The 72,089-nt window shown below is 42.7% G+C and overlaps 1 long non-coding RNA gene across 1 annotated transcript; it reads left to right on the top strand.

Moving 5' to 3' along the window:
* The first annotated feature begins 5,558 nt into the window (after positions 1–5,558).
* Positions 5,559–31,707, top strand: LOC119708280. Its single transcript, XR_005259017.1, has 4 exons — positions 5,559–5,727; positions 27,086–27,195; positions 29,076–29,283; positions 30,829–31,707. It is a non-coding gene; the product is annotated as an uncharacterized LOC119708280 (long non-coding RNA).
* Positions 31,708–72,089: the final 40,382 nt, after the last annotated feature.

Genomic DNA, 72,089 nt, shown 5'->3' on the forward strand with positions numbered 1-72,089 from the left:
TACGTATGCAGATACCCCTACATGCACAGTACCAAAATACTTTTCTGATTTTCTTTCTATTTTTCTTTTTCTTTTTTTTTTTTTTTAAGTTTTTGATAGGCATGTTGTGGAAAATGTGTGTCTCTGTGGGTCTGGTGACAGGCAAATGTTTATGTGGGTGCTAAAAAAAAAAAATGGAGAAGGTGTGAGGCATATATTCAGAGAGCCTGAAAGCCACACACAGGCTTCTATTTATAGCAGCTTCGTGGTGAAGTGCAGAAAACGAACGGCAGCTCCTATCTGCTGCTCCTAACTGAAGTTTGACTGCAACTTTTGGGGTCTCTTTGTAGTTATAACTGACGACAAAAAGTGATGAGTTAGCTGTTTCCTTTGCGACCCTCTCGAGCAGGTGAAGGAGTCAACTGCTGCGCGAGCGGGGCGGAACGAGCTGGCACCGCCTCGGTGCCTGGAAACGCTCTGTGCACCTCACAGAGCCCAGGGCAGGAAGCAGAGATAGCCAATTTCTTCTGAGCACCATGGCTAGACTCTGTCTCCTAACCTGGCTTGCCAGACCAAGTGAAAAGTTCACGGTCCGAGTGCAGTGGGGTGTGTGGGCATTTTAATTTCTTTCTAGTTGCGCCTGTTGGAAAGGGGAAAGTACAGATACAGGGTTCTAGTAGCAGAGCTGAGGTCTGAGGTCATGGTTCAAACTCACCGATGATTTTTTGCACCAATAATAGAATGACAGCAGTTCTGCTCTTGATTTTTTGTTCAATGGATTCTTCTAAAATAGGATTAACCAGATATGTTCTTCTTGACATGATCCCCTTTCTGCATGGTATAAATGGGATGGCTTATGTGGAGAGTACAGTGGGCCAGGGAACTTGGTGATGAGGCATTAAAAATGAAGTTTTCACCTGCTCTGCATAAATTGGGAGAGTGGCTTTAAATTAAGACTTTAGTTTAGAGTTAACTTAAGAGTTAATTAGATTAAGAGGTTAGTTTAGATATCAGGAAGGAATTCTCTATTGTGAGAGGCTCTGGCATAGGTTGCCCAGAGAAGCTGTAGCTGCCCCATCCTTGGAAGTGTCCAAGGTTCAGGTTGGACAGGGCTTGGAGCGACCTGGGATAGTGGAAGGTGTCCCTGCCCATGGAAGGGTGTTGGAACTTGATGATCTTCAATGTTCCCCCCAACCCAGCCCATTTTGCAATTCTCTGATTTATTTTTTCTGCTTTCTTTCTTTTCTCATTTCTTTCCTGAGGGCAGCAGTTCAAATATTTTCCTGCTGGAAGCTGGAATATTCAGTAGGTGAGGAGACACCTCATCACCCATCTCTTTCCCTGTGAGGGCTGCTCTTTGCAGTCCCCAGTGCTGGCCACTGCTCTGACTCTTACCCTGGTGTAGGACCCTGTCTCTTCCTCAGCTGCCCATTTCATGATGCCTCCAAATCACACCACTTGTGTGCAAATCATGGATTGCTCCATTAGGAGGTGGGAACCATCAATTTTCTGTTTGTTGGGATGGCAGAAGTGGGTTTGGCACCTGGAAAATTACAGGGCTGGGAGCAGAATATCAAGTTCCTTCCTTAGGTCCAGACCAGTAATGGTAAAAAAGCTGTCTCAAAGCAAAACTCTTTTCCCCCAGCTTTTTTTCTTTAGTTTTATAAAATGCAAAGAAAGCAAGCAGACAGAAATATTTTGTGAGCTGGTATTTGTTGCAGCACACAACTCTCTCAGGAGAAAAAAATCTTGAATTATTAAAGAGCTGCAAAACTCCATTTTTATGTTTTAAAATGAGATATATTGACATTTTTCTTTAAGAGGAAGTATTGATTTGCAGTTGAAGTCAATATAGTTTAAAAAAGAGCCTCTAAAAGATTAATAAAAAATATACACATGGCTTCATTTTGAATGAAATCAATATTTTATGAATTAAGATTTGAATTTTTTGGCTCACCAAAAAATGTCACTATTTTCTTTCTGAGTTGATCTGAATTACTATCAAACTCTGTATTTTAAAAGAGGAAGTGCACTAATAAATTAAATATTTGCACATCCCCACAATGACATTAAGCAGTGAGTTTTGCCCACTCCTATCTCATCTAGAATCACTGGTGAAGAAATTAACTTTTTCATTCTAACATTTCTTTGTTTCATTCATTCAATATTAAAAGTGCTTTGGTTTAACAAACTGGTCACGTGGTGCACTGTCTGTTCCTTGACTGAAGCAGGGCATATCTCATTGAAGGCTTCAGATATCACTCTATTTTAAGAAACATGCATGTTATGTGAGTTCTCCAGAGTCTAATATCATTACTGAGTTTAGGCCAATGTGTTTAATTTTGGGGTAATATCTCAGTGACAGCACTGTCTTGACAAACTCTTTTCTCAGACTTGGATCTGGCCTCCCAGTGCAAATGTGGCTTTGAAGATATTCACTCCAAACAAATTCTTGCATTTTTGTTGATGAATCTTAGTATTCACTTGAATTTTCATAATTTTTTGCTCTCTCAATAAACTACTTTTCTAGGTGCTGGTGGAGAGAGATCCCAGGGAGAGACAAATGCTGATGAGATGGTTTTCTTCAAATCATAGGATCATTAAAGTTGGAAAAGATCTCCAAGAATATAGAGTCCAACCATTAACCCAGTACTGCCGAGTTCAGCGCTAAAACTTGTCCCTAAGCACCACATCTACATGTTTTCTGAATCTTTCCAAGGTTGGTGATTCCACCACTTCCTTGGGCAGCTTGTTCCAATGCTTGACCACCTTTCCAGTGAAGAATTTTTTTCTTAATATCCAATCTAAACCTCCCCAGCTTGAGGCCATTTAGTGTTGTCCTATTGCTCATCACCCAGAACACCCCACTAATCCCTGCCATTCAAGCAATAACTGAAAGGAATGATTTTGTGGCAAAATGTTAGTTTAATCTTGGTCCCTTTTCATTCTGCCTTCATTATGTTGCTTTTCTTGTAAAAAAAATTGAGAAAAACCCTCCAAACCTCAGAATTTTAAAAGTATAGGTCCTACACAAATCCCAGCAATCAAAATACACTGTGTTACAGAGGAAACCAGCAAGATCTTTGCAAAATAAAGGTGGCACATTTTGCTCAATCCCACTTTGCTTATGTTCCTAGACCAAAAGTCAGTGTTAAAAGCTTGACTTTGTAATCAGCTGCAGGTCAATGGGGACAAGCAAGGTAATCCCTAATCCTCATCAAACCACCACTCTGGGTGTGGTTGGGACACCCAAGGACATTGATTTGCACTGTACCTCAGTTGCTCAACCAACTTCTTGGGTAATTTTCCCCACTGCAATTCCAGGAGAAGCCTTGCTCAGCCTTGCTCAAGGTCCTGCCTGTGATGAGACATTGTCCTTGCCTCAGAGAGCTTCCAGCTGTAGGGACAAAGACAACAAATAGGGAAACAGTAGGAAAAATATAGCCCAGGGTCGTAAAACAGGCCAGTGCTGGAAAACCACATTTCTCTCTCTTACTGTGCCCATGCTGTTTTGGAAGTAGACATGGTGAAGATATGTTTAGTTCTGGGGTTTTTAGGTACATTTCTGTATTTGTTAGTTTAGCACAGTTATGAAGTTTTAGAGCAGGGACCATGTAGCTGTTGATTCTCAGCCTAAGGTAAAGCATATTGTGATGTCCTTGATTTTAAACTTGCTTTAGGGAGGTATGTTAAAGCACAGCTTCAGTTTGGTAATCAAAGCATCAATACAAGCAATATAAGTCCTTCAGTAATTGTTCCAAGGCAAACTCATGGTGTGGTGGGGTTCAGGGATGAAGGAGTGACCTCAGCAAATCCAACCCAATAAAAAAAAAATCCCATTATTTTCATTATAGTTTTATGTCAGGTTGGCTCAGGCAGATTTGAGTCAGGCAACTCAGCTATTCTGAGGTCAAGGAAAAAGCCCCCAACCCAGCTTTTTCAGAAGCCAAGCCCTAACCCTAGACTTAGTTCAAGGACTCTCCTTGGAACACTTGGTGGATCAGCACTGCCAATTAATTAAATGTATTACAAATATAATTGTGGGCATTCCTTCAGAGCCAACCCAGCTCTCTCTTTTTAAAATAACTTAATCTTTGGTGTAAATTAGAAGAATTTATCCAATGTATTGGGGGAGAGGGCAAAGCAGCAGCTCCTGAAACAAACTCAATAATGAGAAACACATTTTCTAGAGCTCCCCATGCACGGGGGTCTGGGAACTGTCTCAAAACAGGAGCAAGGATGTTCTATCGGAAACAGCAGCTCCTCTGTAATCTTCAGGTGCAACAGTTGGACTTTTTTTTTTTTTTTCCAATACAAAAAGCCACCCTTTACCAAACTCCCATCTTGTACTAGATTGAACCAAACCTGAGCAAGAGCTGGGGCTGGCAAAGCTCCAGCCGAGTGCAGCAGGTATGCTCAAAAGCAGGAAGCTGTGGCAAAGCTGAGTCGCTGAAAAGCTGCTGGAGCTAATATATTGTGGTCATGGGGATAGGCAGCAGCCTCCGAGTAGTGATGGGAAGACTCAAAAGCACCTTCAAAACAGGCTTGAGAAATACTGCTGATCTCTGCGCTTTGGCTGGGCTCTTGTGCTCAGGGTTACGCTTGAAGCTTTTAGAAGATCTCTCGTTGTTGGAGAGGCGCGGAGGTTTTATCCCTGAGCCCTGCACAAGCCTCGTTTTCTGCCTGTGCACTGAGATGCAGGGGTGAAAGGCTTTGAAGGTGAAAGGGATGCGTAGGATTGGGCTCATCTGGCAGCATTTGTGACGGCAGCTGAGGCCCAGCAGGTCGTAAACACTCGCTGGTGAAGAGCTGCCTTCCCCTCCTCTTCCCGCGGCAGCGCGAAAAGCCAGGCGTGCGCCCGTGGATTGACTAATTCTTTTATGGGGCAGAAAAAAAGGCACTGGCTGTGAAGCCAATAAAAAAACACCAGGTGGTCAAGACATTATGGAGGCCCATTGTTCTAGGAGATTGTTTCATTCATTATTATGAGCTGCGATGATGAGAACAGGATGCATAATATTGACATGTGGGGTAGGGAGCAAGGAGATGGAATGGGTGAGGTAAGGTCTCCCTTTCCTTCTCTGGCCACCCTTGGGAGAGGGAAGGAGCTGCTGTGTTTCAGAACTGAAAAACCAGTGCAAGAAGAGATAAAAAGAGGACTTCCCACTTTCTCAGGGCTGAGGTAGCTGCTTCCTTATAATGTCACAGTTCATTAGGGAGCTGCAGCCAGTACACATGGAGGGAGGGACATGCTCCTGTCTCTATAACTGGAGCTGGGCTCTCTGCTCTTCTAAATGCCTGTGGGTCCTGCCCTTGCAGCTGTTTTGATTTTGGCTGTGTCCTGAGAGACTGTTTCATGAGTTTCTCAATGCCTGGAGGGGCCAGGAAGAGCCACCTGTGTCTGAGGGAGACACATGTTTTCTGTGGTCCTGGAGGGTCAGAAAATACATGGACCTCCAAAGACACCACTTTTTCCAGTGGTCTGTTTTGTACTGACTTCTGGTCTCTGGACAAACAAACAGGAATTACTGGTAACCTGCATGTTGGTCTCATGTGTTTTACAGCTTTTCAGCACTGCCTTGCTCCCAGTTGGAGAAAAATGTGAACATGTGTCAAGCAGGTTGGGTGGAGCTGTCACAACTCACTCCCAGGTCATACTCAAGGCTTGTCCATCAACTGGACAATAAACCCTGTCCTGTCTTACAAAAAAATGCATAAAAGAAGGATGTGTTTGAAGGACAGAGAGAGGTAAGTGCTTAGACAAGTGATGAAATTTGAGCAGAATGGAACTGGACCAAACAAGCTACCTCAGATCTCTGTAAAAGGTGGTGCTCTGATTGTACTTTTTATCCTAGTGTGGGCCCAAGGCAGCCAGGATTAAGCAAGTGTAAGTAGAGATGGATGTCAGCATCAGCTTCAAGCTGGCCCCTTTCTGGGAAGCTGAGTTCTCTGTGCCAAATCTGCAGCCATCGAGGTGACCAAGGAGACTGCTGTGGTGCAGGTGGGCTCATCCAGCCAGCTCTCTCATCCCAACACAAAGTAGCCTTGCATCAGCTGCACAGAGTGCAAAACACACCATCTAAAATCCAAAATATCTTCCATGCTGTACAGGGTACCCACTCAGGGATCACATACTCAGCGCCACTCAGATGGTGAGAGGAGGAGGAAAATGAGGAGCAAAAATCTTTCTTTTTCCTAGAGAGTATGCTCTGTATCCTGCCCTAGAAATAGAATTTAAAAAAAAAAAAAAAAAACAAAAGGAAAGAAAAAAGAAAGAAAATAATTTATGTTTGACTGAGCTGTGGTTTGGAAAGAGAAAAGGAGAAAAGAAACAAAACAAAAACACTGGCCCATAAAGAAGAGAAAACAGGAAAGGAAAAGAACAAAACATCCTGTACACAGCAGCCAGTCAGTCGAGGAGGGAGGGTCTGTGTCATCTGCATTCCTCTGCTAAAGTGGGCATGGACAGCCTGGATCCAGCCTGCATTACTCAACCTTTCCTTACCTTTCTGCTCACCTGGTTTTGTGATTTCTCTTGTTTATTCCTGAGCTCAATCGGGAGAGTCAAAGGTGGTTTCACACCTTCCCTCCTCTCCAGATGCCGCTTCATGAGGGCAGTGTGGCATCTGCAGGCTGTGCTACCCCCAGGCCCTCTCCTGGGATGAATATTATGGATCACAGATCTCCACTGGTCACTGACAGATGTAAGCTCACCTTCCCCTGCTCCAGGGTGAGGGGTCAGCTCTGAGCCTGAGGCAGCCAACAGTACTGTGAATGAGCTGACAAGATATACAGCCTAACCTGGAGCTGGCTCTGAGCCTGGGCTGAAAAAATTGGGTGTTTCTGCACCTGCCTGTGTGAAAATGCCTCTTGCTCTTCACCTCTGCAGCTAACCTGAGAATGAAACCAGCGTGGAGATCTTGATGTCTCAGCTCAAGAACCAGCCAGTTTGCGGGTTAGGGTGGCTAAGGTGGTTTGAACAGGGAGGCTGAAACCTGTGCTGTTTGTGCTGTTTATTCTGAGGTGAGGAGGGACCAAGATGAATTTCATTTATTAATACAGCATCCTTTGGGAGGCTTGAAAGATGGATGTGAACAGCAGTTTAGAAGGGTGGGAACTTCTCCTTTAAGAGACCCTTTCCTAAGCCCACTTAAACACTAATCAGGTGCCCTTCTCCTGGTCATCATTTGTGTGGTTTTTCTGAAGTGGATGTGATTTCCTTCAAACCCCATAAATGTCTAAATGAGTTCCAGAGTTACTGCCTCCTTCTCCAAGCAGGTTTCATGCACAAATATATCACTGAGCTGCTGGAGCCAAGCACATCTCCTGTCTCTCCTTCTGGAGAGGGCAAAAGGAGCTTTTTAAATAGGGGCAGAACATTCCCAGTGAGTAGCTCGGAAGCTGGGCACAGTTCTGCCCCACCAGCAGAAAGGGAGGATGGGCTCCTCCTGTGTCAGCAAGAGGCAAAACCTGAATAAATTCCCCAAAACCCGATGATACCCAGAGCATAGTCCTTGAGGTTAAGCTGCGCTGACAGCTTCTCCTTAGATGACCCCACAATGGATGCAACCTATGATCACTGATGGCACATTCAGCTGCTCCCATGAATTTTGTCTCGGTTCTCCCTCTAAAAGTATTCCAAAGAGCTTTTCCCCCCTCTGCTTTTCTTGTTGAAATTCTCTCTAATGAAAACTTAAAAGAAACATGTTTGCTTGAGAACAGATGTAGCAGAACCAGCTTCCCTGTCTCCCCAAATCCCTGAAATTGGGGAAATAAATATTTAATAATGATGTAGGAGTTATTTAGGTGCTTTAAGAGGCACTGCCTTCATACAATATCACTTTCTAAAATTCCCTATTATCCCTTGTTCTCTCATTTCCACCTCCTGCCATCCCATACCTTTTCTTTTCCAGCCTGTTTATTTTAGAGTGCAAAGCTACTTAGAATTATTTATTTTTGGATCAGCTACTGATTCACTTAGTGACTAACTCATTTCATCACTCGATGCCTCACTTTACCTATACATTAAGAAGGATTAATAGTACCTGCTTTTCAGGGCTGTTAGCAGTCTAAATTAATTCATGCTTATAATGTTTATAAAGAGATTTGAGATCCTTGGTTACTGGAGGCTAGGGAGCTGCAAAGTATCTTATTTTTACTTAATAGTGAGGGGGTTTTGTGCAACTTTGCATTATAAAAGTACAAGAAACCTTGCAATTAGTTGGAGAGGCTTTTATTCCCAGGGCTTAGTTTATATTCCAGTTCAGATAGAAGCATTTTGTCTGCATTTTTCTTCCCCTGATGTTTTAATGAGAGTTAATATCCTTATCTCCCTTACTGAGAAATGTTGGACGGTGCAAAATGGGGCAATAAACATAACAGGGTGGGTAACAGGGCTGTGCAGTGCTGTTTGGAGCTCTTAAAAAAGCTAATGTGCTCTTCTTCAGACTGCATTTGCAGTTGTTACTGCAAAACATACAGCCAGAAAGGAAAAAATTAAACTTAATATTAGCAGTTATGACAATAATTTGCATTCACTGGAAATATTCTGTTGGCATTGTGGGAGGTTGGTGTGAGTCTATCAAGAAAGGGAAAGGACTCCTGCAGAGCAGGAGGAGGCATCAGGGGTGTGTCTCTGAATGAAGCCTGAAATTAGTCGGCAATTATTTCACATTTACTGAGTAATCCACCAAATGATAGTGCCAGTGATCACATCTGCTACTGATCCCACATTGCCATGCAAGTATTGCTTAAAGAAGTGGTATATTTGAACCTGAATATCAGTGTGCAGACAGATCATCAGTTTGGTTGTGATAAAAACAGCTCCACTGAAATTAATGGAGATTCCTTATTCTGTTGCCCCTTCTCCCATGAATGGAATTTACAGATCAGAGTGACAAACCAGTTGCTGACAGCAACTGGGCACCACTGATGCTGCCCTCAGACTGTCCTTGAGAATGGTGGGAATTGCTTCCACAGCACTATGACCACCTGAGGGTCTCTCCTGATGGGAGAATTAGTGAGATTTCTGATTTCCTCCAGCATCACAAAACTCAGATAGGCCAGAATACAGCCCAAAACAAGGCCTCTCTTTGACAAGATCTTTATTTTCAGGACTTAGTCTGCGAGCTGCTGCCCTTTCTTCCATCTTGGCAGACTGCAGTAATTACCCAGATGACATATATAGGGAGGCCACGAATTATTAACAATTAACTCAGCTCTGGAGTCACTGCCAAAGATTTGTTGGTTCTTAGAGGAAGTCAAAGTGAGTAAACCATGCTGAGTGACAATAGCTCTGCTTCCCAGCCAGACTGAACAGCTCGTAATGTAACCCAAACGTTTCCTCTTTCCAAGCTTGCTTATAAAAGAGCAGACAAGGAAAGGGCAGAAAGGACATTTAGAAGAACACAAGACTGGAAAAACAACCACTGATGTAATGTACTTTCTAAACTAAACATAAGGCATGCACTATTGCAGCCATTTGAATAACGATTAAAAGGAAAACCAAAACAAAGATAATTTGGTCTGCCTAGTCCTGAACACTGAAAGAAAAAGTGTGAGCAGTTCCATGGTGCGTGGCTGGGAAATATTAGCCCTAAGCTTCATGTGCTCTGAATCATCTCTGCTCCTGGTAGGGAGAAAATAGCATAAAAGAAGAGATTTTGAATGAGATGGAGGGGGTAGAGATGTGCATGGGAACTGGAGCATACCAGGCAGAGGAGTAATGTAAATATCATAGACCTCTGGTGATCATCTTGTATGGTCCTACAAGGCCCATCTGAGATATCTTTATAGTTCAAATGTCCAATGGGACAAGCTTTGTGAAGAGTGCAGAAGATGAATCAAGAGGATAATGAGCAGAGGATTTATTTACACTGCCAGTTCACAGAAGGGCAACTAAAGTATGAAAAGCTCAAAGCCTCTTTGCTGCCTCCTCTCCAGGTCTAATGTGTCCAGTTCACTGACACCACTTATGACAGCACATTTTAGCAGGTGCATTGGTGTTTTCAGGATCAGAACCTATGCTACTTGCCCATAATCTCAAAGGAAATGTGTTGGAATAATACTCAAATCTCTCAAGTCCCGCATCACTTTCTCAACCACAAAACCATCCTTCCTGTCTCTGCATAAATATAGAGCTGAGAGAAGTGATTTTATGTGCACATGCACATATCCAGAGTGCCTTATAAGGAGTACAGGCACACTAAGGTGAAAATTTCATTAGAAATAACACTAATTCATGAAGTAATTTTGTTTATATTTCTCTTGTTTCTCCTCCAAATTTCTCCCTTTTCAGACATCACAATGGCCCTTGCTTATCTGAGGTTTCTGATTGCTTTTTGTGGAATGAAAGAAAAATCACATGAATTTCAGCTGGAGCAAAGCCATAGGATTTGATTTCATAATGCAAATCATTGCAACTCTGGTGCATCTGGTATGAGTCACTGGTATATTTCACTGTATTTCTTTGTATCCGAAGTAAATCCTTTTTCCTGGGAGGCTCCAAAGTAGAAACAACGAGAAACTGGTTCTCCTTCTGCCCTGAGAACTCAGGTTCAGTATGAACAACAACAACTTTGATAAAGTTACCAAGCAGATTTTGTCTAGAGCACTTTGTATTAAACTGGCCCACAGCTGGTCTATGTTTTCAAAGGACCTTTAGTAGGGATCCTTATGGAATTAATAGATGACAAGTTCAAAGTGCACAGAAGGAAGAAGTTCCTCTTCTGCTGTGAAATGTCTAGATAATTATAAGTTCCCATGGATTAGATAAGAAATTGCACAAACCTGTGAAAGAAAAGATCATCTAGGGCTGTGCATTACAAAGAAACATTTCTGGCTCAAGAACATCCTGAGCCACAAGTTCTTGGGATGAGGGAAAGAAAACTACATAGTGAACTCCAAGATGTTAGAGGTGGGCTTCCTAGAAATGCTCGGACTTAGGCTGTCCTTCCACTCATATAATAAATGCTGATACCAGTGAAAATAAAGATGCCTGTGGACAGGGTGGGCTGTTCCATCCTCTAAAAGACAAGCAATGCATTTAATCTGGTTGGGTAGGCTCAATTTTTGTTCAGCAGGGAGATACAGGCACCTCTGGAGATTGATTCATCCCATCCTAAGGCAGGAGTCCAAGATAAGTGGGGTCAATCACCCACTGTCTCACTTCATGACTTTAATAGAAATCAGAGTAAATAATTTATTTGGGATGTCTGGGGCAGGGTTCAGTTAGAGACTGGAATTTTGGAAGTCTCCATGTGAGGTAGACGCTTTTTTGTCTCTTAGGAGGGAATGGAGATGTAGTAAAGACAGTCTGTGGAGCCTGTGTTTCATTTTACTCTGCAGACAGGTCAGCTGCATCCTCCAGACTGCAGATTAGTGGGTGCTTAGTGCTGTCTGAGATATCCTAGTGGATCTGTCCTCCCCACCAGCAGATATCCTGGTTGCAGGTACCATGTCACACTCTTTCAGTTCAGATGCCCTTAAATGGAGCCTTGTACTCTTTGAAATGCCCTGTGATGTTTTCCTAAAGGTTTTTGAGCACCTCTCCAGAGGGGCTTTGGCTTCCCATAGTTTGTGTTGTTTCTACTACAAATAGAAGTAGCTTGGGTAGCCCACAACCTATAAAATCATAGTTGACACCTATGTGTGAGCAACTGAACTAGACCATAATTCACAAATAAACATCTACACACAGACATGGAAATGTGTGTGTCAGTCTGGAGCTGAATCCCAATTTTATCTTGTAGATGAGCAAACCAAGATGCGTTCTATCAAAAAATAATTTTGAAAAATAATTAAGAACAGGGAACATTCAATAGCTTTTAGGACTACTCAGCATGCTCAATAAGGAGCTCTTCCTTTTTTGGCTCTTCTCCCCAGCATTTCTTCCTACAAAATCCTTGCTTGGAAGCAGGTGTAGAGCTCCAGCTACTGAATGAGAGCCACTTGTTCACAAAGGGCCCCTCAAGAATTAGTAGTAAATGTCTCACGCCTACAAGTAATAGTTTCTAGTTTTAGAAACACATAAACCACAGACGTCTTTCCTTTTCAGAATTTAGCATTTCATAATAGTGGAAAATAAAGTTTGTTAAATTTGTAACACAATAAAAAAAAAAAAAAAAAGCCATCTGCTACTTTATACTAGCTCTCAGTCCAGTAAACAGAAAGTGTCTTTTAATCACCAGCTGGCCATTAGTTTGACAAGGCCTCCTCATCACAAGCCACAAGTCATTCTTACATGTGCAAGCAATTTTGATTTTTCTCAGGGAGAAAAATTTGCCCTCTCTTTCTGAATATCTCTGACAGTTAGGATGGTTTAGCTCAAAGCTTCTCAGGGCACATTGACATAGATGGGCACAAATGGATGAAGCTCATTTTGCCTGCACTCTGAGCTGGCTGGATATAGGCCAGCTCTGAACTGGAAATCATGTTACGATGGAGCTTTGCCCAGGCTAATAAGATCTGTTGAAGGCAAATGCTGAGAAGCAAGACATATTGGATATTAGGAAGGAACTCTTTCCTGTAAGGGGGGTGAGGCACCAAAACAAGTTGTCCAGAGAAGCTGTGGATGTCTCATCCCTGGAAATGTTCAAGGCCAGGCTGGACAGAGCTCTGTGCAACCTGATCTAGTGGAAGGTGTCCCTGCCCGTGGCAGAGGGCCTGGAACTAGATGATTTTTATACGTTCCTTCCAACCTAAACACTGATACTGTGATTCTGTGTTTCTATGGGAATCATTTTTCACTGCAGGTCAATTTTCAATAATGGAAATAATTCAGGGACTGAAGGACAACATGAAAGATTGCACATATGGGGTATTTTTTCTCTCCAAATGTTGATCTAATCAAAACAAAGGCTTGAAATGAAGGGGTCCCTTTGATGGCTGTCATGGTCCTGAGGTCACAGTTAAGTAGCAGAACATCAACAGTTAATAGGGCAGAACCTGGCTCTTCCTAAACTGGTGTGAATTGATAGCAAAGCCTGGGATGTCAAACACATGGCACTGATGTGGAGTCAGCATGAGTGAGAGTGGAATCAAACCCCTTGGGAGTTATCATTGCTCCAAATTTCTCTGATTCCTGGCAGGTTTATGGCAAGGTCTTTACAATATTTTAACTTTGCGTTTTTGTGTGTGTGTGTTTAATGTCCTGTCTCTGTAAATGCTGCATAACCACACTGTGCTCCCCAGGGCATCCCTCCTACATACACACAAAGTTCTGCTTAATGTTTCACTTGGATTTATTTGAATCCTTTATTATTGCAGCACTGGATGAATACTTGCATTAAAACTACTTGCCCCAGTAATTTCACCAAAAGATTTTTTTTTTTAAATTTTCAAATTGCTTCATCACGTGGAGGTCACATTGATGCTGTACTTACAGTTCATTGCTGCAGAGGTTCTGAAAAATTAAAATTTTGTCTGGTCACGAGACTTTTAATAGTCTAATTGAACACAAGAAAACCAAACATTGTCAGGTCCTACATAACAGTCAAAAATTTAGACAGAGCTTGTGTTGATTAGATTTTTTTAGAAAAAAAAATTAAAATACCTCTCCTGATGGATCAGTTTTATACATGGAAACTGAGAGTTTTTCTGAATCAGAAGATTTGAAGCACCTCACAAGTAGTTCTCAGCAGCTCATGGAATAGTTCCCCCCAGCTTTCCACGGAAAATATACTTACAGCAATTCTCAGGCTGATTTAGGTTATCTTGTGAAGAACTATGTGGTTGCTCTGAAGTCCATACAGAATGAAAAATTCATGGAAATTGGGTTAGAGGTGACCTTAAAGCCCATCTTGTTCCAACCCTCTTCTATGGGCAGGGACACCTTCCACTATCCCAGGTCGCTCCAAGCCCTGTTCAGCCTGACCTTGGACACTTCCAGGGATGGGGCAGCCACAGCTTCTCTGGACACCCTGTGCCAGGGGCTCACCACCCTCACAGGGAAGTATTTCTTTCTAATATCTGATTTAAACATGCCCTCTCAGTTTAAACCCAGTGCCCTTGGTTTTCCTTATAAAAGTTCCTCTCTAGGGACTTTTAATTTTAATTATATATTATTATATATTTTTAATATATTTTAAATTAATATGCTTTAATATATTTTCATTAATAAAATTTAAATAATTTCAGCTATTCCATGTAGATAAGACCTATGTAGGGATGAGGCATGGAATTCTTCTGGATCTCTGAATGCTCCTGTATCCTGCTATGATACTGGCAGTTTCCATCAGTACTGACACAAATTTTGGCAAGCAAAACCATTCTTCTACATCTGAGAGAGATCAGTTTGGCTCGCTGCTCCTGCCATGGAACCTCTTTCCCCATCACAGGCAGCACAAGGCTGTGGTTTCTCCACTGTCATGAGACAGGAACAGACATGGGCGATGGAGCAGTTGTCCTACCACGTCTGGGGTTTTGGGTCGTGTGGAGGGAAAGTGAGAGGATGGAGAACTGCAAAGCAGCCTGGAGTTTGTAAATCAAATCACCAAGTGTGAAAGGTTTCTTTTAGCAAACTGGGTTTATCTTCTGTGGAATTTTGTCCCCGTTTTTGGCCTTTTTTTCAAATATTAATAAAAAAAGAAAAAAAAAAAAACCCAAATTATTTCATTTCACTGACAAGGAAGTATTAACCTGCTACATTAAAGTGAAGTGGGGGAAATAAGGAAAAAGCAATAGTAGCTCAAAGATATTACATTTCTACAAAACCTGTGAAAAGAGCTTGACAAATCAACTCTCTCACTGAGACATTAACCTGAAGAGAAAAGCATTGTTCTATACTCAGCAATGATATTAGACACTGGAGAACTCATCTATGTAGTAGAAAACTCATCTAAGTTGTAGAAAACCTGGCTAACATGCTGTTTAGCTTTCACTGGCCTAGGAATTGAGATGTTATCCCAAAAAGAATACGTGAAAAGCAGTGTCTTTTGAAGCACTTTTCAGAACTTCATTTCATTCACTTTTGTGGAGCAAAATAATAGTTGTGTTCCAATTGCTTGATGCTACCACAAGGACAAAAATATCAAGTCATAATTTAGGGAGAGCTCCTCTCCCCAAATTGAGGTTTAGGGCACACTTGATGTCCAGACCCTCTGTGATCAATGGGGAACAACAAGCACTTCCCCAGGATGATTGTCCCATCCTAAATAAAGTAGCTGGAAGAGTCAAGCTGATAAAATTTCAGGGTGCTGTGCTCTCTGCTGGGTGTAAGAATCATGTGTTTCTGGCTTATCCTAGAAAGAAGCAACTGAAAGGAAAAGGAACGACATGGTGGTTAATTCCAGACCAGTGAATATGGCAAATTCTTCCCATGGCATCGCAAGCACCTCTGGCACATGTGACCTGAACTGTCCCTTGTCCCCTGTGTCACCACAGTAGGTGGGACAGATAAATAAACCACCGATGTAAACTGGGTTTTTTGTTTGGAACTGGGCAGAGTCCCAGCAGCCTGGGGAGAAAAGGCCTGTTCTTGTCCAGCCTGGACAATGAAAAGTTCCCAGGGAGAGGTTTCACTTGTAGGCAGAGGGAGCCTGAAATGCCTTTGGAAAAAGAGCTTATCCACTCCAATCTCCAGGTCTCCACTCAGCCAGTCGCTGGATTTCCCAGCTGCTCTACTAAAAATAAATTGATGAAAATGAAAACTTTCTCTTGGCAGGGATTTTGACAAGTGTCTAATGTAGACCTGTGCTGATGCAGTCAATGAGTAATAAAATCAGCATAGCCAGCTATGGGAGAGGTTTATATTTTTCCTTTTTCTTTTTCCTTAGGAAGGGGGAGGGCCACGCTGCAAGACATTATTTACAGTACAACATGATTCAGTTGCCAGAGGGGGAAAAGAAGCCAGCCCATTGTTCAAGGACTATGCATGGATTGAACATTAAGAAGTAAATTTCCCTGCCTGAAAAATGTAACCCCCACTCTCTCCCTTTGGCACAGCCTCATCTGGGAGTTTTACACCTGAAACTTGGACTCCAAAGGAAGACCAGAATCCCTGCTCAGGTCAGACACAAATGAAGGCCACCTTTGTTGCACCCTAAAGAAGGAATTTTGCTGCCTTATGGAGTAGGATTTTTTGTTAATTTTTAAAGAGAGGATTTGTTAGTGTTGTAAAGAAGGCCGCAAAAGGTACAGCTGGGTTACACCAGCTCAGGATCTCACAGATTTTCCTCTGAAGTCCCTCTGACTGATTTTTCAAGGTGTCTGGTGTAAACCCAAAGAACACCAGCTGCAGCTCCAGTGGGGATGGGATGAGCTCAGCCTCATGAATTGTACCTTGAGCTACAACAAACTGCACTCTCTACCAACTATTGAGATGCACAGTTCAACACAATGGGCAGTCATCCATTATTAGGCAAACAGTTACAAACGTAAAACGATAAATACAAACCATAACCCTAAAAGCCTGGAAAATATTTATCAGGCTTTGTTGTTCTTCTCTTGTGAGAACAAGCATTAGCACATGCTGAGGGCTGACAAAGTGAGATCTCTTCTGTAATTCTGAAACCCTTCTGGAGGATGAGGAAAAGTGTTAGAAAACTTTTGCTACGCAGCTTTCAAACACAAATGCTGACTTATTTGTGGCATACTTTGTACAAACTCTTATAATAGCTGAGTAATGGAATTTTTTTTTCCCTTCATCAGCTTTGAGACGCTGTTAAACCTGCCAAAATGAATGAAGCATCCTATGGAAATCATAGAACAATAGAGTGGTGAGGGTTGGAAGGGACCTTAATCATCATTTAGTTCCAACATTTATGATTGACTTCATGGCTCTCCTCTGGACTCATTCCATATTCCCATGTCCTTCCTGTGGCAGGGGCCCCAGAGCAGGATGCAGTTCTCCTGGTGAGGTCTCACAAGAGTAGAGTGGTGGAGGACAGTGGAGAAGAGTTGCTGATGGATTGCTGAAGAACACCTTGCTGACTGTGGCTGCAAATTCCCAGAAAGTGCTGATAAAATTTCCATCTAGGAATATCCAGGCATTGCAGTAATAATCCACTAGGAACTGCATGTCCTACTTACTGAATATTTGCAAAAGAAAAAAAGCCTGTGAAGCCAGTACTCACTGTTTACACAGTCATTAATGAACATTCACAGATTTATTTTTCTCTGAGTTTCTTTTTCTAACTAAATTACAAGTGCAAAAACAAGATTGTGGTCATATCATGTTTAAACAGGCAAAGTTTCAAACATGAAGCCACATCTATTATTCAGCACAATCTTCTGAAAACATTAAAAGATGCCTTTTTGAACTTTGTGGTTATTTTTGTTAAAAGACAAAGCCTCTTCAGGTTAGATTTTACTCTGAGGCCAGGGTGTGAGTAGCAATTACAATGCCTTGTCTATGGTGCAGTGCTACTCCCTGCTAATCTAAAAGGATTCCTTCTCTCCTTCTCTTTTTTTTTTCTTTTTTTTTTTTTTTTCATTCCTCCCATCCCTGAGCACCATCAGATAATCATGGAATCATTTAGGTTGGAAAAGACCTCTAAGAACATCGAGTCCAACTGCTGATTTTATTAACCCAACTTCACATGCTGAAGCACACCGAAGTCTTTGCTGAGATACTGCTCTTTTGTAGCCTGGCAAAAACCTGGCAAAAACCAGATCAGTTCTGTCTCTGTGTTATTTTTTTTCTGCCAGTTCAGAGCTGATCTGGTTCAGAAAGGGACCTGAGGTGCCCTGGGAGCCGATGGGAGTGGTGGAAGGATGTAGGTAAGAAGTGGAGGAGGAGGAGGAAGGAAGGAAGGAGTGAGACCACCCCAGCTGCAGTACTTAAATGAATTCATCTGTGTTATCTACCTGCATCCTGTGTGCAGCCAGCCTTCTCTGCACTCATGGCAAAAATTAATAAAAGAAAAGATGCACTTAGAGTAAGGGTTGAGAGGTTACACTGTTTGCATCCTCAGGCATTTAAAAACTTTCGTAAATCTGGCTGGGTTCGATTAACTTTAATTTTAGACTCATGTTCAACCCTAAGCAGCAGTGTAGTCTCCCAGAGTCCAGTGAATCACTAATCTGCTTCCATTTTAATGCACACTTATGTTATTTGCACAGAATGGAGAGAGGAAAGGACCTGATAAAAAATTAATAAACACAGATTAGCTGTGTGCACCAATTCTTTTCTGTGCTGTATCAGCAACCTTGCCTCACTGTCTTCCTCTCCATTATCAAACAAGGTTTTCTCTTCACTAAGAGAGAGATGTGAATTCAGAGGTGGATCTTGAAGCTTGGTAAAAACCTGGGAAGTAGCTTTAGGGAATTCAAAGTAAATTAAAAGTACTATAAATAAATATTTTTTCTAGAAATATCCCAAATAGATGTAAAATTAAGAAAGTCACTTTCCTTATCTGTAAGGACAAGAGTTCAGCTGATGGCAATCTAAGCTGAAAATACTGCAAGAGTGAAGCACTTGGAATAGGAAGTCAGGGTTATTATACTACAGGGGATTCCAAATATTTTTTTTTCTGTTTTTCATTGGTAAGAAAAAGAAAAAACACCTGCATGGCCCAAATTCTGAAATGATGTGTAGGATAAGTGGAATTGACAATTTCATTTTTACTTCATTGATTTGACTTGCCTGTTTTGATTTATAATCCAATTCTGGACTAAAATAGAAATGTTTTGAATATGACAACAACACTGAAGACAAGATTTTTTTCTTGTAAATCATAAATATATTTAGATTTTATCACAATTAATTTTTGAAAAAATACTGATGAGATGAAATCACTGTTTTCTGAAAGAATGAAGTTAATAATCCCAATGGAAACATTTGGCTTGAATTATCTCTGACTTGCATTTATCTAATTTAGGAATGGTGCCACAAAGCCACCTGGGATAAAACCTTGAATCTGAGGAGGGGGGGTATGTATAGTGAAGGGATCTCTTAATTGTACCTGATGGTATTGATTGGTTTTCTAGTCTTCCAGGAGTGGAAGTAGAAATCTTGATCCAGCTGCTATTATTTCTTGCCTTAATTTCCAAATTTATGCCTTTTTCACAATCCCATACCTTTCTAAAGTCTTTCTCTTTCCTTCAATACTTCTCAGTGCTCCTCCACTCAGTGCTGTGAAAGAGAGAAGGCAGAGATAGCTGCAGATTCTAAGGATCTGCTCACCTCGTTTTCATGAACATATATATTTAATTTTCTGAATGCTTCCTGTGTTTTAGAAGGAATATCGAGTAGGTATTTTGGTTTTGGGGAAAGGCAGTGGCCAGAGGTCTGCCTGAACATAAATCTAAGTTGCGGAGGTGACCTTATCTAGTTGGGATGAAGAAGGACATGGACCTGAAGGAGCTGTTCATCCTGGGGAAGAGAAGGTTCCAGGGAGACTTCAGAGCACCTTCCAGCACCTAAAGGGGATCTACAAGAGATCTAGAGAAGAACTTTGGAGAAGGGCATGGAGTGATAGGACAAGGGGGAATGCCTTCAGACTGAAAGAGGGTGAGTTTAGATCACATATTAGGAATAAATGCTTTACTCTGTGTGGGGTGAGGCCCTGGAAAATGTTGCCCAGAGAAGCTGTGGCTGCCCCATCCCTGGAAGTGTCCAAGGCCAGGTTGGAAGGGGGTTGAGCACCCTGGGATAGTGGAAAATATCCCTGGCCATGGCAGAGGAGTTGAAATTGGATGATCTTCAAGTTCTCTTCCAACCCAAAACGTTTTGTGATTCTGTGATCCTATCACTGCTCATTTGTTTGACTGAGCCACACCTGGAATGCTGACACCAGGTTTATGATCTGACAAAGCTGTTGGGCTATTTTTCCATGGATTCAACCAAAAATTCATTGCAAAGCTCACAAAACAATAGGGATACATTTTTGGACATTTATTTCATTTGGGGAGAAAACCTCCTTGCAGTGTCTCATTCAGTGCTGAGTTTCCAGGCTCACCATGAGACAGTCATCAGGGCTGACTCCATGTGGGTTGGTGAGACCTTACTGCATGAGATTTGCCAGCTAAAAAACATCCTGTGGAAGGATATGCTGTTGGTATCTGTCTTACAATCTCTGTGGGATTCATTCTCTGTGGGTGCCTGTCTGTGTGCTTGCACAAAGCTCTGATTTTGGGTACAGGTTCACAGAGCCATGTGACACATGAAGCACCTGGGGCGGCCCTTTCTTCCTCTGGTGATGTCAAATAATTCAGTTTCCACTTCCTCTGGGTGTGCAAGACCCACAGTGACATTCCTTGCAAGCAGGGTCTGAAAGAACAGACATTTCCAGATATGTTAGCACAGCAGCTTCTTGTTGCTGCCAAGTTGTCACAAAATCATGAATTTTGGATGAAAATCTGCATCTGCCTAATGAGAGCTCAGAGAGAGACCTAAACTACAGTTTAGGAGGGAGGCTTTTGGGAATTACACTTGCAGACAATTAAGGGTCACATTGTTTAGCTAAGTCAAAACCCATCACTCTGAGCAAGGCATTGGTTACTGCCTTGACTATGTCAATTTTCAATTCCCCTAGTGATTTAAATGACAGTTTCTTTATTTGCCCCTTCTCTCAATACATAGCAATGAAAACAGCAAATCACCACCAAATTCAAAATAACGGAACAGATAAGCTTCTTTCCCTGCTCTTTGGCAAAAAAAAAAATCCTCTTTGTAGCCTTAGAGAGCCAGTAAACATCCTGACAATCTCCTGAAATGACACATAGACTGGTATTCTGAATATCTGATTATCTGAGAAAGGTTTAATCGGGTGTAAGGTGAAACTACACAAGCCCAATTAAAGATTCCGCATCAGTCCTTCCGTACCTGACTGGGTGGAAAAAGAATGGAGTGCCACATTTGGTTTCCTCTGACTTGTTCTCTAGGACTAGAAGCTATTCTTACATCCCTTGAAGTTGAGCATCATCTTAAGCTCCTTGACTGCAGACATGGGCAGTTTGCAAAAAGAAATGTGCATGTCAAAGCCAGCCTGTGTCCTCCAGTTCCAGCCTTCTGCCTGCCCCTGTGCAGCTTGCTTGTGCTAATACTGATGCATGGGGAGCCTGAAACAATGCAGGTTTAAACACATGGATGTAATTTGTTGTTTTTTAAATCTCACTCTTGTTCAATAAGTAGTACTCTTGTCCTTCTCCCCATCCCTGGAGTGAATTGAAAAGCTGGGACAAAAGTGGGAGTGAGTGACAAATGAAAGAATTTATTTAACTTTAACCCCTGATGCAGGAGTAGTAGTTTTAGCTGCCTGACCTATGTGAAATTAATTCCACAGTAAGCGAGGTAGATCTAATTGCACAGGGATTGACAGTAGAGAGCTTGACAAAGGCTCTGTGCAGGCACAGCACTCTGTGATGACCAAAACTTCCTCATTGGTCCTGCAAACTTCCCCATTTACTCCTGTTCCGCTTTCAGACTACAAGCTCCTGAGTTTTAGGACAGTGTTAAAGGATTACTGCCTTCAGCTGGGTGCTGAAATAAATCCAGTGGTGCTTAGGTGGCAGCTGCCTGGCACCTAAACCAAAGATCTGTATGTGGGTTCAAGTGCTCTCTTGACTCTCAGTGACAGTTAAATGCCCAAACCACTTTTTAAAAATCCATTAGTGCCTAGTGGCACATTTAATTGTCAGGTTACCTCAATAAATCTCTGTGTAAATTAGAGGAAAATGATAATCAAATTCCTTAATATTTGCAAACTGCTTTATGACCGATAGGTGTATCAACTATTATTAGCCCAAAGGCAGAACTGCTCTTATCGCTGCTGCCAATATCTAGGCTCGTTTTACTTGGCAGGATTTAAACCTAACGGTTCTTATCATAAAAAGAGAAAGAAAGTGTCATCAGAACTGATTGAACTACATATTGGCTACGTTGTGTTGTAATGGCTGTCAAAGATAAACACAGGGGTGTCTTATCTTGTTTCCTAATCGTCTTCAGGTGTAATGTTGTCATTCATTTTGTTAACTCTCCCTTTGTATTTAAACCCCAGGGAGACCACAAACTGAAAAATACGCATTCGGTCTATTTCTGCTTCCTATTGGTCTGTTTGTGGGAATAATCGTTTCAAACTCAGCGACCACAAATGAGTTAATGTTTATACAAAACTTCCTGAGAAAGCACAGGGGGGACCTGCCACCCTTCACTGATGAGTTGACAACATCTGCTGTTGCTCACCCTGTTTTAGGTGTGGTCTTGCAGAAGCCTGAGCTGCCCTTGCTTCTCCCAGGTCTCTGCAGGTTTATGGGAGCTTGTCCTGTAGATCTGCCTAATTTCAATCTCCCTTGGCACTGAAATAAGGTGTTCTCTGGATCTTCCTTGTGTAGATAAGGAGAGACTCTGCTTGTTACAGAGGCAAGGTGTCCTCTAATCCATCAGCAGGAAGTGAAGAAGGAGCTATTCCAGCTCTGCTGCATCTGTGATCATTAGCTCCAAGGAACAAGCTGGGCCCGAGCAGACAGCAGCAAAATGGATGTGTTAGACATAAAGCAAAGAATGAATTCCCCCTTCTCCTAGAGCAGATTAATTGATTTTTAAAATGTTTCTTCTCCCCTAGAGCACTGCTGCTTCTGGATAGTTTTTAACCTTGTCTGAACAGCACAAAAAACCTCACAGTTAGTTTTACCCTAATAATAACCCCATGAAGGAAAGAAGTAATCTTAGTTTTTTCATTTTAGAAATAGAGGACTGAGACTCAAAAAGGGGGATGTGTCTTATCTATTTATATGCATTTGGTCTAAACGAGTTGTCTGGGGTCCCTCTGTAGCTGATGGAGGAAGGTAGGCAATTCCAGATTCAAATATCCCATTTCTTCTTAGCCACATAATTTAGCAGTGGAAGAGTTGGCCTATGCCTAATCCCCATTGGGATCCTGAGCTAGGTGGAGAAGGACTTTGGTCTTCTGACTGTGTGGGTGTTCTCAGAGTTTGCCTAAAATATTCTAATAGGATCACAGCCCTCACAAAATGCTGTTTTAGCTGCTTTGCTTTGCAAACCCAGCCAGTGGTGTATGATCTCCTCTGCTTAATAGCCCACTGGTTTGAACAGTCATTTAGGAAGTGAAATCTCACAGTTCAGCCCTGAGAGAGCCTGGCTTTATCCCTCCTTGAAGCATGACCTAGATACCTTACTGCTCTGCTGGGGAAGAGATGTGCTACCACATCAATCACAAACAAATTTGAGAGAGGTGGCAGAGGCCTTGGGGTAAAAGGACCAAGATGGGACTCTCCTGAATTTGTATTGACAGAAGAAAGAAGCTGCATGTCTCCAAGATTGTGACTCCTTCCAGGAAGGGGAGACAGGTACCATGGGGAAAAAAGGTCACTGCAGGAATTTTTAACACCCAGGGTTTTCTCAGCCCTGTACAGCCTGAAGAACCAACGAGACTCCCAGAGCTTTCAGGATGATTAATACAGTAATGTTCTAACAACCTGATCTCTTGGGTTATTTTCTTTCCTCTTCCTCATTTAAATAAAAAAAAAACAAAACAAAAAAAACCACCAAAAAACCCCAAAACCCAAAAAACAAATAAAAACCACACCACCCCTCAGTTTATTTGCCAGTCATCTGTAGATGGTTAAAACAATTATTGGAATCTCATACAGTGCAGATAAAAGCTTTTAAGTCTTTCCTAAATGGTCATCAACTTGCTCTCAGTGAACTGGATAAGGCAATTTCTGTGACTTTGCAACAAGTGCCCCTTAGACAAGAGGTATGGAATCTTTCTTGGAAGTTCAATTTCAATCTCTGATCACACAGATTGAAGGGAAGACAAGAGAAAAAGGTAAGTAAAGAGGAGAAAGAGAGAAGGGAGAGGGGAAGAGGACAGGAGAAGAGAAGAGAAGAGAAGAGAAGAGAAGAGAAGAGAAGAGAAGAGAAGAGAAGAGAAGAGAAGAGAAGAGAAGAGAGAAAATACAAAAGAAATTAAAGAGAGGAAAAAACAATAAAGAGGAAAAGAAAAGAAATCTTAAGCAATTAAACAGAAGGTCATATAAAGAAAAGAACTGTAACTGGACTGATAACCCTGTCCCTTAAATTAATACTGAATAATTGGAAATGATAATTTGCAAGTGACATTTCCTGCATGGTTAACCATGGTATAGGCTTTATTGTCATATTGTTAGAAATGAATAAGTTGCTGCACAACTGCTAATAGCATTTGTAGCTATTGAAGATAAGGCAACAGTAAGGGGTAATCAAACCACATTCTACCAAGTATAAAATGACTATGTAAAATGACATCTGTAAATCAAAGCTTAATTAGCCTGATGTAATTGACAATAACTGGCCAGCCTGTTTCCCTCAGGTGAGCTGATGGCACAGTCAGATGGGATGTCCTGGATGTAGCCAGGGTACAAGGCTGCTGCTGTCCCCAAGGAAAGGCTTCTTGCACCTTCACACCAGCTGGGTCATTGCTCTCTTACCCTGGTTTCTGCTCATTAAAAAGCTTGTTTGGGAAAAAAATAAAAGTAAATTAGGCTAAGCCAGAATATTTTGGAAGAGTTCCTTGCTATAGATTAGGATCTCCCCCTGATCTGGAGGTCTGTGAGTGAAATGTGGGAATGCTCTTTTGGGTTGGGTGCAGTAGGTGTCAAGGGGACACAGAAGGAAAGCACTGGAAGGATTGGAGGTGTGGGGAAAATGCCTGATGGTGTAAGAAATGAAGAACTCTATTTACTTACCCTGCATGAAAGAGGACTGAGAAATGCTTTGATTACATTGCATAATAGAGAAAATGCCAGATGTGAAAGGGCAGTTTAATTTGTCAGAAAGCAGATAACAAGAATCATGGATATGAAAACTAGACGTGTTCATCTCAGAAAGAAGGCACATATCTTTTTAACAATGAGGCTGATTAAGAAACTACAGAAAGGAATGATGGAGTTTCCATTTCCTGATGCATGCTGTTTAATTTAAATTGAGCCACCTCCAGGTAGAATAGTGCTAGTCCAACACAAGTTACAGCCTAGATACAGGCCTAACAGGATGAGATGGAACAGGAAGTCAAATCAGATGGTTTACTTTTTAATAATGTCTTTAAAATATAAGAATTAGATAACACTGTCCTGTGGTACTACAAAAGCTGGTATAAACCCATTTCCTCTCATCTCATCTCATCTCATCCCATCTTATGTCATCTCATCTCATCTCATCATCTCATCTTTCATTGCACATTACACTTTTAATCTAGGATAAAAATATATGATTCCAGTAGGCAGTCCAGGTTTGTCTCTCCTATTTTACAGCTATACAACTGGGAGTGTTATTATTATCACCATTAAGGCTTAAGCATATGTTTAATGTGCACTTAAACACTTTTTTGAACTTGCAGCCTTAATCATTGCAGTGTAATAAGAAACAAATCATTACAGAGCAACAGATTAGTTCTCAGAGCTTCTGCACCTTAGGCAGTGATGCCATTAATTCATATAAATGAGGCAGCACTGGGCCTGGTAGGTATCTGGAAGGGAGACTTCCAGTGCAAATGTATTTTGCTTAAAATAACTTCTGTTGAGGTTACCCCTGTAGCTGCTAAACGAGTGCCTTGCACTGAGGAATGGGGACAGGCAGGAAGATAAAAAGAAGGTAGATGGACTGAAAAGTAATAGGTGCAATTGGAACTGACACAGGAAGGAGGTGGGAAGTGAATGAGGGCATGCAAGGAAGTCATGGAATCATAAAATGTTTTGGGTTGGAAGGGACCTTGAAAATGATCAAGATCCAACCACCATGGGCAAGGATGATGATGCCCACTAGATGAAGTTGTCCAGGATCCAGAAATACATGAGATATAATCAAAAATCAATCTGGATTATTTTTCACAGCTATTCAGAAAAGCCTCTAACCTTTGCCATCAGTCACAGACTAACTGGGTTGTGACATAAGGGGTACATCTAGGATCACATGGATATTAGGAAGAAATTCTTTATTGTAACAGTGGTGAGGCTCTGGCACAGGTTGCCCAGGCTGGTTGTGGATTTCCCAGCCCTGGAAGCATTCAAAGCCAGGCTGGATGGGGCTCTGGGAAACCTGGTCTGGTGAAAGGTGTCACTGCTCATGACAGGAACCTTGGGACTGGATGATCTCCAAGTTCCTTTCCAACTCAAACCATTCTGTGTTCATACTTCTACTATCAACCTAGGGAACAATTAGCCTCCAAATTGCTAAACGAAGATTTTAATAAGATTATTAAAAAAATACCTTGGCCTAAAGAAAGCAAAATAAAGATTTGGATTTAGTTTCCTAGTACATTATAAAATGCAAACAATGGTCAAATCTTTGTTAAATTTGGATTTCTATGAAGTTTCCATTCTGTGCAGCTTTCCTGGCATCACTCATTCATTCTGTTTTAATTTCAGGCTACTCTTACAATCAAACTTTTCAGGATTTGGTAACTTGGTATCTCTGCTTCTCTGTCAAATTTGATTGAAATTGGCCTAAATCCAGACGTTCTCACTGTAGAACAGGTAGCAAGATACAAAGCACAGATAATGTCATCTCCTGCACTTTGTCCCCTAAGGAGACCAAATTAGAAAATGATTGTCATTCATACAGATACCAGGGATAAAAATACAAACCATAATTAAAGACAGTAAAATTATTGGAAGGCACATTAAACCTTGTATTTCAAGGCTTAAGCTCAGCTCTAGCTGTTACAGAGGATTATAGCTCTATATTAGAGGAAGCAATTGATGTCTAGGTCACTTCACATTCATTACCAAAAATAATAAAAAAAGTTTTAAAAAAAATCAATTATTTTACTTCCTGTTATTTTTTTTTCTCTGAACTAGAATGATTTGACCAGAGTTTATAGTAACCAAAATTTCCCCAAATCCTCAGGAGAATCTAAACTTGTTCCTTTGTGTAGCAAAAAGATTTAATACAGAATAATTTCTTCTACCTTTCACCAAGAAGGGAAGCAAGATGGGAGCCACAAAATATTTAACTGATGTCTACTATGAAGCTTTTATTTCTTCTTTATGGTGTCCTCATCTTCTGATTCAGGATTTAGCTGGAGAGGGGCACTGGGATGGATGATTTGAAGCCTGGCCCAGGCAGGTTGTGTTTATGTGTAGTACACCATAGTCTGGAGACCTTTCTTTCTTGTTTTTCTTTTTTAGTAATCTACAATAACTGTGTTATTGTAACTGTGTTTCATAGAGCTCTGCCTGCTTTCCTCAACTGACTGTAAGAGGAGTGAGGACCTGACAGCTCAGAGGGGAGATGATCTGAATTTCTCATCAATCTCCTGACTTTACACTCCTTGAGAGGTGAGATACTGGGATGACTGCCCCACAAAGGACCAGTGCAAGTATGAGTTTATGTGCCTACAAACTGAGGTAAAGTCCTCCAAGGTTAGGGTTAGGCTGGAAGGAAAATTCTTGCTGCTGAGGCAACATCTCTTTGTCAGTCTGCCAAAGATTAAAGCTCCTGTGACAACTGTTTACTTACTTGCAAGTTGCATTTGATTTAATGATTTTAGTTGGAAATAACTGTTACTGCACCAAGATGCAGGGCACCTGTCAAAGCCCTCACTCTGGAAAACTCATATACGGTGTCTAGAGCCATAGGATGAACCATAAATACTGGAATAGACCCTTTTTCTTTGCCATCTATCTTTCCCAGGGTTCTGTACTGAGTTTATGGGATAAATTTGTATATGAAAAGTAAGGCTCACATGTGCCTAGCACAAGAAGAGTCATATTCCAAGCAACAATGATACATATATTTACACAGAAAACAGTCAAATTAACCTGAATTCAGGAACATTATGTGGACATTTCTTGATGGGCATTTAATCTCTCTTTCTCCATCCCTTAAAAAAAAGCAAATTGTAAACAGCAACAACAAAAATTTAGAGGACGAGCCAATGAATAACAACAAGGAAACAAACCAGGAGAGGTGTTCTGCAGTTTGCACTTTCTCCTCACCCATCCACACAGCACATTTGCCACTCCAAATGAGGATTTTGCAGCTCTAACCATGTGTGACAAAGACATCACCACCTCCACCCACCCCTTTCATAACAGGCCAAGTGTGAACTGACTATTTACTTTGCTCAGATGTTTCACTTCAGTGAAAAGGTGAAGTAAAAATTGTTGCAACAAGTTTGGATGCTGGTAGGTCAGTGGCTCATCTATACTGTGGTGGCAATATTCCCCCCCAGCTACCCTGTGCCCCTGCGCTGCTACAAACATGCATGGCAAAAATGCCACAGAATTGTTGCAAAAGAGGCAAGAAGGCCATTATATAAGAAAAACCATAAGCCAATTCTTCTGCAGAAAAATGGATATAACAGAATACTATAAGAGTCTGGGTTGGAAGGGACCTTAAAAGCCATCCAATTCCAACACTTCCCATTGGAAGGGACAACTTCCACTATCCCAGGTTGCTCCAAGCCTTGTCCAGCCTGACCTTGAGCACTTGCAGGGATGGAGCAGCCACAGCTTCTCTGGGCACCTGTGCCAGTGCTTCACCACACTGAGTAAAGCACTTCTTCCTAACATCTACTCTAAACCCACCATATGCAGGAATACACATTTCATTTCATCTGGTGCAGTTCTGCTCGTCGGAAGTACCTGCACTAAAATCAATGTTATTCTCAAAAAGGGAGGAAATAAGAAACAGTTTCTTTAGTAGAGGAAAGAAATTCTTTAAATATAATTGAGCAGACAATCAGTAATCCCAGTAAATTCCACCCTTGGCATTAGTGATGCTGTACTGACTGATCCCAGCAGAGAATTTGGCCGACATTACGACCAGATCATATTGCAGCAAACTCTGCTCAGAGCATCTTCACACAAAGCTGGAATATAACTGAGCAAAATTACCAAAAGGAACTGCTTGAAGCAGGGTATGATTTTGTTTGGCAAAACCAAATAGTTTTATAAAAGAGGAGCTCAGGGTGTGGTACTACAGGACTGCCAGTGATACACAACCAAATCCCTGAGCTGAGGGATGCTAGAGCCCTCCCATCAAGCTTTCTGTTACACTTTGGCCTACTGCCATTTCCAAAGTGCAGGGACAATGGGGAGGCATTTTGCCTCCTCATATTCCATGGATGTAGAAGGCCTTAGTCTTCACTGTTAAACTAGAACAAAAACAAATGAAACAAACAAAAAGCAAACATGAATTTCTGTTTTCTTTTGAGGGTGTCAACAGGAAACCTGGTTTTGCTTCAGTTTTCAGTATTTGAAATCCAGTGGGACCTTTTGGTACAAAAGCTCAATTTGGACTGGATGGGAACCCAGTTTACTAGTTTAAGTCACTGTTGGCTAATACAGCTTGAAGCTGTTCTACAATAAAGCACAACATTCAGCTGTGAGCTTTATCACTGGGACTCATCTGACCTTTCCCAGGTAAGCTGGAATTGCTTAACACCGTGGCTACCCCAAAACTAATAGAACCTTTCAGCCTGGCTTAGGCTATCACTTCACTTCCCTGACATCAATTTCTAAAATAAAATAGAAGGCTAATTGGTAAATCAGGCAAGTACTTTTTTCCTACCCCCCTGAGATATAATGGTCAAATACATTTTCAAATCTAAACTACCAACAATACAAAGGTACAACTTAAACACAGAAATAAAAGGGGAAGCTCACATGAGGATGAAAGTTCAACAAGAATTTTCTGGGTTAAATTTATTGGCCTTGATGGGGACAGGTATTAATGACAGTCACCATGCTTAAGGCAGAGTAGCCAGTTTTAATCAGCGTGGTTGAAAAGTCCAGGGAAGAAATGGATATGCAGGAAACAATTTGCCTCTAGGGCTCCTGGCACCCCAAAACCATTTTTACCTCATCATATCATGCTACTGTACTGAAATACTTTCAGAAAAGTGCAAGACCACATAGGCTGACTAGATTATGAATTCTTCAAAAACTACTTAGTGTGAGATGTTCAAGCTGAAGATAGACACTAACAGGATGCTTTGCATATTATGGGTTGGATTTTGAGATGTGTAGTGAAGTAAAGCATGAGGAATGACAGGAGCTGAACAACTGATCCAAGTGGTTCAAGGGCAGAGCCATACCCAGTGATTGCTCCTTAGCAGGAGAATTTTGGGTGAGGAACAGCAGGTGATGTGAGTGATGGGTGTGAAAAAGGCTCTTCAAGCTGTCCGAGGAAATTTAGATTAAAAAAAAGGTGAAGGCGTGATGAAACTAGTCAGACCCATAAGTTCAAATCTCTGCTGAATGTCCCAAAGACAAAAATTGAGCCTATAGAAGCTATAGAAGATACATCACAGCCCTGACTGGAACATGTTTCAACGGCCAATCTGAATATGTGGACACTATCAAGATGAGTAAAGAGGGAAACATTAAAGCGTGAGGACTTTGGTACTGCAGTTGTGACTGTGAGGCACCGTCCCATACCATTGCTTTCTGCACTAAACACAGATGAAAAATTGAGAGTTCCTGCCACAAACCACTTCTAATCTCAGAATAAGGCACAAATATCCTCTAATCACCCACGGCACATGAGGTGGGGAACCTCCTATCTGTGTTAGAGAGCTGCATGTCTTGGCAGCACCGACATCGCTCGCCTGCTCAACGTCCCCATCAAAGCCACCCTGCTGCAGGAAAAGAAGAATCCAGAAGCTTCCAGGAGAATGTGTGATCACTCCCTGGCTGAGGCTGGAGCAGCTCTGCTGGAGCAGTCCTCGGGCATGATCCTCAGGAGTGCTCCACGTGAAGCTTCCTCCAGAGCTTGGCCAGCACGCAGGAATCCGATGTTTAGAAAGCCATTTTCCTGTCCGTATAAACAATCCAACCACAATAGCCCAATTCCTGGCTCCGAGGCCTCATTTAAATGTTGGTCAGTCGAGGCCCACAATTAACATTTAATTAGTAAACTCCTTACAAAGGCAGGAAGTCTCAGACTTTCCCTTCATTCTCTTTCAGGCCTCTGAAGGGAAGGACCAGGCCCGTCTTTGGCTTTCGACTCCGCAGACGGGTAGTTTTTTTTTTTTTTTGTTCCCTTTCCCAATTTCCCTTTGCTTGCAGAACAGTTGCTTTCCCCGAAGCAGACAGGCATGACCTGAATACGTTGAATGTTTGGCTGGAAATAATCTACTTAACATAAATATTTCCATCTAAATTTTACCCTGGATGGCTTCCTTAGTGTTCTCAGAGGACTGAAGGAAAAGTGGGTTTTCAGGGATGAGGTGGTGAGGAGCTGGGTCACCTGAACTCACAAGCCCTTGTGGTAGAGGAGCTGCCAAAAAATCTGATTTCGTGCATGATGCTGGAAAGTTATGCCTATGGTCTGTGATTACCAGGACAAAAATGACCTCTTGACAATAAGAAGGGAAAATGGTGGTGGTCAAAATCAGGAGAAAGCACGAATGTGGAGGTTGGATCAGACCGTGACTATGGTGAAGCTCTTTGCTGGAAATATGTGATGGAACTGGCACAGTGGCCTTTTCCCCAGCATGGCAGAGGGACTTGGAGTCTACACTGTAGATTATGTTACAATTAGACATTGTTCATCCATCCAGAGAACACAGAACTTCACCTTTAGCCACCTAGTTGCTTTTCATGTGATTATTCAGGAAATGTGAATTACAAGTAGAGCTTGTTTTTAAACAACGCTAAAAAAATGTGAACTTGCTGACTGGGACTAAGACAAGATAGACCAAAGCACATAAAAAATTATGGAAATTTATTCACCTGATCACACCCTGAGAGAAAAATAAAGGTGTGAACAAAAATAGTAATTGTAAACCAGTTTTTTTTTTTTTTTTAAACACTTCCTTTTTCCCCCCTGGTATCTATTTTCCATTGCAGCACACAGTAGAGTTTAAAAAGTCAGTCAGCTGGCATGATGTATTTTTCTGGTTACAGTTTTGAGATTTTCTCAAAGTAAAATTTGCTGTTCTCTCTAAAGAGGAAGCTGTAGTAATACTGTACCACCACTCATACAACTGTTGGATCCTTTTGCAAAGAGGGACTGTGGAGAGCAGTGAGGTTGTTTGAATTGTCTATCTTGCCTCTCTTTGTCTGCCTTTTGTCAGACATAGAGAGATTAAAAGAATTTATTATTTCATAATATGAATGCCTGAAATCATAATCATCCCTTTCTCACTGGGATCTGGCCATCTGAAATTCAATTTGGCTTTGGATTCATTGCTTTATTCCATTCTATATCTTTAACCCTTTGTTTGGCCACCAGGACACCTTCAGCATTTTTTTCCCTTGTGTTCACAGAATTGGAAGGACACAACTCATAGTGATTTATGGGAGTGCTTACCCTGGTTTGTTTTGGTTTAGCACAAACATTAAAAGGCATTCATTGCCAGGCAAATAACTTCTGTGAGCTGGACAAGGGCTTGAAAAAATATTTTCCTTAAAGACCTTTCACAGGTCTCTGAGTATGGACCAGGATTTTTGCTAGGTATCTAGGTCAATATTTAGGAGAATTTTGTTGGAACATCCTGTTTCCTCTACATTTCTTCTGCAGAGAGAGATAAGCCACTGCACTTCTTTATCCAGGGCACTTACCCCTGTCATCATCCACACCAGTGCCACTCACTTGGTTGGATCATGGGGTGAGCAGAGCCACAGCCTTAACTTCTTTTTTCATATCTTCCACTGATGCTTTGAAATTTACTCTGAGCAGAAGTTCTGAAAGTTATCCAAAGTCTTTGGAGACAGAATGGGTGAACTGTACATCCCTTATTAGGATAATAATAGTAAACATGGGAGCTAACAGACCAAAAGTGCTCATCTACAAAGTAGAGATGCAAACCTGAGAAAATCACCTTGCTACTATATGGGAAAAAAAAAACAAAACAAAAAAAACCATCCAGCTGGGATAATAGAGAGCAGGGTGTGATTTTTCCTCTTCAAAAGTGGAGAAATCAGATGTTTTCCTCCAATGTTTAGATCTCACTATGATGGCATCCTAGACATTCATTTGGGGGTAGGCTCCTGTCCCAGTCATCTCAACATAGCTGAGACAGAGTCATCCCACATGGAAGTTACCTGAATGCAGGTAATTTTGTCATTTCTGTGCTGTACAGTATTTTTGTGCTCATTCAGGACTTACAACAGAAATAATTGCCATGCAGACAGCTCCTAAGCAGCAGAAGTTAGAGTTGAAAGGACCAATGCAAAGCAGAGGAAACCCCAATCACTTTTCTGTTAAGAATCACTAGAACCATGTGGAACTCTGACATTAACCAGTATAAAAAATAAAAAAGATTTTTTATTTACTTCTTATTATTTTTTCTCTAATTGTCTCCATTTTAGACTAATGGTTTTCTTTCAGAATGTCCCTGTAAGGGGCATCCTGTCCCAAAGAGCTCTCTGTGAGTACTGGACCATCCTTTTTGATGTGGTGCGAAATCCAGGCTTGTATCAACCACTGCCATGTGCTGGTGTTTGAACAGATAGAGAGAAGAGCTCAGATCTCCAGATCCAAAAATAAAACCAGACATATCCCACCCTCTCCAAGGTGTTTGGATAGTCCAAATCTTCATGCAACAGCCTTGCACTGCCTGGAGATCCATCTGCATTCCGTAAGACAGCATTTTCCCAGAGTTTTGATATGTTCACTGTGCAATATAGAAGCTCAAAGTAAACAGGTAAAGATGAACCGTGGAAGAATTATCTGGCTTGTGGATGGTATCCCTGAGAGATGTTGTCACTGTGCATTAAAGGTTAAAAAAATCCATCAAAAATAATTTTTCTCCTAAATAAAGGAACCCTGGCACCAGATGATGAGCTAATAGGCTGGGCCAGCTGTTTTATAAAACACCTGATTCTCTGAAACAGTAAATGACTGGCCCCAAAACACAAGCACTGGGAGTAAAACATGGTCGTAGTTGCATCAGTTCACTTTTCTTTTACTATTAAAAAAAAATTAAAATTAAAATCAGGAATAGAAATAAAACAGACCAGAGTTCGTGACCTGTTCAGGAATGCAATTAGCCCATAAAAATCATGACTGGGATTTGTTGCAAGGTAGAAACATGATCCCTTAAAATAAAGTTGCCCCTTTGCAAAGTACCAAACGATGGGGAAGAACAAAATGAGGGAGAGATGAACGGTTTTTATTTTAACCCCATTTCCCTCCCTCCTCAACCAGAAAAAGCTGTAAAAGAAAAGACCCATCACCTCCTGTAGTCAAGTTTCACAGCAAACAAGAAGTCGTGAGCAACTCTGTGATTACTTTTATCTCTGTAAGACTAATCCCATGATAAACCTCTTGTTTCCTATACTTGATGTACCACTATTTTACCAGTCCTGAATGCATCAAGCACATTGTGGATGGCTCACTACGAACAAACAGAACCTGACAGTTTCCTTCCTTAAAATAAACAGAAGTGGTACTTAGACACAGTTCAAAGAGTTTAGCACTCCCAGAATGGCTATTATTACCCTTTAGGTGGGCAAGTAGACCCAGTTTTTCATTCTAGTGAAGGCAGCTTTTTAAAATTTTGCTCCCTTCCTATTTTTTTTACTGGTTGTAAAATGATTATATAATTAAGAAGCCTGTTTTTTTTTACAGTCCTCTGCTTCCACTTTCCATGCCAAGTGATCTATGTGTTTACACCACTGCTTGTTTATTTCTACCTTCTTTTCTGAGAAAAAAGTCGTGGCATTTGGGGTTCTCAGAAAGCATTTTACCAAAGGCAGCACCATACTGGACAGCTGATCAACAACAGGAGAGGCTGTATTTTAAAAATAACATTACAGTTACCTCTGTGAGGCCTTTGATCCAAAGATTTTGGAGCCTTAACAGTTAGCAGTCTACACAGAGTTCATAAAAGAAGTGTAAATTAATATGAAATTGCTATTCTGAATGAAACTTGGAAATTCCTTCATCACTGGGGTCTGTGCTCATCCTGTGTGAGTCTAAGGAATTGCCCAGAGTGTCTAGGACTTCTAGATTATACACCAAGAGGATGGGTAGAAAGGAATTTTTATTCTCTAATAATAAATAAATTTTTTTTGATGGGCCTATTGAATCAAGCCCAGTGGAGACAGGAGCACTTGGCATAAGAAAAGCTGAGGGTCCTGGGTTGGCTCAGAGTTTTAAGATCAAAATTTTAAGAGAAAATTCAAGATCACTTGTGAGATTGGGTATTGCAATGAGGGGTGTAGAAAAGACTGAATCAAACCCTTCTCAGAGTGCACAGCACTAGGACTAAGGCAACTAAGGAGAGTAAGATATTGTGGACTTATTTTTTTCACCTTGTGGGTGGTCAAACAGTGGAAAGGAGACGTGTGAAATCACCATCCTTGGGAATATCCAAAATTCAACCAGATGGCTATTTGGACCTTTCCCTCAATCATTAAATATCCTAAACTCTTGAATAAAAGCAGGGATAAATATCTGTACCTTGTGTACCTAATAGATTAGTAGTGCTGTACAGCTCCAATCATGTGTCATTGGATTTTCTCTGGAAGTGGGTTGTTTTTTATGGTTTTTCTGTTTTCTATGAAAAATACCTTTCTGTGTTAAAAAAGGAGGGAAATGCTGAAAACTGAATTTCTTGGGGTTTAGATGAAATAGTTTCAGTTTGTGGGGATAACTTGAAGGTTTTCAAGTTCACGACAAAAATGTCCTGTTTTTCCACAGTGCATATCTTTGAAAAAAAATTATGCAAGTCAGTAATTGTCAGTTTAGAATCACAGAATCATTTAGTTTAGAAAAGACCCTTAAGGCCATTGAGTCCATCATTAACCCAGCACTGCCAATGCCACCAGTAAACCATGTCCTCAGGTGTCACACCTACACATCTTTTAAGTAGCTCCAGGGTTGGAGACTTTACCTCTTTTCTGTGGTGATGGCCAAGAGAAAAATATTTTGCCCCAATGTTAAGAGCATACCAAGAACTCTCTGCAAAGAAGCCTATTCATTTTGAGATTATAAAGGCCAAATGAACCCCACAGATCCCTACTGAAGTGCTCCAGAAAGGTCAGAGGTTTAGAGATGTGTAAAAACATAAGGTTTAGGGCTGGAATTCCCAATATGGAATGTTTGGTGGTGCTGCTGGGTTTGTCACATGTAAGGACAGGGTGATGTGTGACTATTGCAGGTGTGTTAACAAACCCCTGCAGTTACTATTCTTGGTTTAGATTTTCAAGAAATGTTGCTGGGTTAGTGTTCTTGGTTAGAAGGTGTGAGCAAATACAGCACAAGCAAAAATCCCAAGTCTAACCAACAGAAATGTGCAGACATGGTCTCCTCTTCTCTGCCCTGGCTATCACAGTTTGATGGCACCTTCAGTGTGTCAGGAGCATTGTGTCAGGTTTAGTGGCACAGAGGACAAAACCAGGGAAGAGATCTCCTGGGAAACCTCAGCTGTGAAGACACCTCCCAGCCAACCTCCTCTGCACGGGGGTTCCACTGGCAGCAGACCTATGGGAAGCTTGGCTGTGGCCTTTCCCTGAGGCAGAAACTCCCTGGCATTATTCATTTTGGCATGCACTGAGGGGATATCACTGCATGAAATACCTATCTACCATTGCATGGAACAAAAAAAAACATAAAAAAAAAAGACAGGAATGAATGGTATAAGGCTTATGTTTCAAATATGATACTTGACAGGACTGTCTCTTCCAGTTTGTCGGTGCCAACAGTGATTCGACTGTATAAATCAGCTTTGATTTTTCCCAGGTTGCCAGGGCTGGAATAACCTGTAACACTGATTAGGTTGTGGGTGTTTTAAAGCCCTCCTAATGTATTCAGGGAGGGGTAACCATCCCCTTTTTATAGCTGGGTAAACTGAGGCACAAGGAGGAGATGCTAACCAAGAGCTACAGTGCCCCAGCCTGAGAGAGAAGCCAGCTCTCCCAACTGCTCAGCCCTTGCCTTTTAACCACTAGACCATGAATCCTGTTTGCTTTGTTTCCTTGGGTTTTGGGCATGTTTGTTTTCCCCTTTCATGTACCTAATGATGCTGGTCCACAGCAGGCAGTGGACAGCTGACGGATTACAGGGAGGGAATGGGGAGCAGGATGCTTCACCAGCTCCAGGGCTATTTAACCCTCCTCCTATGGTGCTGGTCTGGGTCCCTCCCACTCATGCTCATATAACATCCCTGGGGCAAGGACAACAACTGCCTAAATGGAAAAAGGAAACATTTCCTGTGTCTTTAACTACTTTTAGTGCAGTTTGGCACCTTCAAAGGAAGCAGTGTGCTTAGCTTATTCAGCCAGCATTCGGTGGGTCTTCACAAACCTGTGATTTTGGTGGATAAATCCATCAGAAACTGCACATTGGGAGAATAACTCAGCACTCCCACAGAGCTAATAATGACTTGTGACCCCTCTGACACCCATGAGCCCAAACTACAGAGCAAAGAGCTTTTAAACAGGCCACCCTACTCAGTTTGGTTTTCACTCTCACGTCACAGAACTTCATTTTAGACTCCCTCCATGTTGTTCATCAAAATCTCTGCGCCCAGGTGCTGATGAGTCATCTTTGCTTCTGTACTTCTCCATCTTTTCACCGAAGGCTCTGGTTAGCAGGTCAGGGAAAAAGAGAGACACAGAGAGACAGGGCCACCAGCACAACAGCCTGAGGAGTCACTTGCTCTTTCTCTACCTCACACTATCTGCAAAGCTGTTAAACCACAATCCTGCCCAGTTTACTGGCAGAAGGGACTGACCTAAGCAAATGAAGCAAAGTATTTTTGTGCAACCGCTTCAAGTATATCTGTAGGCACTGTGTTTTAGCTTTTCCTCCCCTATTTCCCCCATTTTAACAGCTGGATACTCATATCCTCTTTACAGCATTAACATATCTGAAAACAAAACTGTAATAATTTTGTGTGCACAGGAAAATGAGTCAGATAGCATTTAAATCCTTATATGAGGTTTTTCCTCCTTTTTTTGTCTCATCCAGTTGCATTTCACAACTGGCCATAGTGCAGATTTGACTCCGCTAATAGTATGGGTTCAAAAAGCTGAAATGCTTTAAAAGCAGTATTTAAATAAATCAGCCCCAAGAAACTTTAATATTTTTAAAATATCCCAGCAGTGTTTTCAGGACAGCAGAGGGTAACTGGTTATTCTTGGTGATTCCAGGGCATTTCCTATGGTTCACATTGGTGTTCAAAATTTCACTGTGCTAATTGTTGTCCAAAACCAGCTCAAAGGTAGGTCCAAAAACTTGAGAAAAAAAAAAAAAAAGGCTCAGGCTGTATAACAGCGTTGAAGAGAGTGGTCTTTCCTTGGAGAACAGGACCTCCTTGCCATGAAGCACTGATCCCAAAGTTGGAGTCCCAGGCTTTCTGCAAAGCCACCAGAGGGAAAAAATCTCCTTCTGGGCTTCCTTCACTGACTCAGCCCCTGTCCACTTGCTTTCTGAAATGCAGGCAATGAGATACATATCTGTATCTCATTGCCTGCATGAGATACAGATGCCTCTTCAGGGGAACGAACTCCTCTCACATGCTTATTTATGAGGATATTGTCTATCAGGTGTAAGGACCTGCAGCTGATGCTGTAGGACAAAAAATCATAAAATCTGGATACAGACTAGGGAACACCTGAAATGTCAGTATTATTTCCAGTTGCCAGAGGGAAAGCACTTACTGGAATTATTCTCATATTATTTCACCATTAGAGTTTCTAATTAAAATGCAAGCCCTGACTTAGCTGGGCACTGCTAACACGCAGTCTCCAATCAAGACAAGCTATGATTTTAGTCTTAATGCATTAAGGAGGGTTTTGCTGTGCTTGTGTAAGTATTACCAAAGTCAGACAGATGCAAAAAGGGAGAAGAACTATTTATGAGTACCAGAGCACCTCCTTCACCTGCTCCACCTCCCCCAAACAAAGCCAGAAGCCGTATGAAACATTTTCTCTCCTTTTCTCTTCCCATTTTTTGAGGAAGGGGGAGTCAGGTGGTTCTTGGTGGCCAGAGATTTCATCATCCTGCAGAGCCAGGAATGTTGCTAGCCCTGGGGATGATGTCTATGCTGGTGTGAAGCATGTGAGTGAGGGCACATGGTGAATGTCACGGGAGCTGCGGGCGGGTGCCAAAGGGCAGGAGCGAGGACAGGGCTGCTGGAAGGGCATCCCGTGAACGAGCTGTGACTGCTGAGCTGGGTGGCCCCGTGGCAGCCTCCTGCTCTTTAACGGGCAACCAGGGACGTGCACGTGGCTTGTAGCTGCATCAGTGGTGTTCCACTTTCTTCACAGGCCCAGGAGGGAATCACAGTTTTGAAAGAATCACAGCTTTTGCTTAAGCGCTGCGGGATAATGGGAAAAGCCCTCAGTCTCCAGAGGAAAGTTTCTTCAGGCATGCCCTGTTCTGTCTCTTGCCAGGACTGTCTGGTGTCAAAGAGAACCAGAGGCAGCACCCTGCTCGAGTAACCCTACCTGGTTTTGTGCGCCATGTTTTTAAAGAGGGCTTCCTACCACCTTGTGACAATTTCAACTCTGACTTTGAATAAAATATGGTGAGATATTAAGACTTGAATTTTTTTGGAAAACAATTATTCATTCAAACTCAGGTGCTTTTGGGGAAAAAAAACCCAAACCAAAATCAGCCAAAAAACAACCCCTGTCTTCAAAAAGCCAAACTGGCTTGCCTGACTTTCCTATTTCAAAATTTAAAAGAAAAGCTTTCAGGAAACACCGTTTTGATCTTTCTTTTTCAAAAGCTATGTTACAACAAAAACACTAGTCAATTCAGCTGTTTAACCCCAGCAGTTCTTAAATACATTAACAATTCTGGAAATGAATCCAGATCCTCAAAAGAATTCAAGTGTTTCTCTGCTTTTTAGGAGGAGAGAGATGCATCAGGCTTCTGCCTTGCAGGGTTTCAGGGGTATCTGCCTATGGCAGGAGCACCAGCAAGTCACCCACTGAACGTTTTGTGTACCCCATAATAATGCCCTGAGCACCAATCCACGTTTCCTGACCCACAGGGGAGCACTGTGCCTGTGGTGGAAGTGCCTGTGGGTGGCAGGTGTGTGAGGAGGATGATGTGAGGCAGATGTGTTTCCAGCACAGGCTGAAGCCTCTGCTCTGTTCCAGTGCCCTCGAGACAAGATGCGATGTGCCCAGGGGTTGTGTCTGGCAGTATCTGGTCCTAGGGCAGAAGAGAGATACCAGGCTGACCATAAATGTGATGATCATCACCTAGAGGGGAAAGTGGACCAAAGAGCAAAGAAATGAAGCTCATGTGTGGTCTGTGAGGCTTCGCAGAACCCATTTTGGGTAAGAAGCCCCCAAAGCTGATACAATATTTTGTTTTCCAGAGCTGAGGATCTCATCCTTGTTTTCAGTGAGCAACCCTTGGTTTAGCTGCAAACTAGTCCTCTTCTGCTCTCCCATGGCATGAAGATGTGCCTGAAGCTTCTGCTTGTGATAACTTTTTTTTTTCATTTTTCTTTTCATATTTAAGATAAAGCAGAAAAACCTCCAATACTTATTTACCCCATCTCAAAAAACCAACACCAAACCAGTTTTCAAAATACATAAGACATCTCTGAAGCTGTGACTGAGAGAGGGTCAGGCTGCAGCCAGCTGCAGAAAGCACTGGTGGGAGAGTGACAATGTGAGACTGGGGGTGGAAGGTGTGGTATAAAAGGTCATTTTGAAAAGGCAGGGTTCTCCTTACACCATCTGAGTCTCTCACTGTCTACAATGGCTAAAGTTCACAAAGGGCACTCCAGAGTCCTGGTGTATGGAAACACTTTTCTTTCAATTACTCAGCAAACTAGAAAGTGAGAAAGAGAAACCAAGCCTGTTTTTTCTTTATTCAGCTAGTCTGCTGCACAATCCATCCTCCTTGAACCCCCTGCTCTGATGATCCCCTCCTGAACCTCTCATTTTGCTCATGTTAAATGTATGAAGAGCATGGCATAAGCAGCATTTTGAAATGGATGCTGCATGTGATGGATTATCCCTCACCTGGAGGATGTAGCATTTGGAAAGTGGAGGCTGAGCTGGAGCCAGGAGCTCTGTGCCCTCACCCTTGCAGCTGGTGCTGAGTGATGGGGAGGAAATCTCTTAGCTGTGAAGATTGGCAGGGTTTGTTAGCTCATGTTCACGAGCACTGATGGCAGGAGACTTTCCCCTGCATGAGGCTGATTTCATCTGTGCACTCCCAGATCTGCCATCCAGGTAAGCTCTTTCCACCATGTAAAAGAAAGGTTCCAGTCAAAACCCGGGCTGTGAACACAGCTGGGATGCACAGGTGTGGGTTTACAAGGAGAGGGGAAAGAAAAGGGCTTTTGCCCCCTCATTCGCCTCCATCTCCTTTCCTTTATGGCCAAAGGTCTTGTGCTCCCAGTCTGGGTCCTCAGCAGTGCTGTGGGGAGAGACAGTGAGAAGAGCAAGCAAGGGGACAAGTCCAAGGCATGATGTGGAATGCTGGGAAGGGAAGGGTTCAGCCCCCTCCACTGGCACTTGGGCTCCTTCTCTCCTCGTGTACCCAAAACACCAAGGCCTGACCTGTCCCTAACCCCACTCCTCAAAGCGTTTCTTTCTCTGGCTCCTGGCTTGGATATTGGCTGTTTTTCCATAGTCTCCCAAGCAGCCCTTCTCTCCATCTCCTGGAGGTACTGCTGCTGTCATGTTCCTGGCTCAACATTCCCCCTCCTCTGTTGCAACCTCTCATCAACAACTCCCCTTGATATCTCTGTTGCCAGAAGCAACCAACACTGTGCTACCAACATTTGGGGTCCAGCATTAAAAGAGGAACTTTTGGCACACCTAGTTTTCTTTTCCTTTTTCTGACATGTCCTGGGTGACATCCCCTCCTTTCTTGTCACCCCACAGTATTCATGTCAGCTTTTAAAAGTTAGTATCTATGGCCTCATGCAAATTTAACCGTTTTTATTTTTTTAATCTTTGACTTTACTGAGCCACTGTCTGTTTTTTGTTGCTGCATTGCTTTGCATTGAAGCTGTGCTGCGCTGCACTTTATTATGCCTAGGGATTGGATTTATTTAATTGTAATTCCTTAGAAAATGCCCTTTTGCATGTGGCATTAATGTGGGGGCAGGATGAAGACTGGACCTCTTCCTCCACTAAAGAAAACTGCCTGCAGGTAATGCCTGTTAAATGAGCAAGGAGTTCCTGCCTTCTTACAGTTATTCTATATTTTATATAGATACCTTGCTGTCATGGGAAAAGGCACCAGGGCCTCAGGAGCTGCAGGCCCTACCCCTGCCACTGTCCAGGATGCTGTATTTCCTCCTGAGACCTCTCAGCCTGACCCCAGGTGCTCTGACTACTGGAGGAGACTCAAAGCACAAAGAAGGCTGAGCTGGGCAAGGGAGAGTGTTTGTGTTTGTCTTTCCTCTTCCTTACTCTCATGTGTAAAAAACACTTTGGGACTGCACATCAGGCTGATTTGGGCACTGTTCATCTCTGGCTTTGCCAAGGCAGCACCAAAAGGGAATTTCTCCTATGCTTTAGTTGTTTTATTTCACATCAGAAATGGCCCTTGTTCTGTCTCCTGTGTACACAAGAAATTTGGGTGTGTTAGCTAAAAGCATAGGGGAGAAAAAAAAGGGGGGGAAAATTGTAAAATGCATTACATTACATGCATTGCATTTGGCTAACACTGTCACTAAAAAATTTGCTGCTGTTTTTTTTTTTTTAATTTTTCAGAGTGATTTTTGGGTTATGATGGAGTTGGTTGACAGTACTAAGCTCCAGAGTTGTGGTTAATTAGTAGCCAGTTTAGAAAATTGTATTATCGTTACCTCATAATTTCTTAGCTTAGCAACTTTTCTCATCTTCCACCTCCCTCCTTTGTCTACCCCCCTCCAGCCTTCCCTGTTCAGCATTTCAGGTCTCCAGGAGCTTGTAAATGCACATAATTTTTTTTTTTTTTTTTTTTTTTTTTTTGCACTGAGACTGTCCACAAAAAACCAAACCCAAACAAAAAAATGCATTGTTTTTTTTCTTCCCCCTCACCATGCTGGTTGTGCTCTGGCTCTCGCCCCTGAAGATCCATCTCAGGCACCCAGTCTGGTGCTGAGCTGACCTCCCTGTGCCCTGTGTTTGTTGATGGTGAGCATGATTGCTTCCACCCTCTGCCATCCTCCCCCACGTGAAAAGCAAAGGGCAAAACAAACAGAAGGAAGAAGCAAAACAACTGGGTCCCCTCAACAAGTGGTGGCAATGTGCAAAATTAAAAATAAAAAAACATGGAGGGGGAGATAAAACCCACAACTTAAAGGATCTTTTCTAGTGGCCTACTTTGAAATCAGACTTTTGCTGATAATGGCAGAGGAGGAAGGGGAGTGGGAGCGCAGAGATGGAGACCTTGGGTTTGCTGCTCTCTGTTAAACTCTGTACTCAGCCAGGCTTTGGATTTGCAGTGTCTCAGCATGAAAACCCAGGGTAGACACATGAGAGAAACACCCATCTACCAAGTTTTGGCCCCGAATAGCTTTAAATTGGTGTTTTGTTATTCTCCTTCCATTGATCTGTCAGTGATAGGGTCATTTTAGCAGTTTGTCTTCAATGTGATCGAGGTCTGTGCTGCCACATACAGGGAGACCTGGCCACTTTGGGGAAGGGTGGTTGATGTGGAAACCTCTGGGAAAAAAAAAAGTCTGATCTGCAAAATCCTGAGCTGAAGCCCTAAATCATCCTATTGGTGTGGCAACATGCAAATCCTCTGTAAGTGAGCATTTAGAAACACTTGCATCAACCACCTACCACTTGATTGCTCTTGCTGTGCACAATATAAGCACTTCACCAAATGTTGTTCTTTTTCTTTTCTACCTTGGCTGTTTGTTTCTGTTTTTTGTTTTTCCAATTCCCTCTTGGTCTCTCATGCCACACAAGGAGAATGCTTGGGTAGATTCACAGAATCACCAATTAATTCCATTGTCTCCTCTAAGAGGGTCTAAACTTGAATTGTGACCTTCAAGATTTACCTCACATATTTGTCTCCACTGATTTCTTTGCCTACATTAGGCCAGCCCCCCCTCCTCTGCAGTGTTCACACCTCTCAGGCATTTTCAGACTGGCTTACAAGTCAGTACTTTCTTCAGCAAGCTTCTCATGGTGTCTGTGCCTTTTGCCAGCCCTAAAATGTCGTGCTGCTGTTCTCAGCACCCCTCCTACTCAACATGGATATGAGGGATCTGGAAATGCATGTGATCATCCACACACACTGTCCCTGTAGCTTGTAGGAGAAGGGCTTTTACTTCCCAACAGTGATCACAATATTGGACAGGCCAAAATCACCTCGGCTTTTGCCATATCACATTTCAAGGCAGAACTATCTGCTGCCTCTCAGGCAGTCTTTAGGTCGGGGAAATAAGTTGTGCCTGAAAAAAAAAAAGAAAAAAGCATTACTGAATTTTAAGCAGGACTTTGCACAGAGGATAAATCAAGTTTCAAATCAAATGAGCTGGCTGTAGCCAGCACCAGAAGTGGGATGTGTGGGGAAGGCTAATACTTGAATTCCTTCCATACACTTGGCACTAATTCCCATTGAAAAATGTATGAGTTGAAACACACTAATATTTTCTGGAAGTTTAATGTGTCTCATCAAACATCTTCTCTCCCCAGGTCTGTCCTCACTGAACAGTGTATTTCAAAGGCTTTAATCATTGTGTTTGTGCCCATTTTCCCAGGAGAAATCTCTTGTTCGTCTCCTGCCCAGGCAGTGCATCTCCCAGGGGAGCTTCCAGCTGTAGCTGCGTCCCCTCTGTGTCACAGGTCACAGTTGTGGTTGTCCCAGAAGGAGGAGCTGAGGAACTGTGCAGGGGAAAGTGGGAAGGACAGCATTTCTAGGAGATTCACACTGCTCTACCATTGGAAGCATCCATCCATCTGCCACACAGATCCATCATTTTGTGTTCTGTGGATATCAGGTTTCTGGGGTTCCTTGCTGGCTGAAGGGCACCATCCTGGTTTTTGCTATGATGGTTGCCAGCATTTCTGAGCCATCAGGGTGGGATGGTGACAGCCAAAGACAACCTGTGGAGCAAGTGACCTTACCCAAGGAGAGGACCTGCTCCTTTCCCTGTTTGCTGCGAGGGGACAAGCCATGGGAGTCTCTGCAGGATTCCTGCTGGGATATGGGTTGGGAGCCAGCTCCAAAGCACAGCTGGAGCTGCAGGCAATGCCCACACTAGTGGGCACCTTCTCTGCCAACACACCCAGCCCTGCCATGTCCAACGTGCCCCAGGGACACGGCTGAAAGCTCTTGCGAATCCCTGGTAGAGATGCTCAGTAACTAGCCTAAGGTCCATTTTAGAAGCCTTCATTCGTGGGGTAGGTTGCCCCAAAAAAAATTCACAAGATGTCTGCTCCTGTCTCGATCTGTCCATAAGGAAAAAAGATTTTTTGCTGGTCATTCAGTTAAGTTAAACAGTTTTCCACTGTAGGCAAACCTCTGTGCCTCCCTGTCCTCCTGCCTCTCTGTCTGCACTCACTCTCCTGCCTCTGGCAGAGATGTGAAAAGGCTTCAAACGCTCCAAAATCTGGCACCCTGTTGCAAAAGCAGAGCTATTTATTTTCTCACTGTTCAGCACAGGAATCTCTTCTGGGGGTGGTTATCATTTAAGACTGAGATTCAAGGGATGCTGCACTGTGGTCTCAGCTTTACTCTCACCCAGCTGGATGCATTTCAGGGGTGGTGAGCATCAGAGCTTGGAGCAACACTTGACTCCTCAGATAGCCACACTGGAGTCAAAGGGCATCTTTGCTGAGTGAGGTGTTATTTCCAGGGGGACAGACACATCCACGCCCTGGCTCAGCCTATTTTGTTTTGAATATCTTACAAATACTCAGCTGCTGCAATAAGCTTATCATCTGAGAATCTCTCTTTTTTTTTTTTTCCCTTTTTTTCTTTTTGCTTTTTACATCTTCGATGTAAGTTGTTTTTAATCTTTGTGTCTTGTGAGTGGAAACTGAAAAAAATAACCTTAGCCACAGAAGGAAAATTGAAAGATCTTTGAATTTTACGTTTTGCCGTAGGACTTCTAGTAGGTTGGCAGTTTTTAGCACCTGACAGTTCCACCTTGCAGACAAACAGTTTAAAGCATCAATGCCTACTCCCCGTAGCAGGTCTAAAGCCTGGGGTTTGCAATGTACAGCTCTTTTCTTTTCATGCTCTAAGGAATGATTTTAAATGAGTTTAGCTAAATTAGAGAAAAGTCTCCCCTGTTGGAGGTATTATTAATCATAAAATCATAGAATATTCTGAGTTGGAAGGGACCCACAAGGATCATCAAAGTCCAACTCCTGAAATAATCTGAAAGAAGGGTTTGGGGTGACTCTGTCTCATTAATTTAATTGAGCCTCTTGATAAGATACCCGAGTTAGGCTGGCATGGTGCAAACACCAGCCCTTAGATTGCTTCTCACTGTTTTCCTAGGGTCACTGCTGGTCAAACAGAAATGTGACATAACTTGCTTGTCCCCCTCAGCCAATATTACTGCAAGAGCAGAAAAAAATAAAAAGGAAAAGAAAGAAGGTGACATTAAACCAGCTAAAAAAATCTCAAGAGACCTGTCAATCAAGAAAGATATTTACTGAAGCTTCTATTGACCCATATATGCTCTTATCTAGAAACCTTTATCTTCTAAGACAATGTTGACTAACAGCTTTTCCTTTACTCTTGTTTCTATCTTAAAAGAATAACAAATAAGCTTAATTCTTCACAAAATCTTTAGCAAATGCCTTTTAAGCCTAACACAATGGTAGTTATTTTAAGAAGGATGGCTAAGCACTGCAACACTTTTCTATTTTTCTGTCTTCGTTTTTCATATTGGAGCACTTAATCACAGTTAATCTTTGTGCACAAGGAAGACACATTAACTTTGTTTGCACAGGACTGATATAAAAGCTTTCAACTCCTCTGTTCATGTATTCATCTCCCTGGTAAGCTTTACCATTTTAAATAACAGATAAAGGAAATGCTGAAGATTCAGTGATACAGTCTATCCTTGCTCAAGTAACTGCAGGAACTAAACTTGTAAGAAAACTTGGAGCCAGCTTGAAGCTGAGCATCTGCAAATCCCCCTGGTGGGTTTTTGTGGAGGAGAAGGGCAGGGTTTATTGGGTTTTATTCAGAAATAGCAGCCTAGAAGATGCCAATGGTTAGGAGAGCTGAAAGGAGACCGCCTCCCAGTAAAACTGGGGCTTTTTGATGTTTCTACTCGCTGCAAACACAAAAAAGCCTCATTGCTGGCACTGCAGCCACCTCCTGACATTTATCTGAGTGTCCCCTCTCTGTGCTTGCTTCAAAGCAAACAGTAACCATAGAACCTTAGAATCATAAAATCTTCTAGGTTGGATGGTACCTTAAAGACCATCCAGTTCCAACTCCCTGCCATGAGCAGGGACCTTCCACTATCCCAGGTTGCTCCAAGCCCCATCCAACCCGGCCTTGGGCACTTCCAGGGATGGGGCAGCCACAGCTGCTCTGGGCAATGGCTTGTTTAAGAGTCTTGTTTTGCTAGGGTTATATTCTCCAAGGCTGTGAAACTGGGACTCCAATAAAATCAGTGAGTCTGAAATAAACGGAATTTCTTTTGGGCTGGCTCTGATAAGGGTAATGGTAATTTAAATGCCTTTTATGGCCTTTTTACTCTGCCAGAGCAGTAAAAGGGGGTTTAGTCCCTGCTTATGCCCAAAATTGCCCTGCGTAATTATCTTGGAGTAATAAAAGTAATAAACCCTTTGCCTTCACCCTATCCCACTCAGACCTACCAGAACAGACCTGCTGGTATAAATGTACCAGTGTGGGACAGGAAGGGAATTAGAATGCTATGGCTTGGGGGGTATTGGCTGGAAGGAGAAAGCCGTATGTTAATTCATGAAGTAAGACCTGTTCCTGGGATTTTTTTGGTCTGATTATATAGGTATGAGCTTAAACTACTGAACTCAGGAGAAATTCTGGGCTCTTGGGGCTGGATGCATGCCATGGCCACAGGATGATTCCATATTGGAGGAGTTTCAGAAGTGCACAGGATCCTGTGTGCATTTATTTGTTCAGGAAAGAAGCTTTGACATGGGGAACAGAGGGAGAGATGGTTCCCCAAGCTGACACTTGGTAATCAGGGCTCTGGGACATGGCATGTGCATGGAGCACATCCTTGGAGTTCTCTAGAAAACAGGAAAAGAGAAATGGGAAACTGAGAGAAAAGATCCCATAGCAACTTAAAGCACAGCTAGAAACCCTCCTTTGCTGTCTTTTGCCAAGTTTGCATCCTGTTTTGTGTTTGCTACAATCCAGCAAAACACAAACAGTACAGGTTGCTCCAAAATTTCTCTGTGTCTGTCCAAACACTTCTGGGAGCTGTTCACAGAGACCAAACTGAAAAACACTGTGCATATTTTGGCCAAGAGCCATCTTAGTTTGCTATGAAGTGCTGTAGTATAAATAAATATATATGTGCAAAAAAATATAAAAATGCATGAAGAACAATTGTTTGGTGGTCAGGAGAAGCAAAGCTGCCCTTGCCCTTTCATCCCAAGATGAGAGGAGATTAGATCAGACTGATAAGCAGGTAGACTGTTGCCTGTTGGAGTTTTTTTTCCCCTTTTACTTTCTATTTAGTTTCAGTTGTACTGAAACAATTTACAAGAGGCCTGAGTAACCACTATACTGACCAGCAATCTGGTAGGCTCAGAGGCCTGAGAGCCAAAAGGTTGCACTCAAAGGACATGTCTGTGACAGCAAATAGACCATGGCTCTGAGGGCAAATGGTGCAAAATTAATCAACCACAGAGATTCTTTCTGTCCCTTGTTTCAGAAAAGTTCTGCCTTCCCTGCACTATTAATTTCCTACATATATTATAAAATCATAGAAGATGCTGAGTAGCAAAGGACACACAAAGATCATCAAGTCCAGCTCCTGGCCCTGTGCAGGACAACACCAAGAATCACACCAAGTGCCTGAAAACATTATCCAAATACTCCCTGAAGTCTGGAAGGATTGGTGCTGTGACCACCTTCATGGACAGCCTGTGATGAGTGTCCTTTGAGGTGCTCTAAGACATGTCTTGCCTCTTGCTGTTGCTCAGAAGACCATAGGTCTTCCATAGACCCCAAATAATTTCTGACAATCTGGTGAAAATTATATAGATATTCTAGGGTTTTACTTCAGGTGTTGGTAAGTGGCCAGCTGGATGAAGGTCCTAGAAAATACAGTCTCTACTAACAAGAAAACTGATTAGTGGCCCAACAAAAGTATCTGCTTTAAGGTGAGCTGAGTAAATTTTAACAAGTCATTGACAACGCTGCTGGCTTCCTACCAGCTGCAGTGGGATTTCACAGGTCATCAAGTAAACACCTGAATTTGGATACCTTAATCTGTGAGCTAAATCTCATTCCAAATTCCTACTTGAATATCTAATACCACTTGAAATGCATGAGCTTGTTCGTGGATCTGACCATGGATATCTAAGGCTCTGTATCTTACCCGCTTTGTAACAATAAAAGAGTAAATATCAGAAAAAAATCCTTAGAAATAAGCTTCTGAGGCAGCTTCATGTGCAGTGCAGATAAGGCAGAAGAACCACTTTTTGCTATATTCCTCCTTTCACGGTGCCCTGTTCCAGTCCTCTAGGACAGGCAACTTTGTCTCCTGGGGAGGCAGGTAGGTGTAGAGATTTTTATTGCAGATATGCTGATTTCTAGCTCCCTGTCCTAATGACTGCAGATTGTGCGTCAATTGGTTTTGTCAAAAAAAACCCAAAAAACTAACAAAAAACAAAACCAAAAAAAGCCCAACAAAAACAAAACAGGCTCCTTGGGTTTCTACAGATTCCCAAAGGAAGTTTTAGTTCATTGGCTGTGGGTATCATCCTACAGTGTCTGAATACTGGTGCTACTGGTTGGGTCTTGGAAGGGATTCAAAGGCAACATTGTACAAGAGAACTTCACAGGTCCTGGCACGTTCGACAGTGGTGGGTAGTGGGGTTGCTTAATAAAGCAGTTCAGTTCAAAGTGGAGGCAGAGGGAGTGTAGGCTCATAGATCACAGCACACATGCTAGCCCAGAAATGCCAGGGTATTTCAGTTGTCATTAAAACATGCAGGTACATGAATTATTGGTGGAACGAATCATCCTGGGATGCCTGAGGACGGAGCCAATAGAGGCAAAACACTTCCAATATTTAGAAAGTTTGGCAAATTGTTTAGCTTGGAAGTTACTGAAAGCCATATTCATTTTAATTAACCTTCCAGTGTACTGGCAACAGGTCTGGTTTATCTGTGCTCAGACCCCCTCCATGGTAGGTGTTTTTCAGGTCCCACACATTGAATTTTGGAAGCAACTTGAGGAATTATGAATTGTGCGGGATGGATATGACTTGTCTAAGTCAGGCAAGATGTGGGTGGGCTCCTTCTCAGCAGTCTGGCACAGACAGTTCTTGACACTATCCCTCATATCCCACCTGCCATCCTAGGGCTGGGTTTTCAATAGGGCACAATAAGGTGTTTGACGTAAAATCTGGACTCTGCAGATTCTGACTATCATCTCAGCAGTCTCAGTTTTTAGGTGATGAGACCTTCGGCAAGGGACACAGAGGGGTTCTGGGGGCTATGTTCAGACCACCTTCTGTGTGTGCCCACTTACCTCAGGACCAGTGAGTGATTTGCACTACCCTGACCTCCCCACCTGAAACATCAGTGCTGTGGGGTGCCTACAGAGCCCAGATGAGGCACCCCAGTAGCCAGCTGGGAGATTATAAGCACTACACTCAAGCTCTGTGGCACTTGAAAAAGGGGATGATGATTAAAAGACCCCATTTGTTTTTCAGAGGGAAGCAGGGAGGACTTGGCCTTTTTCCTGCTGTTATAATCTCCCTTCTCTACTTTGGGATGTTCTTGAGATAGAAAACTTTGGTACAAAACTCCCTCCAATTAAAAAATAATTAATCTTTCATCATCCCTCATTTACATCTATCTCACTACCAGCCCAGGAATGCTGGTCTAAACAGAGGCAATCTCAAAAAAAAAAAACAGACAGGTAGACAGGGGGAGTAGCAATGTGGACCTCATCTTAGACATCAAAGTGATTGTTAACTGAGTTCTATTTATAAAGTTGGTAAATTTTCAATGCACTTTCACAGAATGAGATTAGACAATTAACGAGTGGAGGTTTTGTGTCTATGAGTAAGTAAAAGCTTCATTTCTAAAATGATTTGTCTTAAATGAGTTGCTTAAGGTTCTGTTTATAGTCTTGGAGTGCTGGAGCACTGTCACACCTCCACTGGTAACACCTATCCTCAGGGACTTGAGGGAATAGCATCTGGCCATGCGTTTTTTCTCCAATAACCTATTAGCACCCTTCGGTTCCCAAAGCACACTGTTTTTTCTGACATAACATGAAAAAAGGAGAAACTTTTGATCCCACATCTTTAGGCCAAATCCTGAATAACAAGATTGAATATTTTAATTTTTTTTAATCCAATGTTTATAGGAATTTTTAATACTGAACTTTGATGCTTGTGTTTGAGGGATAACTCAGAGTGGGGGAAGTAGAGAAACCGAGGTTTCCTGGTCCAGCTATGGACAAAGTGGGAAGATGAAGGAGGTAGGACAAGATGGGGAGAGAGAGGAGCTCACAGTAAAGCAGCTTATGGTCTCTCCAGTTCTGGAAAACAGGATTTTTCCACAGGGTTTCTTTACCAACAGGGAAATGTTACTAGCCCCATCTGGGACTAATTAGTCACCTGGTGAAGGAAAACAGGAACTATAAACTGATTTAAGGGTCCTGCCTCTCTTGCTGTAACATTTCTCCAGCAATGACTTCAGACCCACTATGGGGAAAAAGGAGAACTGCTTGCAAGAAACACTTTTACCTTTGTTTATCCTTGGTGGCCTCAAGAAATGGATTGGATCAGCTTAGAGCAATATCCAAGCTGCACTTTTCCTCTCTGATGCTCATTTCCATCAATATAAGTAGCACCAGCTTCTATGATTCCTGAAGAGTTGTTGTGTGTTTGTTTGTTTGTTTGTTTTAAAGAGCCCATGTCCATCTCTCAGTGGTGAAGATGAGTTTGATGATGTGCTCTAAGTGCTCTACATCAGAAAGTGAATAAAAGAGAACACAGAACCGTCCCTTGGTAAATTATCACATTGTCATTAAGGTAATCTCAGAGGTGGATTCCATTTTTTGCGTGTTTGATTGCACCATCATTACCTCAAAGCCCTCCTGCTTGAAATGGTGACAGAGAACTGGGACTCTGGTTATTACAATGCCAGAAAGGAACTCGGGTCAGATGTCTTGAGCCATACATGTTCAACACTAGACTCTCAATATAGCTGGAAGGAATGCGTACAGAGGGGAAGAGCAGAGTGTTATAGCTAACAGCAAACAATACATACCTTGGGAAAAAAAAAAAAACCAAAATCTGGGCATAATCATGCAGTGATACTTCCTCAAACACCCTCCCAGGTGTCAGCAATTTGCATCTGAACCAAAGGGGCTGCCTTTGTGTTCACTAGCCCTGGGGGTTTTTAATGTCCTGAATTTCTCCAGCAGCCCACTGGCCCCAGGTAAGCTATTGGCAAAGGTTTGTCACTCTCACCTCTGGAGACAACACTGCAGCTCCTGTCCTGCTGTGTATTTTCACCTGCCAGGTGCTCCTGGTAGGGCTGACCTGGTGTGCAAGAAGCAACAGCCTTGGGTGTGAAGAATCACAGCAGTGGGAAGGCTGTGCTGCAGGGCTTTGCTGCAGCTGAGCTATCACCTGGTAGCACCCCACACGCAGAAAAGGTTTGCTGGAAGGTGTTTTGCCAATGACACCTTGGATATGGGAAACCTGGCCCATGGAGACCAGGATTACAGAACCTGGGAGGGAGTTTCACATGGAGTTTATTCACCTTGGTGAATGAAGCTTGACAGAGGCACAAATCATGGGGGAAGTGTCTGTAGTGGGTGACAGTGTACTCTGGTCCTCTCTTCTCCTCCTCCTATTGCCAATCCCAGCTGTGCTCACACAGTTTCCAGGGCTGGTGTGCAGACAGCAATTTGAACACTGCTACATAAAAGCAGTCTGTCTCACACCTCTTCTTCTTCCAAAAGAAGCACCAAAGCAGGAATGAAGAGTGAAGGACCTGGATTTAGATAAGGGTGGGTTCTGCCTCCAAGAAAACATGTGTGGAATCACAAAGTTGTTTACTTAATGTCTTTATGAATTTGGAAGGCACTCCCAAAACACTCCCTCCACACAACCCTGCCCCTCCCTCACCTCCTCAGCTTGGAAGATGTCTAACAGGAGGCTGGCATGGACCCCAGTGATACACAGACCTGTGTGGGGTGATCATGCCAAAGAACTATTTTCACCCCTCTACACCATTCTCATATATACTCCTCATACCCCAGCAGCCAAGGCAGCTGAGGAACTCTGTGCAGGTCTGAAGGCATTCCCATTCCCTCTCCCATCTACTCCTGTCAGCCAAGCATCTTCCTGAGAAAGACAAGGAGCAAGCTGAGGTGCCACCATGAAGGCTCTGCCCCCATCCTCCCTCTTGCAAACCCTAATAAAAGTCAAGGATGCTCCCTAAATCAGTCTCCGAGAGGAATGGGTTAACCTGGGAGGGAGTGAAAGCCACATGAAAACTACACAGGTGCAGCAACAGTTTTTATTTGGTAAATATCACGTCCCCAACCCAAGAGGAGGCCCATGAAAGAAGATGCCTCTTCTGCAAATAGGAAGAGTGTGGTTAGGAGCACTGCTGTGCTAATAAAGGCTGTTGAAGCTTGAGCTTCCGTTGGTGGTTAACCCCGTGACACCGCTCCGCTCCTCTGAAAACAGCACCTGAGTGACACACGGCTTAATTCTCTTTGATATTGACATGGTTTTTATCACATTACCCTGGCACTGGGCACGCAGCTGAAAGGCACTGCTCAGTGGAGCAGCGGGTAGTTGGTACAGAACCAGGCAGGGTTGTGCAATGATGCACAAAACGGTGCCTGGGTCAGCTGGGGAAATCCGGGCTGCCCCTGCCCGGTGAGCAGCTGCTGGGATGGGTACAGGACAGAGAGCCATGGTGTGATAGGAAAATGGTTTAAACCTTGTGGTTAAAACCCAAAGCCTGATGACCTATTTCCTAGCAAAAGTGTTCTTTTTTGGGTTTGTTGTTTTTTTCTGCCTCTTGAGGAGGAGTGCTTGGATTGAATAGATGAGATGTGCAGCTCTCTGTCTGTCTGAGATGAAGGCTGGACCCTGGCTCTGCATCAGAGCCACCTCAGCCTGCAACACTCATGTTTCCTCCAGGCCAAGGCTCTACAGGTAGATAGAAGCTGCAGAGCAGGATGGAGCCTGAGCACTGAGCTGATTTCTGCATTAGGAGCTTTTTTGCATCTCCAGCCCAGAGCCCTTTTGCATCCACAGGACTAATTTTTGAGCAGACAGAAGTATATCAGCAAAAAACCTACCCACAGCTTTTGTCCCAGCTCTAAAGCTGCTTCACAAGCTCAAGGGCTTATTTTTTTCCTCCAGAGGTAAGGAATGTCAAAATTAGGAGGAGGATGTTACATGGAACTGGTATCACCCTACCCTGTGGTAACATCCAAAATTACCATCACATCCTCTCCTGAGCTGGGGATGGCTTTTCTCTCTCATCCACTGTGCAACCCCAAGCAGCTGTGTGAGGGATTTGCCAGGTTCACTGTCCATAAATACATCTCTATTTTCTCCATCCCTAAGCACTGCTAAACTGTATTTCAGATACTGAGGAAGATGAGGGAAAAGAGTCTGCAACAGACCTATGTGAAGGTATTTTATTTAGGGTATAATATGTGTATTTTTTTTTTCTTATTCAGAATTTTCTTTGTCTGCAAAGCATCACACACACCCCTATGGCTCTGTAGGCACACTACAATTTTAATATTGCTTCAGTTCATGTTTCACTCACTCCACATCAGTGAAGTGGCGTCTACAGAGTTGCAGTCCACTTCCAGGCTGGTAAACAGCTCCCTGGAGGTCCTCCTTCACCTGGGCCAGCTCTGCTCTGCAGAGGTCCAACACAAAATCATGAGGTTTAACACTGCCCCCATGGCAACCCAGCAGAGATTTTCTCCTTACTGCACTAAGGCAGGATTGGGGTGGCTGTTATATGCTGCAACAGATCAAGGCTGACCCTATTTGACATCCTTTAGTGTTCAAGGCCAGGTTGTATAGGGCTTGGAACAACCTGGTCTAGTGGAAAGTGTTCCTGCCCATGGCAGAGGGGTTGGAGTGAAATAATCTCTAAGACCCCTTCCAACCCAAACCATTCTGTGTTTCTGTGACTTTTATTCCTCACACATTCTCTGCAGTGTCCATGGGCTGTGACAAACATGGACTTCTTTCTCTCTCCCCTGTCCTCCTCTCTCATCCAACATGTCCTTTATACAGCTGGGCTCTTCACAATGCTGATTTCTCCAGGCATTAAGTTATGAATGGTACGGGCAGCACTTTGGAAATTTACCTCTATGTGCCAAGTTCCTGCTACGTGAAACACCTGCATTTAACAGCAGAGAAAGAAAACAACCACCACAGTAAACCTTGGGTAAAACTGGTTTCAATTAGGAGCCTTAATTGCAATGAAACTGAAAGGAAACAAAATGGGATCTCTGCTCATATGAGCTCTCCTCCTTCTCTCTCCCCACCACCCTTCTCTCCAGTATGGGTGAAGCATCACATCTCTTCAATCCCCACGCAGACACACATCATCCCCACAAGTGGGCCTAGTATCCAAATCTGTGCATTATTTCTCATTTTCCCTCCTCACAAGCTGACATGAAATTCCAGCTACAGACTCTCATGGCTACAACAGACCTTCAGACACTTTGGCACAACTCCTTCTATACCCCAGGCTGGTGCTTCTCACCCAGTTACCTTCACAGTGAGCCCAGTTATTTGTTTTCACCTAAATGAAAGACCCCAGCTTGATTTCCTTTCTTCCCCTCATCTTCCCTCAGTTTTGGGATGCCAGCCACCACACAGATAGTGTACCTGACTTCCTGACTGAATGGAGCACAGCAGGGGCTGCAAACTTCCACACACATTTCCCCCTCCCCGTGTTGCAAATATATATTCTCCATGCAAGGAGACTGAAAGCTACAATTCCTCCATTTTAACCCAGGTCTGCTCAAGGTGTGGCTATTTTCATGTTTCCATCAACACAGTTTCGTGTCTCTTGGCAGAGGGAGCGTGTTGCCATACGCAGCATCGCGTCCGCAGGTGTTTCGGTCCCTGCCATGCTAAGGAGGTGAGAGGAGATGGTTCGGACCTGTCACACCTACATTTCATCATAAAAATGTTAATGGATCATTCCAGAAAGTCTCTGCAATCTTTTCACTTGCTTTTACTAAATGTTGTGTTGGACATTCTTGGCACCGGCACGGCCCGTTTGTGCCTCTGGAGAACTGGAGTTGGGTTATGTACAGCTGCAGGGTTCTGCAGACTCCAGTTTCCCCTGTCATTAAACTGTAGGACTTTCCACTCTTCCAGCAGGAGATCCTGGTGATGATGGCTGTGGTGGCAGGTGGTCTTCCTCCTGGTTTGCTGCATAAGTGTGGTAAATGACTACCAGACCCAAGCGGCAATAGGACCCCCCGCACATGGAAGGCTGAAATTCAAAACTCAGAGATTCCATCACCATGTGTGAATCCGGGGTGCCTGGGTTTGTCTTTCTTTGTTTTTGGTAGTTTTGAACTATATACAAAGATATATATATATATACAGTAGCTTGGAAAAAACCCTACATGATTGAGTTTACAGTTGCTATTGTAAGGTTGCATGATTTGCTCAATAAGTTTGTTGCCCATGTCCTCCTTTTGGAAAGAACTGCTTCTTGTTGTCCCTGTTCTTTAGTGGCTTGTTCCATCCTGGTTGCTGACGTTTATCAGCACAAACTGGTGAGAGTAAAAGTGAAGGTGAATATTTACCCTGAGGAACATTCCCCTAGGAGAAGGCAGAGTATTGTGGCTGGGTCAAAGCTGTGTGTTTCTTTTGCTCATGCCGGTGCAGGACCTAGAAAACAGGCAGAAGAGCTTAAATGCCTTTCAGCATGTAAAGAGAGCTGGTTAACTTCCAGTAGGGTTGAGGAGATACCAAGTAGCACCCCAGGATTTACACAGATGTTGAGGGAACTGAAGGATCACTTCTCCTCTTCTGTGGTAGTGGAATTCGCCCACCTCAGGTGTTGCTGTGGGCACTTAGGGACATAGGATGCAGCTGGGTTCCCTATCCAGCAAATACAGAAGCCATCGGGTGGGTTGCAATTCCCAGTTGTGTTTCTTCATGCCCATGCCACCATCACCTAGAGGAAAGTGCTGTTTCCCTTCTGTGTCAAGGAACCTTTTTTTCAAGGAGGCAAAATGAGACTCGTGTGAGGCAGCCAGGATGAGAGTGCCACCTTTCTCACAGCAAAACCAGCTGCCAAACCCTTGCTGCTCATGACACAACCATGAAGGCAGCAGAGCCAGAGCTTGATGGAGCACTTGCCCAGCAGAAAGTTTTATCTGCTGGTCTCCCGCAGCACTGGGTGCATGTGGTAAAACTGAAATCTTCCTCAGCGTAGCTGAGCTTCCTCAGTGTGGTTGCTCTGTAGTGAAAGAAAGGATTGGGGTGTGTTTGATCTGTGAGAGGTCCTGGTTTGCCTTGCACGGCAGCTGATGGGCTCAAGATGTGAAACTCCCATCCGTGCTGTGGCTGAGGTGCTCTGAGCACCAGCATGTGGCAAACAGCAGCCATGGGGCACGTCCCTTCCTGGCTGTGACCTGCTCTGGAGATGGGGAACTGCAGCTGGGTTCCTGGCATGGTTAAAGCCACTACCCCTGCTCACCACTGCTCCCATTTCAGACCTGATCTCCCTTCTCACAGTTGTTTCCTTATTTGCTTTAGCAGAGGTGGTACATGCCACACTGGTTTTTGAGCAGACACCGGGGAGCTGGAAGCCAGCCTGGCAAAAGGTTTGTTTGTGTGATTTTTTTTGCAATTGTGAGGAGGAAGTTTGGCATTGGGCATGGAAATGGAAACAAAATAGAATTTTCTCCCTCCCAGATTTCTGTTGCAGATTTCTGTGGCAGCTTTGTCCCGGTCTTTCTCCTTGCTGTGAGACTCAGTTTCTCCACCTGGGAAATGAGGGGAGATGCTTGTATTTTCATCCAAGAAACAGACGGGCACTTGCTGCTGTGGCTCAGCTTAAGGTTAGGCTGCGCATGCCATGGAAATAGAGGAGAAATGCAGAAAATTTTATCTTAGGATTAGCGGGCCTTAGCACTCACAGTTTTCATGCATTGACACCGACCGCCTACTTTCAGTGTGCACAACTTTCCTGTGAGGGTACATTCATGGGACTGGAAATAAGTTTTTGGGCCATCAAATTCAGTTCCTTGTTGTGCCTGCCAGTCATCTTTACCCTTTTCCCTAACAAACTTCTCAGGTTTTCACCCTATGCACTGCTCTTACCAAAGCTCTTCCGGATCCAGATTCCATTTAGGATTAGCCATATTTTTCCACTATTACTTGGGAGGGGAATGTAAATAAGAATCAAAATAAGAAATACAGAAAGTCAAATCACTCTCTTTCTCATGGTATGAGATCCTGCACATGGGTTGGAGCAATCCCAAGCACAAATGCAGGCTAGGTAGAAAATGGGAGTGAGAGCACTCCTGACTTGTGGGTGTTGATGGATGAGACACTTGAAATGGCCCAGCACTGTGTGCCCAGAAAGTTCTACCACATCCTGGGCTGCATCAAAACAAGTGTGACTGCCAGGTCAAGGGAAGTGATTTTCTCCTTCCACTTTGCTCTTGTGAGAACCCTCCTGGAGTGCTGCATCCAGCTGTGCGATATCCAACATAAGAAAGGCGTGGACGTGCTGGAGAGAGCCCAAAAGAGGCCACAAAGATGCTCAGAAGTCTGCAACACCTCTGCTATGGAGACAGGCTGAGGGAGCTGGGATTGTTCAGCCTGGAGAAGAGAAGGATCCAGAGAGACTTCATGGCTCCTTCCTGTACCTAAAAAAGCTACAAAAAAGTTGAAGAGAGACCTTGTATACAGACATATATTGATAGGACAAGGGGATGTGACTTTAAGATGACAGCAGGTAGATTTAGATCAGCTGTTAGGAATAGAAATTCTTGACTCTGGGGGTTTTGAGTCTGTTACACAGAGAAATTGTAGATGCCCCATCCCTGAAGGTGCTCAAGACCAGGCTTTGAGCAAACTGGTGTAATGGAAGCTGTCTCTGCCCAAGGCAGGGGCTTGGGACTGAATGACCTTTAAGGTCCCTTCCAATCCAAACCATTCTGTGATTCTATGATTTTTGTGCGTAAGGTGTTTTATCTGAAGTCTGAACAGAGGTGGCTGCACCACGAAAAACAGAAGAACATGACGCTAAGCAAAGCTGGTGCAGCCAAATTAACTTTGCTGCAGTGCACTGAAGGGATCCCTTTGGATTTATACCAAAAGCTGAACATCTTTTGTTAAGTGAGTATGCAGTTGGGTGTTCAACTATTTGAGAAGGAAGACCTTCCTGTAGCCAGACTTTCATGGGCAAAGCAAATCTGGCCTGGCTTCAACATGGGCCTAGCCCTGTTTTCCCCTCAGCCAGCTTTGGTCCCCCACTTTCTTGGCCCTTTGCAGCCAAGAATTACCAGGCCATGTGTTTTCAGGAACCCTCAGGAAGGTGAATGAGCTAAAGTGTGAAGTCACTGTGCACCAGCTGAAAACATTTAGCCCTTGTGGGGATGCTCTCATTCAGGAATAAAGTCACCTTACATTGCTGTAGCTAAATCCTCAGAGGAGGATTAAGTACTAAAGGCATTTTAATCCTAAATGAGAACCTGCACATGTGCTTTAATTTATGGGCACTGACTTCACACCTGTAGTTAGCTGACTTGATTGCACTTCCCTGTATGTCCCTGTGTAGGAAAGCTCTAATGAGATGCAATCAGAATTTGGGTGATGCTGTTGCTATTAGCTCTCTTTTTGAGGTTTCTGTAGTTTAGGTTTCAGTGCATTCTTTGTGGTTTGTGTTGGGGTTTTTTTCCCCCTTTTTGGTCTTTTCAGACATCCTTTCAGTTTTGGTATATAGCATATTTGATTAGAAGAATTCCAGATGGAGGAATTTTACCTTCAGAGAAACATAGGCTTTTTGGCCACTAGAACTATTTTGAATCCGGATGGGAATTGATATGAAGCAGTCTCCACCTGTGGCTTGGAATAATTCTTTGAATGAGAGGAGACTCTTCCTTTAAGTGTATACTTCTCCTTCATAGGAATTCATAACTCTAATTTCATAGCTAAGTTAGTGAAGTTACCCAGTTGGAATCCCAATGTTCTGTCTATAAACATTTAAAAAAGTAATTTTGTCTGGGTTGGTTCATATTAAAAAAAAAAAAAATCTTTGGAGAAGTTTCTGTCTTTGTTGGCTAAAGACTTGATTGTAGAAACTAGCCAGGACAGACAGATGCCTAAACATTTTTATTTCAATGATTCCACTGTGCTGGTCTGCTTTTTTGCTTCCAAGAAGGAACTCAACCATGGCACTTGTAAGGGGGAATCCAGACCTCCTAGACTGTTCTTTCATCAGCTGGAGCTCTTTGACTCTGAGGTGACCACACAGAATTAAATGTGGGCAGAATTAGGTCATACTAATGCACCAATAGTTTTCCTGGCTGGGAAATTCTGCATTAGCTGTCTAAGAACAACCACCAACACCCATTATCCTGAAGGGTGATGTCTGTGGGGAGAGGGAAGTGGATTCGGTGCTGCCAGTCTGACAGAGGGACTGAAGCACCAATCTTATGAGGAGTGGCTGAGGAAACTGGAGTGTTTAGATTAGAGAAAAGAAGGCTCAGGGGAGACATTGTTGTCTAAAACTCCCTGGAACGAGGTTGTAGTATGGGGAAATTTGTCTCTTCTCCCAAGTAACAAGCAATATCACGAGAGAATGGCCTCAAGTTGCTCCAGGGCAGGTTTAGATTGAATATTGAGAATTTCTTCCCTGAAAGACTTGTCAAACACTGGAACAGGCTGCCTGGGAAGTGATGGGATCCCTGTCCCTGGAAGTGTTGAAAAAAGCTTGGAGATGTGGTACTTAGGGACACGATTTAGTGGTAGACTTGGCAGTGGTGGGTTAAAGGTTGGACTTGATGGTCTTGGAGGCCTTTTCCAACCTTAGTGGTTCTATCATTATATGAATTTATCAGAAGACATCTGTGGCTCCAGATGCAGTGGTACCCAACAGACAGGATTTTGGTTTACAACAGAACTGGGAACAAAGGCACAGCCCCTGATCCTGCTGTGCTTTGGTTTCCCCAGCTGTCAAATAATATCTCTTCTCTTTGCTTTTAAACCTCTGTCAACACTTGATGGATCTCAGGTATTTCAGTAGTGATGATTTGAAACATGAGTAATTTTGTCTTCTAGATAAATCTTTCCCTCTCTATTGACTATCTGGGGAGCCAAAAGAGATGAAATTTGTCTCTAGTCCATTTGGACTAGAGATTTGCCTAGTACTGAGCCCCTGACTGGGGTTCTGGGTTATAAAGTTAATATTGTTATAATAATGATGATAAAATAATGATTATAACATGATACTTTATTCTGCATGTAAGTGGATACACTTTCCCATTTGTTGTTATCATTGGTTACTAATTATTCCTGTTGCCAAAGATGTTTATTCCTCCATGGAACTACAGGAGAAGGGGCTTGGGCTGAAACTGCCTCTCGCTCATAATCACTTTCATCCACTAAAAAGGAGGGAAAATAGCCAAGATTCTCTGCTCAAAGGACTGTTTGGTTTTGATTTGGCTGTTGTTGTTGTTGATTACTTTATAAAAAGTCTTTAGGGCAAATATAAAGTGTTCTCACCTACACCCTGATACCTGGAAATCAGTATAACCTGGTCAATGACTCCAAGCTATTTCAGGAGTTGATCCTTTTCTTTGCAATGTATGAGCTGTTGCCAGATTTTTAGCATGTGAGTGGTAATGCCAGAAACAGTGAATTTCATCTGCCCTTGGAGCAAAGTGCACCCTTTCAAGAATTTTTTTTAGAATAGGTTGCTCTTTATTTCTAAATAGTCAGAAAATTTGAATTCTATTGTTCATCTGCAATTCTCATAAAGCTTTCTAAAAGCAACAAAAAAGCCCAATACCCACATGAAAACATACTCAATTACACACCAGAGAAGCAGAAAAACAAACAATCTTTAAACCACTGCAAGATGTAAAAACACACACTCCCTTCTTTAAGAGGTGCCAAAGTACCTTTCAAGTGACCATCAGCATTTAGAGCTGAAAGCTTCCTAGGACTTGAGGCGTTTATACACAGACTTCCCCTGACTTGAAAAGTCTGTCACTTTCATTTTTAAGTAATAATTAAATTAATATTTAAACTAAATCTTGAAGTGGCATGTTATATTGCAGGACAAGCAGGTCAGTGTTGCAGGGAAATGAGAGCACGCCGTTGCGAGCATCACTTTCCTGCTCTTCCTTGTGCCATTCACTCATTTAAATCACAGGGCTCAGCAGACCGCAAAACAATTTACAAAGGAATTACAATAAATTACACTCATCCCTGTTTTCACAGAAAAGGAAACTGAGGCAGAGAGAAGTGAAGAAACTTGGCAAGTTTCTGCAGCGGGGCTGTTGCAGAGGCAGGCAGGATCCAGATCCTTGGGCTCATTGTGGATGTCAGGCTCTGTTGTGTAACCTTACGTGCAAAATGTGTATTCTCTAATTGCTATGGACTAAATCCTAAGGAAATAATGAAATGCAGTAATCCAAACTAATTGTACACCTTAGTTGTTTAAGCAATACAGGAGGTTTGACTGAATACCATGCCCACTAAACCGTACCACAAATACATCTGAAAATGAAAAAAAAGTGGGGTTTTTAAACATTTTCTAGATCTTTGATCAATGTGATTTTGAAGTCACCAGTGAGGGACTGGACTGTCTTTTGTTTTGTCTGATCCCAAGGTTTAATACAGCCCTGGGACTCTCATTTTCTGAGGAGAACCATGAGGTTCTTGTTGCCATCAGGCTCCAGGGATTCTGTTTCTTTCAGCAGCACTAGTGATAAAATTTCTGGTTTGAAAAACCAATCCAAATCTCTAGTCCTCAACCAAATAAAATCTTATGACAGTGTAATAAAATATCCACAACCCTCACCTCCAGGATCAGTCTTTATTCCATCCCTACCCTTCAAGGAGGTGAATTCTGCTCTAGTTTGCACAGATGTGTTTCGTGGTGTAGAGATGTGCTTAAAGGGAGGTTCATTTTTTCATACTGTGGTGAATTTGGCCTTTAGGTAGCAAATTCTTCCTTCTGTTACTCCACTGCAAGCTCTTGCACTTTTTCTGGGGCAGGGAATGTCTTTATGTTGAGAGCATGTGAAGGGCTGGGTGTACTGTGGTTCTGGGCCACAGTTTGGGGCTCCTAGGCACTACCACATGCTGCATAATTAATATTAGTAATGAATAATAATAATAATAATAACAGCTATAATAATAATGATGTCTGCAGAGGAGGGAACCCTATAACCTTACCCTTGGGTGCCTGAATAGGAAACGCAAGCCAAGGCAATTCAAGAGAGACACCAACAACAGGGTTACAGCAGGCCTGGCAGCTGCTGGCTTTCCTAATAAGCATTATAAATGTGGCTGGGAGAGAGAGGCAGTGCACAGCAATTTCACATTACTAGGCTCCACGCACAGGGCAGTGTACCATCACCGATGGAGTCATTTCAGTCTCGACTGGAAAACCAGTGGAAATTACTGCTCTGGAACACTTTTCATTGAAGGGAGAGCAGCCCCAGGAACAAGCTCTGAGAGCAGCATTGGGGTGTAAAATGAATTACAAACAACTCTTGCTTTTATGTCTTCCATACAAATGCTTGAGGGATGAGACTCAGGCTATTACAGAAGGTTTCTCTGTGGTGCCATCCAGTTGGTTATCCCTGGGATGATTAACAGCCCTACCTGTCACCTCTTTATTCCAATAAATGGGGCCCACTTTGGTTCTGGCAGAACCCCAATGATCATTAATTTCTTGCAGGATGCATCCTGAGGAGGTGCTGAGCATCCCCACCTTCCAGTGATGACAGCACTTCTCTGAAATCAGCATCCTCTTGAGAAACGACCACAAATGATGATTGGAATTTGTATTTTTTGCTCCACTGTTACTGTTTTTATTCTGCCTTCGTATCTAGTGATTCCAGAAAGCTCTTTGATATCTGGAGAGAGAAGGAACCTGATATTTATGTCACTCTTTCAGGATGGTGTTCCTGGTGCAGAAAAGGTTTTTGATAGCACAACCTGTCCTTCCACAAGCAAAGCCCAGCATAACCTCAGCAGCTTAGCACATATTTAGGTCCTCTGCTACACAAGAGCAAACTGAAGCTTTGCACTGAGAAAGAAAAAAGGATTTGGCTTATGTTTCAGTGCCAATGAGTCTCATGGTTTCCATTTAACCTGGCATTTATTGCCTCTCTCAGGAAGACCCTTGAAAAGTGTCAGCAAAACAATTGTTGGCGTAAGCAAATGTTGTCTGGATAAAAGGCTTCAGCAAGCCAAGCCAAATCCTGCCCACTTCCAGTCTACTGTAAAACCAAAGAAACTCTCTTGATTTTTTTTGGCATTATTGGAAAAGCAAAGCCCAGTTCTTCAGGGCCCTTCCCAGTCATTCCTGGAAGGGTCAGTCTCTGCTCTGAAATCTACCACACCCTTGCTCTTGCCAGCAACCAGCTCCTAGGTCACAGCCATTAACCTATTGCCAGTGCATTTCAATCATTTTTTTGCCCCTTCTCCTCTCTGATGGAAGGCTTTTCCTGAACTTCACTCCTCTGATGTTTAGAAATCATCAAATTTCTAGCCTTTACGGCCAGTTTGTTCTTGTGCCAACATTGTCCTTTTGCTTAAATACCTCATTTCCCTCCATGGCGCTTGCCCACCTTCCCCTCCCTAGGATGTATTTATAGAGAGCAATCCTATTCACTGCTTACCAGTGCCTGCTCAGCACCTTCCAGGATAGGTCCCTGGCATCTGTCTTATAGACACGGCTTAAAGTGCTTCCTCCGTGTCTGAACGCAAATAGAGTTCCCACCCTGTTCCAAACACGGTGCTTGCACACGCTGGATCTGGTCCAAACGGCCTCAGGATTGCCTATATACTTAATTTAAATGGCAGCAAAAATAAATCTCAACCCAAGCTGTCTCATGGGACGGGCTCTTTGCAAACAATGGAGATCGTGCCCTTCTCTCCGTTCCCTGTGCCTGAGAAAAAAAAAGGGTAACTCTAAGTTGCCGAGGCTGAATTCCCTTCCCGCCTCACTGGTACTCTCCCCCTGCCCTGCTCCCGGGGTCTCACTGGGGAGGGAAGCCCCTGCAGTGGTGCTGATAGGAGTGGAGTTGTCTGGCTGCCAGGGTGAATCAGAACAGCTCTGTCTCTAACATCCCACCGCCTGTTAATTAATGCATTAATGAATTGCCTTCTAATTCCTATAATCATCCTTATTTTTGGGGGTGAGCAGGCTTTCAAGGTTGCACAGCTCGCCCAAGGCCACATAAGAAATTAGTGGCAGAGCCAAGAAAGAAACCTGGGTGCCCTGACTCCAGGGCTGGGCCAAATTGCTCTCCTTTTGGTAAAACATCCTACGCACCATTTCCTTTGCTCCAGCAAACGCGCTTGGTGCGATGAAGCACCTTTTTTTTTTTGCCTTACAGCAAGACTGCAGCAAAGCGTGTAACAAACTGAGATTTGAAGCTGCCTTCAGCAGTTCCTAATCTCTGCAAACGTTATACTCTTTGTGGTAAGGAGCTTGGGAAGCTCTCCCTGCCTCCTTTGTGAAGGCAGATACGTGGAACTGGCAGGGTATTGTTTTCACTTCTGAGTCAAGCTCGCCTTCTGTACGCAGATAAAACTTCCTTCAAAGTCAAGAAGAGTTTTGCTGAAGTACATTAGCCCAATTTGTTTTTTAACTTCTATGTTACTTCACTGACATAAACAAGTACAAACTAGTGCTAATGCTATAGGCAGCCAGTACAGCTACTACAGGGGGAACTGGTTTGTGTTCTGTTAGTGCATTGATGCGAAAACCATCCGGTTCTGATGATCAAATATCTGTTTTTCTGTAATTAATATTTTTTTTTACTTGAGCACAGTAGTGCTTGTTTTTGCACATCTAAGTTAAAAATAGCCTCCCTAAATTCATGTGTAAACATGAATGGGATTATCTTCAGTATGCTTGATATTATCATTATTATTTTTTGTTATTCAGTGTTCATTCCAGAGGTAATATTTCCAGATAAATTAGGCAGAATTTATATTGACCAAATCCAACCTAAACCTGCTTCTTCATCACCTTTAAGCGACTGATCTTGAGATGGCTTTGTGGACTTTGTATATAAAGTGACATTTACCTTCTTTTCAGTTTCCCGTGTTGTTGTTACTTACCAGGGCAGCCCATCAAATGTGAATCTAACTAACAGAAATATGCATGTAATTTATTATATGGATTAATTCTTCTGACACACCAATATCTTCTGTGAGAGGTGAAAGACTCTCAATCTACATGTGTGGTTATGGTTTTGGGTGGGAAATTTTCACCAGAAAAAGAACCTTTTTGGAAAGAACCTGTATATTTTAGTAGTTTTTTATTTCTTTGAAAACATGAAAAAATCTGGAGTGGGACCAGATTGGTGAGAGTCTTGATTGTTGTCTGCTTATGACTAAAACTGAAGGTGGTCTCAATCTTGTATTCAAATTTCTATAATACACCAAAATGCAGCGTTTTTTTTCTCTATATTTCAGAAGTGGGACTTTGAATGTCTTGTATTCAGGGCAAAAACCGGAACTGTAAAGTCCCACCTCCCAAATGCAGAGATTTTAATCACTCCAAGATCTGCTCCACTGGCAGCTTCTTGCCCACAAGAGGACCAGGCTGAGGGGACAGGTTGAAAAGTGTTGTTCTCTTGCACTCCTGCATGAGAGACAACACAGGAGGGCTGCTGGGGATTTATGGAGAAGAGTCCATGAAAGTCCTAAAGAAAGGGATCAGAGGAGGAGGCAGAAGGGAGGCTCCTGCCTGGTGGTGTGAAGATTGCTGATTCAGGGCTGCAACCCTTGCAGGAGTTAGTGTGCTCTGCAGTGTGAAGGGAGCCAAGCCACTTATGCAATATTAATATTAATAACTGCTTTGCACTTCTATAGTGCCTTTCATCCGAGGATTTCAAAGCGCTTTACAAACATTAATTAATTAAGGCCCATAACACCCTGTGAGGTAATGCAAGTAGATATTACAGCTCATGCAGAGGCCAGAATTGCCAGCATTACAGGTATAATCCTCTAGCAAGAGTTAACTTATTCTTGAGCAAGCTTTCTTACTTATAGGCATAAACAGGCTTCCCTTTAACACCGAGCGTGTCTTCCCTTCTTCCCCTTGATCCGTCAGTCTTCACACAAGCAAAACTCCCACTACGAGGCAGCCAAATGAGGTGAATGAGCAGTACTTCCATCTCCCAGCTCACTGCTTCCTCTTTGATCGTCTGATAAAATTGTAGGATATTGAGAGGCTGCAGAGTTGTGTCACATATTAGTGTCCTGCTTCTGTGGGGTTTCCCTGTTCTAAATATAATTTGCACTAGGGAGATTAAAAAAGGAAGTGAAGTAAAATATGTTTTATGGCACCTGCTTATCAGATGACCTCCCAACAACCTGCAGACATTAGCTAATGTAGCCCTCATTGCAGCTGGTCATAAATGACATTAGTGCCATTTTAGCCAGGGATTTTTAAACCATTCCCAGCTCCTGTGTTTCAGGACTGAGTTTGGGCCTGGTGAGGAAAAGGTGACCTCTTAAATCTTCTGCCCTGTTCATTGCAGACCCTCATTTAACTCTGGCCTCGCACTTTGTCAGCTCAACATTTGTACCCATCCTCTTTTCAGCCTGCCTTTTCCTCTATGGGAAGGTGTGGGATGCTTTTCCATCCATTCCTGTCCACTCCAAGTGGGACTAGAGTAGGGTCAAGCTGAGTGAGGTACATTACAGGCAGCTCTGAGTGCACCTACAAAGAGTTCCTGTCCCAAAATCCAGTGTTGAGAAGGCAGTGAGACCTGGGTTGACATCTCTGGCCACGCTGAGTCATGTCGTGCATTTAAATATGCTGGCACATGTCCCTCAGGCCATCCTGGCAGGAGCAGACCTGTCCAAGGGGAAGCCAGGAGGTTGGAAAAGCCATACTTGTGCTCTTATATTCCAGTGCTCACAGGTATTCCACAGTCTGCACCACACAGAAGATGGCTGTTTATTGTATTTTCCACAAAATACCCTTTTTTTTCCTGTCATCAGCCATCAGCCCACCTCCCATCATGTCCCCTCTCCCTTTTAGGTTTGATGGAGCTGATCCTTCCAGCTCCAAGCTCTACACACAAGAGAAGTGTCATGTCCATCCCACCTGACCATTTTGGTAATCATCCACTGCATCTGGAGAGGCACAAAGGGATCTTTGGGGGCAACTAGTCCAGAGCACAACTTCTCCAGGATTTGCCCATTAAACTGCATTCTGAAACTGCACAGACATTAGCTAATTAATGTGGTGAGTTCACTAAACCAATTAATTGCATTTCTTTCTGTGAGTGGGCTGGGCCTATCAGTCATCTTCATAGAGTGCCGTTTAGGGCGTTAAAAATATTCTCTTCATCAAATTAAACTTTATTAAATAATAACTCCTTCCAAATTCTGGGCTAGGAATGAACAACGTCACTCTAACCACAAGAGCTGTTTATTGCGCATAAACTTCTTTTACTGCCCTGCCAGCTGTGATAAAACCAATTCAGATGCATATTCTCAGTACAGTAAGCACTTTCTCCCCTTTCATAGTCTTGCATTAACCCAAAGACTCCATCCTTTTGTGCAGAACTCCCACTGAAATCAATGGGAATTTTGTGTGTGCAAAGAATGCAAGGTTGGGAAGTTGTACATCCTCATGTTGGCCAGCAAAGGCATTGTGTTTGCCACAAGGGGCTTTTTGGCAGTCAAGAGAGTGTTTTGCATTTTTCAAAGACAAGCAGAAATGAAGAAACACTTAAAGGCAAGGGGGAAAAAAATTGTCTTTTAGCTTTGATTCTCCTTAATTCTAAAGAGAGCCTGAAAATACCTCTTTTTAATTTAAAAGAATTTAAAGACTTGTCCTTTAATAAAACACTTTTTTTAATTTTAGGAAATATCTCCCTTCATTTTATGTAACTTCTCAGAACTTGCAGGTTTATCCGTTAGAAGACATCTTTAGCAAGACATTTTTTTTCCTCAATATTTGTTAGACAGCAAAGTTAAAAGGTGCAAAAATAATAATAGTAATAACAACAACAGCAACAACAATAATAACATCGATAATAATAACAATAACAATATAAATAACAATAATATTAATAATAATATCAATAATAATGATAATGAGAATTGTTTCTCAAACAATTAAACAAAATTATTTTGATTTTAGGTTTTAATATCTGAATTTCTGCTTTATAAGTCTAATTTAAAAGAATGGTTTGAGGAAATTTTTTTTTTTTGGTGGAAGTTCGTTCAGAAACTTTCTATTTTAAGATATGTTGAGCACCGTGCAGTCAACACCAGGTCTAATTCTTGGCACTCAAAAAATCATCACATATTTGTAATTTCTCTCTGCTGTAATTTCATCCTTGAAGATCTACTTGATATTGATTTATGGCTGCTTAGGAGCAGTAAAAACAGCATTTCCAAAGCTTTAGTAAGAAAAAAGGGCACAAATATACAAGTGCCACTGTCTAAATGGCCTAGACCTTCAGTCCCCACTCTGTGACCAGCCCTGTTTTGTGATCTTAAGTTGTGGAGCCCTCATGACTGGGAATGCTCAAGCCCAGCTTGTATAGGACCCTGAGCAACCTGGTCTAGTGGAAAGTGTTCCTGCACATGGCTTGGGGTAGGAATAAGATTATTTTTAAGATCCCTTCCAAACCAAACCATTCTATGATTCCGCAATTCTGCAATTTTATGATTCTGCATCCTCTGGTGCTCATGAGGTCCAAGAACAGGTCTCAGTGGCCCTGGCAGGATGTCACCCCACATGGGGCTAAGGAGGGAGGGACAGGTAGCATTCTCTCTAGTTGAAGAACCCCTTTGCCTACTTCATGGGTAGTTCCTCCAACTACTTGGCAGCTAACACTGTGCTCAACTCCATATGCACTCACCCATTAAAAAACCCCAAGTTTTGACAGCTTGTAGGACTGCTTGTAGAACTGCTTGTAGCCTTTGAAGGAACTTAAGGGAAGAAATTTGTTGGAAAATTTTGTCTTCCCTTCCTCCCACCCCTTTGTTTTCCTTGTCACACTCCACACTTCTGCAGGAAGGCTTAAAGCCGCCCAATGACTCAGTTTGTTTGGCTGATCTGTGTTCCGCCAAAAGTGTTTGACCTCCACAAGGAGAGCTGAGTAGCCAAACTCTGGGTTTTGTATTTTTTTGCCATCCCAAGCACCTACAATCCAGGAATTAAAGCACTTGCACATACTCCAGTCTTCTCACTAGGTCTAGGCTTTAGTTTTGTGGCCCTTTCAGAAATATCAGCCTTAGATGGAAAAATCTGCCTTGCTGCATCTAGGATGTTTATGAAACTTGATAGCACAAAGATCCTGCTTCACAGCTTCTTCAACTCATCATTCCTTTTATTAATTAAATTAGGGCAAGTTATATGAAACATGCTAAGATTAAATTGGAGACTCTTGGAAGAACTCCAACCAATTAGAATGATAGTTAAAAATAAATTCATATCTAAAAGAGAAAGAAACCTGAAAGACCACAGCAGGCCACAAAACATTGTAAGAATTTGAAATAAAGCCAATATTAATCTCCCATCAATAAATACCATATCTTTCACTGCTTATGGTAATTGCCCCAGTGATTCCCCTTAAAGTGGTTCTTGAGCACTTAGAGGGCCTGTTGATAGCATCTTATCAAGTCTCAAAGCAATGGTGTGAAAGCACAAATAGGGATCTCCACCTAGGCTGAGAAAAAATGTGGTCTTTAAAATGTGCTGATTTGACAACACGTAGTTGTTTGTCACAGACATTAGTTTTTATCTGCTTAGTGGATAATTCTTCCAGAGGGGTCTCTGCAGCATGTCTCTGGTATTGCTGCTCAGCTTGACATGAGGTGGATTTTCCAGTGAAAGTAAATACTGAAGTAAAATTCGTCCAAACTCCAATTGCTTCTTCAAATGGACTTTTTCTGGAATCATGGCCTGAATGCTTTGGGATGGCGTGTGACTTTTCATGGGTTCCTGCCTGAGGGCTGCTGCTTTCTTCAGCCTGAAAAATGGCAGGAAGGAGTTCATGCTACCGTGAAAATATTGTGATATATATGCTTGTCACACCAAAGGGAAGTGGGCTTGGTGGTTTTGGTTTTTTCTTTTTGGAAAGCGTTTTGAGTCAGAGCTAACATCCATGAAAACTGGTTGCTGACCTTAATTGCCTCTTGGGAAGCAGCACAATGTCACATTTGTTGTGTGCAAAATGACATTCTCAATTTTCATTCGTTACCCAGAGCCCATCAACTTTCATGTGTTTTAAGGATTATCCAGCTGAATCTCTCTTCATGTTTGTTTGGTTTTTTTTGTTGTTTTTTTTTTTTTGCAGCCAGGACTTGAAAATTTCACAGGCCAGCTCCTGCAGATAATGCCTGAGTGGCCATTGGTGTGGAGGGCACTGTTTGGATCTAGAAAGTAGCGTATTTTCACAACAGAAGAAAATATGCATGCATATTTTGCCAATTCATAGATGACCCTGGCTATTTTTTTACTGTGCAGCTCACAAGATGCTCAAAGTGCCCATGAATGATACGTGGCAGAAGGGATTTGCCAAATACAAAAAGATTTCTGGGATTCTGTTCAAGTAGTACCATAGAAAGTCAGGCAGCAGAAGAGAGGCTCATAGGGATTTTCAGGCAACATCCTTCAACTGGATATACTGAACATGATCTTGTGATCATTTCATGTATATGTGTTACTCTTCCTGATGACCACAAACAGAATTTGATGTCCTTGCGTTTGCTCACCAGTGAATGTTATATTTTGCTTATTATTTAGATTTCCTAAGGCTGAAATAGCATTTTCTAGATTTTACAGAATTGTTCCAGAATTTATCCCTTCCAAGGTGGCATGTGCTGTTTGAAATTAAACTAAAAGACATCTCTTTGATGTCACTTTTCATTCTAAACTTAGCCATCGCATGCCAAAGC

This window comes from Motacilla alba, chromosome 1A (genome assembly GCF_015832195.1).
Source record: "Motacilla alba alba isolate MOTALB_02 chromosome 1A, Motacilla_alba_V1.0_pri, whole genome shotgun sequence".
In the NCBI taxonomy this organism is placed as follows: domain Eukaryota; kingdom Metazoa; phylum Chordata; class Aves; order Passeriformes; family Motacillidae; genus Motacilla; species Motacilla alba.